This window comes from Cryptomeria japonica, chromosome 1 (assembly GCF_030272615.1).
Source record: "Cryptomeria japonica chromosome 1, Sugi_1.0, whole genome shotgun sequence".
Lineage (NCBI taxonomy): Eukaryota > Viridiplantae > Streptophyta > Pinopsida > Cupressales > Cupressaceae > Cryptomeria > Cryptomeria japonica.
In genome coordinates, this window is record NC_081405.1 from 207,960,718 (window position 1) to 208,032,806 (window position 72,089).

At 36.0% G+C, this 72,089-nt stretch overlaps 1 protein-coding gene and 1 long non-coding RNA gene across 2 annotated transcripts; one reads left to right on the top strand and one right to left on the bottom strand.

Annotated features, from left to right (window-relative positions):
- Positions 1–28,402: 28,402 nt before the first annotated feature.
- On the bottom strand, positions 28,403–43,340 carry LOC131044439 (uncharacterized). Its single transcript, XR_009105667.2, has 3 exons — positions 43,068–43,340; positions 42,789–42,943; positions 28,403–28,979 (listed from the first exon to the last, which is right to left on the bottom strand). It is a non-coding gene; the product is annotated as an uncharacterized LOC131044439 (long non-coding RNA).
- A 134-nt stretch (positions 43,341–43,474) lies between these two features.
- LOC131044438 (1-aminocyclopropane-1-carboxylate oxidase 5) lies at positions 43,475–45,611 on the top strand. The gene is made up of 3 exons (XM_057977762.2): positions 43,475–44,464; positions 44,554–44,884; positions 45,149–45,611. The coding sequence occupies exons 1-3, from the start codon at positions 43,980–43,982 to the stop codon at positions 45,407–45,409; spliced, it is 1,077 nt and encodes a 358-aa protein (XP_057833745.2). The 5' UTR covers positions 43,475–43,979; the 3' UTR covers positions 45,410–45,611.
- The last annotated feature ends 26,478 nt before the right edge of the window (positions 45,612–72,089 follow it).

Here is a 72,089-nt window from a genome sequence, read left to right on the forward strand (position 1 = left end):
CTTTGTAATGTTATAAACAAACCCCTATGAGAGGTTGTGTGAAAAGATGCACCCAAATATACCAACCACACATCTTTTGATGTATCCATTGCCAAAATTGTGACAAATGCTTTAATGTCATCCTAAGAGGATTTTCCTAGATTTGAATGAGAGGGATTTCTCTTTTTCTTCTTTTTCTCCTATGTGCATTCTTTATGGAAGTGACCGATTTTGTCATGGTTCCTACACTTCACCTTTGACTTTCTAGGAGACTTAGAACTAGATTGACCTTTTTCTTCTTTTTTGTCTTTCTTCTTGTTTTTCTTTTTTGATCTACCACAAACTGCAAGAGCCTCTTTAGTCGACTAAAAAAATTTATTTGCATCTCTTTAAAAATTAATGATGCAACCATCTCATCCATCTTGAACTTGGTGACTTTTTACTATCGATAATCATTCCAAGGTGCTCCTATGTGTCGAGAAAAGAACACAATAAGGTCATGCAACAATCCTCTCCATCTTCACACCAACAAAGGTCAATTGGGAAACAAGCATATTAAATGTGTAAATATATGATCAACTACGGATCCTACATTATTCAATCTTGGGGAAACAACTTGTTCCTCTGGAATAACTTATTCGCCAAGAATTTAGTTGATAAACATCTCCAAGCTTCTTCCATAGAAGTTTTATTGTCTTCTTTTCATGAACATTTAGTCATACAAAATATCTCAAAATAGAGTCTAATACTTGACCCTTGGTTTTTTGATCCGTCAAGTCTAGTTGGCTTGCTACATGTTAGTTTGAATCTAGATATGGCAACTCTTAGATCTTTGTCTACAACAATATCTTCCATCTTCATATTCCACAACTCAAAGTTAGTGCCATTGAACTTTTCAACTTCAATTCTTTCAAATGTGCTTTCCATCTCCTTCATACAACAAGATTTTGAAAACTTTGCAATTTAAGCTCCCACTCAAACTAAGATCAAATATAAAAAATCCCGCTACCCAACAATGGAACCAAAATTGGTCAGGCTTCATGATACCAACTAAAAGGAAGTAGTGGTGTAAAAAACTATTCCAAATACTAATCTAGTGGGGGCGATAGTTAAATTTTCATATAATTATTAACTATTATAGTAAAAGAAATACATACAAAAATATAAATATTACCACAATAAACACACTATATACATGTGGGGAAAACCCTTTCAAGAGAAAAAACCTACACTCTAGAAGAGCACAATATTTTGTATTATATGTATAAAGAACAATTAAAATTCAATGTCAACACTAGGCGTCTTCAACATGAGTCTTCAACGATCAATCCAATGCTCTAAATCAATTTTGACAACATAACATTACCTACAAAAAACTTCACATACAAAATTCCCTCCAAGACATCTAATAAATAGAGAAAACAAGAATGGAGGAAGCTTCTAGACCAAGCCAAAAGAGTGGGCATCCAAATCCATGTTGCACATTTTTCAACTACCTCCAAGCATGAAAATGACATTTTTACAAGACTTGATATCCCCTCTTATATACCTCCAAACTTAGGCACCCAATTTTTGCCATAAATAGGTGTGACAAATGCTCTCACACACTTTATATCTGTCACAACTAACAACACTTACAAATGTAAGAGTATTTATCATAATTGACTATTAAGAATTGATTCTCTTACAACCTGTCATTACCCAGCTTAGGTACCCACGTTCTCCATGAAATGATGCCACTTCACACTTGTCCAATCTATCATAGAATATAGTTCTTACATGTCATATATTGGCATAGGAATCTATCATTTGTCATAAGTTAACATAACCTCTTACATGTTGCTCAAGATATTGACACATGGCAAAGAATCTACAATGGCATGAAAATTAGGGTTTCACCATAAAATGTAATAAAACTACTAATTTTGCTTAATTACCATCACATTAGGGAGAGAGAGGAATTTGATAGATCTAAGCCTAATAGACCAAGATTTTGATTAGATTCCAAGCCTCCTAAATGGGGCTCTTCTTTCCCTAAGATTGAATTGAATTTGAATCATTTAAAGATTTAGGGTATAATGGTGACTTATTGAAGTAATTATGCATAAATAGTGAGCTATAGTCGTTGTACGAAGCCACAAACCCAAATCTAAGTAGTTGATGAAGGTTTGGATCTATTCCCAAAAATTCGGCTTGAATTATCAGGACCGTGGTGGTGGTCGCCTTGGTCCTCTGAACTTTTTGTCGTCAAAAGGTGAACCTATTCATCTTTGTGAACCTTGTCAATCCTCCAAAACATATCTCTTTACCTATTCCTGCACACAATGAAAAAGGGGAAAATTGTTAGGAATAGGGGTTTGCCTTAGGTCAAACCCCAGTTTTGGAATTGACAATGAAATGGAATTGAAATATAAATGAAATATTTTAGTAAAATACTTTCCTTTTGAGGAAAAGGCTGAAAATGAATGAAAACCTAATGATATACCTTTGATGAAGTTTTGTTTGTCTTTACCTTTGATGAAGTTTTGTTTGTCTTCATAAGGAATTAGGGTTTCATGTAGATAATCTTCATAAACATAGAACATGAATGTCATCTCCAATGCTTGAAACTTGACTTCACGTATGCTCCAATACTTGATAGAAGATTGCTTGCTTTCTCACTTGAATTTGCTAAAGTGTAGGATGATCTTGAATTTTCGGATTAGGTCGTTTGAAATGAGAGGGGTAGACCTCCTTTTATACTTGCTAGTCGAAAAATAAATTAAATTTTCAACATAGGCGAACACATGATCTAGGTCCCAACCCAAATTGGGTGGCCATTATGAGGCCCCAAAATGAGCCCTTTTTTAGAGGACCATGTCATTGGGTGCCATTGTCCTGGACATCAGGGCTCCAGGATTAAGGGGGGAGAAAGTGCAGACAGTGAGAAAATTAAGTTTGATACTTGGTGTGAGTAGAATCTGTGCTTTAATTAAGCCTTAGAGGACAAATGCCAAAGTGAGGCCTAAGTGAGGACAAAATTGTAGGCAAGTACAATTTAGGACACTATAGAATCTATACCATAAAATGGGTTGCTTACATCCTCATGTGGGGAGAAAATCATCCTTGTCACCTCCCAACATGACGAAAACTTACCATGCTAAGTCACACTAAAGGACGAAATAGGATGTACAAGAAAAATACAAACATGGGCATAAATAAATACATTAATTAAATAATGCAATGCTATAGAATACTAAAATTAAGATACCTTAATTCCCAACACACACCAATAACCAAAATCTCTCAAAAAGTAAATACAATGGGCCAAAGCACTATCCCACCAATCAATCCAACCAAGAGTAGTAGGATGATCCTGTAAGTTCTAAATATACACCCAAGCCTTTAGTCATAATAGATTTAACAAATGGGAGAAATTAAATTTAAATGAAAATGAGCATATAATGGGAAAAGAAAGGGACAAATGCAAGGTAAGAAACATAAGAAAATGATCAAAAAGTGTAGCCAATAGATCAAAGAATACAAGATAGCTAGAAACATGGGGATAGATTTTAAATTTGTGTGATAGGTTAAAAAAATCAATTTGAATAAACTTATAAGAAGGACCTTGATGACAATTTTGCTAAGTAAACCAATCGGGGGCTTGAGAGGAAACCTAACCATGAATAGGATCAAAAGTACTCAAAGAGTTCAAATAATACAACTAGGAATCACATTCAAACTAATATAAGAAAGAAATAGGCCATTAATAATTAAAATTATGCTCAACCATATCAAAATCACCACCAAGAACCTAATTAGTTCGAGTAATAAATGCACTCATTCTATCTCATAAAGTGATATAATCAGTAGCATGATTGGAGGCATAGACAAAGGAAAGGCCAATGAGTAGTGAAAGCCATACACAAAGCTAACTATCATCAAAACTAGATGCATATCACAAACTTAATCAATGAAGGAGCACTACCAATAAGTAATCCACCACTAACTTTAGAGTGATATGTATGTACAGAGAAAGCATTGGTCCAAAGAGATTGCAATGCCACATGAAGACAAAGACTAGTCAATTTCACCTCTAGCAAAAGAACCACATCGTTGTGAAAAAATTATTTTTTTTAATTTAAATTTTTTAAATAGGGAAGAGCATTCCTTGAACATTCTGCAACACAATACAACACTTCATTGAGAGTTAAGGAGACAAATATCCTCCATCATGGAAAGTTGAGAAAATTGGTTTACAAGAGGAAGGGAGAAATAAGAGGCTAAAGATAGAAGTTGGGAACAAGAGGGTTGTGAATAAGAGTGAGGAACATGAAGCACAAAGGGGAGAATAGGAAAAGAGGATGGTAGTACTATTAATGGTCTGGACAAGAAGTGGATAGCACTCTCACCCTCCTCCATAATTGATTTATAAGGAACGGTGAGAAAAGGTGAAAGGGAAAAAGAAAAATAAGGGGAAGACTTTAATAGTGCTAGTTTTATTACTCTGAACTGCTTTCAATATTGTAGATTGGATAGTTAATGTGCTTCTAATAGCTTTTTGAAGCTACCTACATGACGTTTGTCTATAGGATCAGCACCCTAGTTTTGTAGCTTATTTATATAAAAAAAAAATGATAAGGCACCACGCAAGGAAAACAAAATCAACAATGACAGAGGAAGTTGAAATGGAAACCACAAGGGTTGATAATTTTTTTGACATGGAGGTGCAAATGTAGTAGCCCAAGATTTATGTATAGAGAAAAATCAAATCAAATCAAATCTTGGTGTTAATAAAAATAATTGTTGGGCATATTAAGGTATTTGACTAATTAAGATAGTTTTTCATTGAGAAATAAAGAGGAGCAAATAATAGGCAAATAATTATTTTAATTTAAAATTTATAAGTAGGGAGGAGAATTCCTTTTACATTCTGCAACATGATACAACACTTCATTGAGAGTTAAGGAGACAAATATCCTCCATCATGGGAAGTTGAGAAAAGTGTTTACAAGAGGTAGGGAGAAATAAGAGATGAAAGATAGAAACTGGGAGCTAAGAGGGTTGTGAATAAGAGAAAAGAACATGAAGCACAGAGAAGAGAATAGGAAAAGAGAATGGTAGTATTAATAATGGTCTAAAAGAAGAGTGGATAGCACTCTCACGCTCCACAATTGATTCATAAGGAACAACAAGAAAAGATATTAGGGAAAAAGAAAAATAAGAAGACAAAATCAACAATGATAAGGCACCACAAGAAGAGACAAAATCTACAATGACAACGAAGTTGAAATGGAAACCATAAGGGTTGATAAAAAATTTTTGAAATGGAGGCACAAATGTAATAGCCCAAGATTTATGAATATGGCAAACTGAACTCTTAGCGATTATCAAAATAAGTGTTAGGCTTATTAAGGTATTTGACTAATTAAGGGAGTTCAAAACTTGGACCTAACATACCAATAGTTTCAGGCAAAGGTAATTTGAGATCTACTGCAACATAGGTACATGAAGATTTGCAAAATTATTAAAGGTGGATTCACACCAAAGCACCAACCTGAACTGGCTAGCAAGCTCATGGAAAAAAAAAAAAAGAGAAAAGAGAGAAAGATAGAGTTCAAGATTAAAATATAGAAATTCAAGCCACATCGGATACTTAAATTTAGTGAGGCTCTCAAGGGGCTTGAATATAACAAGCGTACCTATAAATATTCCAAGAACCATACTTCAAAGTTGCTCCTAAGCATGTTGAGAAAGAAACATGGAAAGATAAATAACCACAACGAAGCCAATGAAGAGCTTCAATCCCCCAACCATGACTTTTCCCAACACAATTTAGCCCACTTGGAAAAATCTCGCTTAGAAGGTACCTCCCAGAGGAAACGAATCACAAAACGAGATTGACAGTCACTGAAAACTTGAACCACATCATCTAGAAGAGTGAAAGAAATGGCAGTACCTCGAGAAGGGTCCCTAAGATTGGGTTGTTTGCCAGAGGACACCCCCAAGGGCACACCAAGCTGCTTTCCATCTAGAAAAATCAGAAAAAGAGGCTACAGAAGCTTGAACCAAGGAAGGAGAAGCAGTGTACACTGTATGCAAAGGCCTTTTTTCATCACAGATGGTGGGAGTTGAGCACAGGATGGTAAACAGAATCATTCATTTTGACAGCTTCAGAAGGGCCCTTTGAAAGAGTCGTGGTAACAAGAAGAAAAACAATATTAGGATTTCCATTGAGAATAGTGGTATAGGACCTATTCTAAGTTTAACTACATTATTAGGTATTGTTAGATTGCTGCAACCTACAAGCTATTTCAAGAGGTTATTGAATCTTCTTGTTATGTTATTTTCCTACAAGGCATACTTTTAATGTTAACGTGAGGAACAGCCCATAAACTAAATCTAGTCCACAAGCATTACCACAACAAAAATTGTAACGACATAAAATCTCTTTACAGGAACTTAAAAGATCATCAACAAAAGCTTTTAAAACTCCATATGTTGAACATTTACCAACTATATTCTGCTTCAAACATGACAACTTCATGATGGCACAAGAAAAAGGTTTCTTCACATAACAACCAACCCATTTACATATGCATAGGCCTTTTCCAAGATGAGATATGAAGCCTTTAGCACGATTGATATACCAGAAAATAGAAAAACATTTGTGGCTTCAAGGCTTAAACTAGAACAAAAACGGAAGCACAAACTTGATATGCCATTTATCCTAAAAATGTATTTGTAAGTTATTTTATATTGAGCAGACGCACGTAAGCTTCCATTGACAGATCGCTAAGCATTCTTCTTATCCATATTTCCTATTGTTCTAATGGACTAAATGAGATGATAAACGCCTACATCTCTTGATTAATATAAATAATCTTTATTTTGAACCATAACCCTTTAGGGTGGTGATTGATACCCTTAAACTGTCAGTTATGGTTGTCCCATCTAGTAGTGAGTACTCCCTTAATGTCCTTATATAAATTTTCTTTCAAATCTAAATTGAGTTACTTGATACTTGTGGGTACTGTTGTTGTATCCATATCCACATATCCAATATTGATCCAGAGATGCACCGATTTTGTTTGTCTCCTATCCAGATTTGGGTTTGTTACAAGAAACTCCTAATAGGCACGGTTATATCCAAGTCATATCCAATCACTTGTCTAAATAATTTAATGAAAAAAAGAGCAGTTCGTTCATTTTATTGAGTCACTAATTTCGTACATAGAGATTGGAAATGAGGAAAAGATACTTACTCCATCCAAAGCAATACCGTATTTGTTATTAGAGTGGCTTTCAAGCCATTGCAATTTCAGATTGTTTCAAAATGAAATGGAGAGTAAAAGAAAGGAAGAAAAATGTCAATAGGAGGTGAGTGAAGTGAAAGTATATAAAATGGAAAAGGTTTTGTGTTGGAGTAATAAGGTAATTATCTTAGTAATTAATTAATCAATTTTTAATTATGTATGTTTCTTATTATTTTAATACACTTAAGTTAAATTTAGCGAATATTATTTTATATTTAGAAGGAGCTTGATTTAGATCATGTTGTTTCATAGCATAAGATGAGAACACTTGTCATGATCTAACTTAATCTTCACCTAGAGTTTTCATTTTGAGTTTTTATTTATTTTATTTTTTATAAGAATTCATTGTAATCGTTCCAAACCTACCTAGAAGATCCATGTTTATTCAGTCAATCAATATAGACATATCAATCATGCTTTCATGAATCAATCTCTCTTAGATTAATCACTCTCTTAAGATTGCATAGCATTCAATGGTATCTTTTTCTTTTTAGATGGGATAGACATTTTGGTTAGAGGTGATTTCTAGGAGTTGTGCAACTAGTTATTAGTTCATATAGGATATCAAAGTTCAATATCTACTCTTACATATAATTAAAACATTAGATATATAATTTCCTATCTAAATTCTAAGACACTTGATTTAAGAAAAAAACGATACATCCTAAAATGAAATGTACATCAACATTGGATCCAAAACAACCAAAAAATAAAGATTAGTTGTCCAAACCCTCAAAACTAAGAAGTTTAAAAAGGAGAAAAAAAATAAAATTAGTAGGGAGATCCTTCGAGAAAATTTGTCATCTTGTTGTCATTAATTCTTTTCCATTTGCATATAGGTACAAGCCTAATCTTGAATTATTTATAGTTTTTCCAATTTTTTCTAGAAAATTTCAAGAAAAATATTTTTGCTTTTTTCTTTTAAAAAGATTCCAAAAAAATATGAAAACAAAGAAAATAAAAATAAAAAATTAAATTAAATTTATTAAATAAAAAATCAAAATTGTAAATATCTAAAATTGTCCTTACTCAATTAAATAGATATTTATTATTTATTTAATTGTTTTTTCCAATATTTACTCTATTAAATAAATAAATATTTTTACTTATTTAATCCAACTCTCTTGTTTCTCTATTAATTAAATAAATACTTCTATTTATTTAACTAATTCATTATCTTCTTCTCTCTAATCCTAGCCCTTCAACTTGTTCACATGGATCACTATCTAAATTCGTAAGCATGTGACAAGGGTCAAATTCCTCTTCATTGACTTTGTCCTTTCTCTGGTGTCCACATTCATTGAATCTAAAAGTCAACCCACTACTTAATCACATCCCTTCATTTCAAATTAATCTCTTATCAATATTCACTCCTACCAACCACTCAATCTCCTCCTTTCATCTTAACCTACCACGTAATCTTATTGATTCTCTTTCATCTATGAGATCTTGGCCATTCATCTTTTAACCTCTTAATCTTTAAACCCTTCATTATCAAAAGAGGCTTTTTCCTCTACAACAAACATAGCTTGAGTATAACTACACTCTGTCAAAATCATCCTAGAGTGATACATCATTACACTACATCATAGCTTACATCATCACAACCACAATCAATTCCTCTTTGGGCTCTTGTGAAAGTGCATAGAAATTTGAGAGCACATGCATGGTATATCTCTATTGAAGGTTTTGTTGAATTAATTTGAAGATCTAGGGTTAGTGATTGGATCTTTAGGGTTTACAAATAGGTTTAAATTCAACATTCACAAAAATGATAAAATCACTTTTTCAAAAAAGTGCTCATTGTCAAATCAAACATATGCATGCAAACCCACACATCCAATATGATGACAACCATTTAATAGGCAAGCTAGCAAAATATTCTCCTAGCATATTCTCTTTCCTAACAGTGGTGAACAAATGTAAGGACCTCCATTTAGTTGAAATATTAAATTACATAATTACACTTAACCTCACACATAATTAAGAACACTTTAACACAACTTGCTCAAATATATATTAAAATAGACATAAAAAAATATTTGACGTATTGTCAAAGTACATGAGCCAATAGATAGGCAAACACAAGAAAAATATTTTGTTATAAGGTTGATTACAATAATACATAATGTACATAGTTGATGATAATCTTAATAAGAGATTCCAAGATATATCTCCCACAAGCACACCATGGGCGATAACATTAGCAAAGTGCTTTTCCGCCCAACTAAGAAGCAATTATGCTTCCCCAAAGTTCTTCATGACACGAAGAACTGCCAACCCTATAAGGTCATCTAGCAACTTGAAACTAGCAGGATCATGGAATATAGTGCAACATATTGTATCTACATTCTAAGATACTAATGTACTAGTACTATGATATGGAAGAGAGTGTGAAATATAGTGATTTAATTAGTAAGCATGTGCTAAGAGATCAAATGCAATCACGTGATTACACATAAGGCATCAATCACATTTGAATTTTATTACACACACTTGCATTTCTCTTGATTGGCATACCCATTGATGGTGACTTTAGAGGAGATTGAGTATATCATGAGTCTTACATGTTTTGATGGATCAAAAGCTTGTCTCCCGATTCCTATTCCTCACAGTGAGACCCAATCTCTATCTTTTGTTCACCACATCCTTGGCCCCTATTGATTTAGTGCAAAAGGACATTCATCATCTTCTAGATCAACTAATTGAGATTCTTATCCTACATGTATATCCTATTTTTTTGTGGAATCTCATATTGTAGATTTGGAGGATTATCTTGAGGTCAATCATCAATGGGTTTCTTTTTTCTTAAGGATGAAAATGTTGTTTACAAGCAATGGATCACATTCTATCTTCAAGATTTCAATATTGACATAGGAGCTACTTCTTTATGGGGAGATTCTTACTCTCATTTTCTTAATTATATGGTGGGGAATGTGATAGAAGCAATCCTTGGCAATCCTTGGCAGGTCATATTGAGTCTTATCTTTCTTTCACTAATGCATTTATTTCATTTTCTCTTTTTGAAGGAGGTTTTTCCAATGAGGTTTTCTCCTTATCTCTAGTTATAAGAGATTCATTTTGTTTGTACATGGGTACCTCATCAAGCCTTGTAGTCAAAACCCATACATTCATGCATACATGCATCCATTATTGCATTCATCATTAGCTTTTTACATTCTCCCTAAGTTAATCTTAAAGGGAGTGATTATGTAATCACTTTAGTAATTAATCAATCAATCATTAATTATTTAGGTCCCCTATTACTTTATTACACTTAAGCTAAAATTAATTGTTTTTTAATATTTAGATTGAGCATTAATTGGGTTATATTGTCTAATAGAATATGATGAGGACACTTATCATGATCTAGCATAATCCTCATCTAGGGTTTTCATCTTGAGTTTTGTCTTTTTCCTTTTATAAGCATTCATTGTAATCATTGCAAATCTATCAAAATAATCAAAACTTATTCAATCAATTAGTACAAACATATCATTCATGCTTCCTTGGATCAATCTCTCTCTTAAGGTTGCATAACACTCAATCATAGTTTTTTGTTTTCAGATGTAATGGGCATTTTGGTTGTAGGTGATTTCTGAGAGCTGTAAAACTAGCTATCGGTCCCAATGCTTTTTAGTTCAAAATGACACCACTCTCAAATAATATTATAAACACAAGGTAAACAACAAATTGCTCTAGTATGGGAGACAAACAAACAAAGTTCAACATATAGGATACACATTTTCTACTTCTAATATTTATTCTTTTATTTTTATGTTCATTTATATGTGTGAAACTCGGAATTTGTATATATTTTCACTTCAATACATACATATGAGAATATAGTAACAAACAAACAAACAAACAAAGTTCAACTAGGGCACATATTTTCTACTTCTAATATTTATTCTTTTATTTTTATGTTCATTTGTATGTGTAAAGTTGAGAGTTTGTATATATTTCTACTACATTACACACATACATACATTCCAGCACTAATATTTATTCTTTTATTTTTATGTTCATTTGTCTGTGTGAAGTTGAGAGTTTGTATATATTTCTACTACATTACACACATACATACATTCCAGCGCTAATGTTTATTCTTTTATTTTTATATCCTTTATATATGTGAAGCTAAGAGTTTGTACATATTTGTACTTCAATGCATACATAGATACAAGTGTATATATAACCTCAAAAAGGTGACATTGTTGGCTAAAGGCTTTGGGTTCTTCCCATATAGATTCCAAGGTCAATTCTCACCCCGACTTAAATGATGGGAGTATCTATCCGGTGATTGCACTCATCCCGAGAGGATTAGCCTTAAAACACCTATTGTGCTTAGGGTGGATCCCTACGTCTACCCAGTTCTTGGGATTTGAGCACAAAGTTGGGATGTATAGGCCTGTCCATGAAATGTCAAATACCTTAGGTGAAGTCACAGGCTATGCTGCTTAATTATTACTTACCGAGTCAAACGATGAAAAGATTGCACCCACTAAATACCATATTCCTAATAAATCACCCTAATAAAACCTACAACACCCAAAGCCTGCTCATTGTCAAAATAATTGATATTTTTCATGCAACCAAAGTAGAAGAAATTAAGGTTTAGCAGAAGTAGCAGTATTGAGAAATACCAACATCTTGGCTTTGGTTGTAAGAGCCTTGTTGACACATCAAGGAAGTGTGTTCCATTTGCTTTTGTTTTCACTGCATATTCGAGAAAATTGCTCAGAACAAAAAAAGCCAAAACCAAGATAAGCACTAGCATTTGAAGTTCCAACAGTGAAACTGAAACATAATTCAGCTACGTGGAAGAAATAGGTGAGAATACTGTAAGCACACGCATATGTCTGAAATTTTTTAATTTGTCGAAAGGGAACTCACAAGCCAGAAATAACCCAATACAAATGAAAACAAAAGTGAGGGTCCACAGCATTGATTGTGCCATACATGTAAGATTTGATTTTTAATACAGCTATAGCAAGGTAAGATCACCTCTTATTAATACAGCTATAGAATGAGAAGATTATCAGAAGTTGCACTGAATTTCTTGTGAATATGCCCCTTGATACTTATTGACACTCAAAAGTGTGAGGAAATATTTCCACCTTGACGAACTTTTCCCCCATCATAATCTATTTGATTTTTATAATGTCACTAATGATTAGAAGACAGGAAAATGTTGTCCATTTCCCAACAAATCAATCTTGTCATCTGGTATTCAATTTCTAAGGAATCTCTAACAGAGATTATCAAGAGATTATACACACCATAAAATTTGCTCCAAGATATAACATGCAGGGATATAGAACACTGTACACATGGTTTACAAATTAAAAAGAAGTAAAAGCATCAAAATTTGAACAAATTTTGACCAGTTCAACAAAAAAATTACATGTTTCAAAGACTTTTTTTTGGAAAGGGCAGAGTTAAGAGGCAGGATAATGCTTGATTTACATTTTAATTCTCAAAACCATGAATCTTAATCATGGGTTCATAAACCTGAATTCTGGTTTTATGTTTTTTTGTGCTAAACATAATTATTTAAAAAGTTTGCTCATTGCACTTAGTTTTTTGAGAAAAGGAATTATATCGACTTTGTCCCAAAATGAAATGGCATGAACCTTGCAGTTTGATAAAACTTCCTTACATAATTGTAAAGACAGATTAAAACGTCAAAATCTGAATAGATGTGCTTTTTCATTACAAGTTTATGAATCCTCAATATCAACATCAAAGTTATCTAGACCATAAAAAGTTGCCATGTCTAACATTTGTGGTTTGAGTTGCCCATTGTCCTGTTTATAAACTCAAATTATTTTCGAGTTTCTCTGGTTCTAATATTGTAGTTGCCCCTCTCTCTACACATTTTATCTATTTGTCTTTCATAAGAAATCAGATAATTTGTGGGCATATCTTGTCCTTTGGTTTGTTACATTCTATTTTGTATTCTCTCCATATTTTATCCATTGACATTGACGCCCAAGAAAAAATAGCATCATCTTGTCATGTTTATCTCATGGAATTTCAATCATCTCATAAACCATATTGCGGAGGAGCTTGAGAAATATGCTTTGATCCTTTCTTCTTGCTAAAAAATGATCAAGATTTTGCATAGCATTCCTCTTATTCAACTTATATTTCCTTGTCTAAAATAGTTAGCTTCATCTATACCAGATCCTATATCATTTCTATAATTTCAGTTATAGTTACAAGAAAATATTTGCTCACATCTATTTTTCACACCTTCAATTTACCCCCAGGCATATAGACCTGCCCATCCCTTTCCAAGTTTGCTCAAAATGTCCATTTACTTTAAGGGAATGTCGAAAATATAATGTATGCGCTTTGAGATAAGAAAAAATTGAATTGAACTTACTGCAAGTTCATAAAACTATGATTTAGTCTACAGCATAAAAGATCAATCAAGCGTCTCTCAGCTGTATTTCTGACAGTAGAAAGAACATTAAAAAATTGACTATTATACTTTTACCATCAAAGTTATTCACAACATGAACTCCATTGCCATATAAATTGTAAAAATTGGCCACTGAGGAGGGAAACAGAAAATTTTAATTGTAAGACCTAGGACTTCATATTTTGCTTCAATCCTGTGTCTTTAATTGTTCTTTATCCTTTATGAGATGAAACCAATTGGTTCTCATTTTCTCTTTCCTCTTACATTCCAGTAACGTATATCTTACATTTTTTGTGCGGAGAACAATTCTAGATGAACAAAGACCACCTTGAAAACATGTCTTAGACATGTTCAAGCAATTGTGACATCAAAGGGCCAGATTTGTCATCAATAAGTAAGAGAAAACATTAAATCCTTTGAATTTCTTATAAAGGATTCTCAAAATCCAGCTACTCGATTCATTTTGCAGCAATTCATCCTGCTCAGTGAGGAGATATCATATTGGCAATTAGTAGGACATATTGTCTGAATACATCACCAAAGTAATTCCAAGCACATGCTAACTGTATTTAACCACAATTTGTGTTTCTCCAAATGAATTTGTGAGATCCCACAAGAAGACCAGTGCCTGGTTTACATTTGCCTTTTTGAATAGCCACAAGTAACCGACAAATCAGCAAGTTCATGTTTCTCATGCAGGGGCATCCACATGGATGGAACCCCAATTTGAAAATTCAAACTTCCTTCTTTGGGCGTTAGATTTTTTAATGTTTGTGCTGAGGTAGTGGAGTCCCATGTGACTCTAATTTTAGCAAATTGTAAGTGGTTCTGAAAATAATGGATGGGAGTGGATCGGTGCATTTAAGGTTTTTAGGAGTGCTTCTTTAGGACACTAGACAACTTTTTTTTTGGTGAAGGAGAAGCAGTTTTTGGAGGGATTTTTTTTTTATCTTTCCGTTTTTGGGTGTAGGGTTTTCTGGGATAAAAAAAAGAAGAAACTTCAGGTTTTGGAAAAAGAGGAAAAAGATAGAAGCAGTTTTGTATTTGAGGGTTGGAATAATCCATGTCATTGCAGGTGCAGGTTTGATTTGAAGTTTGGGGAGCTTGAAGGAGTCTTGGAAAGCCAATGCTGCTGCTGATAAAACATTTTGTTGCAGGTCTATGATCAGACCCATATCAGATTGGAGAGTGGTATTCCGAAGCCAATAGGCTCACCTGGTTGTTTGGTAAAGTTGTTCACAGTTTCAATGTTAATTTCTATGAGTTTGCTTGCATAGTTTTGGGATTTCGAATCCATCATAATTGTTGTTATAGATTAGATTGCTTGGGTGTTTTAGGGTGTGTTTCAGATGGTTATTGAGAGGGAAAATCAGATTGAACTGATGTATTAAGAGGCCAATAAGGTTGGCTCATTGTTATGTAGACCTAGTTCAGACTTAATTACCAATTTTCCTAATTTGTTGCATCAAATTTGGGTGTTCAAATAACATTAGTTTCCTAATATCATATTAGATTTGCATATGTTTTGAAAGTTTTGGATGTTTGTTCAGGGGTAGGATAGCTCCTTGCATCAAAGGTATCAGAGCAGGTAGATTTTGAGTGTGCAAGCAAATTCACCGGAGGGAGGCATCTTGCACCAAAATTGAACTTGTGGGCATTGAGGAAAAATGTATGTAAGAGAATCCCCACATGGTTGGGATAGAGGAAGAGTTAGAAATGTAAGTAGAAATCCTCTTGATGATGTTTGTAGTGAAGATTTCAAAGCCCTGAGAAGGCAAGTTGAAGCATTACAAGGAGGACTTTGAGGAGGTTTTGCTTGAAGGAGAGAACCTAAGAGTGAGAGAATAAAGCTAGAAAAAATGTTAATGATACAAGTGAAAAAGATGAAGCAATGGCAATAGCTGTGAATGATCCTTTGGTGAGGGTATTGTCAAGAATGGGAAAGAAACGAAAAAATTGATATTACTACATGCAATGGGAATCTGAATCCAGAAGAATTGATTGACTGGATAAAGGACATGGAAAAGTACTTTGAGGAAGTGGAAGACCATGGCCAAGTGAGATTTTCTAAAACAAGGTTAAAGGGGCATGCCTCTATTTGGTGGAAAGAGGTGCAACTAGAAAGAGGGAAAAGTGGTAAAGACAAAATTACAAAATGGGATTGGATGATTGAGAAGATGGAAAGGCAATTTATTCTAGTAGACTATGAATTAGACTTGCTAAAGAAGATACGTCTCAAACAAGGAGGAAGAACGGTGAAAGAATATACAAAAGAATTTCATAGGATTTTGATTTGGATTAGTCATTCAAAGGCCAACAAAAAGAGGGTAGTTCGTTACATTAATGGGTTCAAGCCAAGTATACAAGAAGAGATGGCTTTGGTGATGTTATCCGCAATTTTTAAACTTTTCAATCCCACCACTATTCCATTGACATGTTTCCGAAATTCCAAGAATTAATAGTCATGGCTCATGAATCTGAAGATGGATATGATCATCACAGGCACTCCCAATGCTCAAGATCGTAGTGATAGTGTCGACAGCTTTCTTAATGCATGGCAACACAAGACATTTTGAGTGGGGCCCCATTAAATATTGAACCAATTAGCAAACACAAAGGTCCAATTCGATAGGGTCAGATTATTTGGAGAATTGTTACTATTGGATACCTTTATGAATCTTCAATCAAAAAACAAATTCAACTTGGTTTGACGGTTCACAAAGTAATCACGGATTCGATCACGGGGATTTGCACCCGATGCAAGCTTGAATTTCCTGCAATCCCATGACACATTGGACTACTCTCAAGCTGTAGGTGTCCTATTATGAGAGTAGACCTCCAGATTATAAGCCGGCTTCCTATTTGATCACCTAAAACTTAATGAAATATGACTGGAAAAGGGATAGGAAGATATGCAAAAAACTAAAAATCAGACTACTGCTAGGTGATCCACCAATGACTGAAAATGACTTGCAAATGCTTACAAACTCACAAAATACTCAGATAATGAAGCCTTGTAATCTCACAACTCAACTATGCATGCTTGCAAAAACGATTCGTATGAAAGGTCTAAACTTTTATATGTTTGCAGGAGGAAAACAATGGTATTTTCATAGCTTCAAACATTAAATATAACAACACATTCACTGACCTGCACTATAACATGTTGCATATGATCATAACACTAAGGCAATAAGATGAAAATAAGGATTCTATAAAAATCACAAAAAATCACTCTTAGAACTCACACACAATGCTTGAACAACACAAATCTGAGAAGGAAATGGACTTCTTTATTGATCAATAGGAGGTATCTGCATTACAAATATGGAAAACTCATAAGAAAATGAGTTACAGGAGCATGAATATCTGCCGCTACATAATCACAAACTCCAGAACTAGAGAAAAATGAGTAACAAATAGTCACTTATACAAAAGCTTCCCAAGCTCCAAGAATGATGTGATGTCACAACTCTAAGCCTCTCCTCAAAATCAAGACCTAATTGAAAGTGAACTCCTCTCAAACTACAAAAAGAGATGTCAAAATGAATGCAAAGTCCTTAGGCGGATACAACTGAAAATCCCTAAAAATTAGGGGTAGAACTAGAAGAATCAAGGAGATGAGTATTTCAAAACACTCCTTGACTGATACTCTATCCATTAGGACTCTCTAACTGACAACAAACTGCCTATTAGGTGACAAATCTCCTAATTTTACTCCTCATGCTTGCAAAGAACTGCAAAGATAACTAGACCTTCCCCTTGGACTCGTACACTTGGCAGAAAATTTTGAAAAACCCCATTTACTAAGCATTTTAACTCAAACATATGGCAAAAGCATCTTATGAGAATATTTGTTAATATTCTTTATAATATTTGATGCATTAATCACATAGTGATTTTAAAAAGAAAAAGACCTACAAACTTCGAGCATAAAACAAAAGATGGAAAAAGAAAAGAAAGCAAAAAGCTTTTATTTCGAGGCAAATGCATTTAGGGTTGACAAACCCTAAAATACTCACTTCATCTTTTATTTGCAAATGAACTTTTCTTCTTCACTGTGGAGGCCGCCATGGAAGTAGGGTTTGAGATGAAACCCTCTTCATTTGTTGTTGTTTTTTCTCTCTAAGAACATTGCCAAGAGGGTTTCATGGAGAACTTGAAGACTTTATGTTGCTATGGTGATTTGAAGAATTTCTTCAAGGAAATGCGTGATAAGGTGAGATAACGTTTCAAATTTTCTCTTTCTGTTGACTGCATACTATGTTCTTTCTGTTTTGAAAGATTCCCCTGTGCATTAGATGACTCTGACAGGCTCTTTAAAATGATTGTGGTTGAGGTCTTTTCATTTGGTCCCTGTGTATATTTGCTGGGTCACTTTTCTTCATTCTTTTAACTGCTAATATTTTGAGTTTGGACTGTACTTGTGGCTCCCTTCTACAGATTTCTAGACTGAACACCTTCATTTGCTGTTATCCTCGAATGAGTCTCTCGAGCTTTGTAGAAATGCTCTCTAAGGTCTTTGTGCTTAAGGTTTGTTGTGTGAACCCCTGTGTTGACAAAACCCTCCATCAAAATTAATGAGCTTTGCTCAGGCTGTGAAACTCCACTATCAATGTGCTTATTCCCCATAAACTGCTCAGGATTCAAACCCTGCTCATTGTGATAACCGGTAATACTAGTTGATACTTTGGTATCTATTTATGGACAACATCTCTGATTAGGGATTGTGCCATCAAGATTAATATTATAATCACAATGTCTTTGTTTGCATATATTACTCATACACTAGGCTTCTATTGATTTGACACTTTTTTGATTGAAGATGACTGCTTTGCTGTGACTGAACTGTTGTGATGAATATCTATAAATGTTGTTTTTGAAACTTGCACTTAGTAGAAAATTTTATCACTGTGAACTCTCAAGGTTGCTTCTTTCTATGTTCTATTATGAGATTAATGGCACTACACTCTTATGTCATACTGCCTGTTCTTTATCTTGTTGTTTAAGAATGAATCCTTGGTTGTGAATTCTCTTTCTTTGCACCCTTTTGGACTGGTGAAGGGTTCTTGAAAATCGTGAACTGGGTTTTCATGATATTTTCTGGGTTTTTCCGTCTCTTCGTCTTCTAATTTCTATGAAAAAATTAGCCAATTTGGCATCTGGGTTTTAAGAAATGATCAAAACACGTGATTGTATTTATACTGTTTTGGTTGTTCAACCTTGATATCACCAACAATGCCTTTCAATTATCTTATAGTCTGCTCATTGCCTTACATGTTTTAAGGTGACTGTATTTGAGTATGAATGTTGGCACTACATTTGACTATCAACCAGGAACCAGCCTTATGACTGCACTATGTAACATTGTTACAAGGCAGAGGTATGACTTCCTTTTATTGCCCTTTATGCTCAATGTCAATCTTCAAGCTGCTCACTATAAAATCTGTTTTCTTCATGGCTGCAAAAATCTATCTTATCTTGACAAAAGAAGCATTATGACTGAGACCTTCTTGCTGCTCCAAGCTATTTCCACTGCCATCAAGTCAATCTCTTGATTTTGTGAAGACTGCTCCAACTATGCATTGCATGGTGACTGTTATAAAGTTGGGACTGCAACCCTTTGTCAAGATCATACTTTATTATGGTACTATCTTTTGTTTAAAAAATGTAGCTATAGCAGCCTTTGTATTGCTTTCTTGTGCTTACCAACTCTTTTGATTCACGGTGTATGTGTCAACGATAGCTGCTCTGAGATCTTCATATTTTCTTGAGGACTGCATTGAACACTATTGTTTCTTCTATGATATTCATTGTATTGAATCTGTCTTAAAAGACTAGTAATCTCCTTTGCAAATAGGGCTATGACTGCTCATTATGAGTTTGGCATGAGTTGACAAGTCACTATATCCCTGCTCTCGGGCTGTCACAGTCTTCTTAATTATATATGCATATTTGTCTTATTAAAGGTTAGCTTACTTCTTACTGCTTTGGTCTTCTAAAGTTGATAGGTAACTGTGCTAGTGACGAGTCTTTGACAGTGCTAATACCCATATTCCTTTGGCTGCACTATAACAAACCCCTGCCTTCATTTTACTGAATATTGCTTTCAAGAAGATAGAAACAATGATTTTCCTATTAAAGCCTTAACACTCATGACTTTCTCTAACTGTCTTTTGCAAACAATAAGGACTGATTTCCTTGATACTCTTTCATCATCATACTATTTGACAGTGAACTAAGTTACTTTATTGGGGCTATGGTTTTGCTTGACATTATCATGCACATAATCGTTTATCTTTTGTTGTTCTTGACTTTGATCACCTCCTTATGACTATTGACTGTTACCAAACTCTCTTTGTGATTGTTATCTTCCATGCACTATCTTGAAGGTTTTATGACTGATTTTAGGTCTACTATCATATGCTTAGCAGCATGCTGGGCTCAACCCTTGTGGGAGCCACATTTTACCCCACATGCTGCATTTTATGAACATCCATGCTACTTTTCCTGTATCTGCACATGAAGCAAACAAGTTAGACAAAACCAATGCATAATGTGATTTCTTGCTGACGATTTAACCTGATATTTACTGATTTGCTTGGCATACTAGCTGTTGTGATGCACATGAGGGTTAGATTGTATATTTGTAGGTGCGTGTGCATATATGGGATGATGACTCTTCATTGCTCTAATGCATTATTTTACTCAAATGCAGGTACTCAGGGACAGCGAGGAGGACAACCAAATGCAGAATGGGCGAAAGACTACAAATGACAGAAGGCGTCACAAAGACTCATCATTCAGACAATGACGAGTCATTTTTCCTTATCTGCATTTAATTTTATGTTTTGCATCTGCAAATGTATAGTTTATTTCTCATTTGCACCATCTCAGTTAGCCTCACAGCTTGTGTGAGACATTGTACATTCATCAATAAAAGATTACTTTTTCAGAAATTGTGTACTTTTTCTATCTCATATGCATCTACATAATGAAATATGATTGTGTAATCTTCCTCTTTTTTTTTTTAAAATACTCACGAATGCAATCCATCAGAATAAAAATTCACCTCCTTGCTCATGTGTAAAACATCATAGCTCTACCTGATTGAGCTAGTAGCGAAAATAGGTAACAATAGTGTGGGCAGCTTTCTTAATGCATGGCAACACAAGACATTTTGAGTGGGGCCCCATTAAATATTGAACCAATTAGCAAACACAAAGGTCCAATTTGATAGGATCCAATTATTTGAAGAATTGTTACTACTGGATGCCTTTATGAATCTTGAATCAGGAAAAAACTTTCAACTTGGTTTGACGGTTCACAAAGTAATCACGGATCCGATCAACAAAGTTAAAAGGAGTTAATAAATTTTTTTAAGTCCCCATTTAATGTCGAGTTGTTGGCCCTTCATTAAACCCCCGAACCAAAACATGTATTTCTGCAGTTCGCATTCTTTCCGACTCACCGATATTACATGCTATCAGGTTAAGTGCATAGTTTCTAACTTCTATTTTCCCCTGATTCCCCGATAGTGTGCGTTGTCGAGCGATATGTCGGCTTTCAAACTTTGGTGAACAAGCCGACATGATTCTTGCATTGGGTTTTCGCAAGGATCCTGGAGTCATCCCTTGAAAGCCACTTTTGTGCCACTAAATTGGAGGGTGAACCGATGGTTTTGATCAAGGAGAGTGCAGCAAAAGAAAGTATGGATACTTTGACGATGGTTGAAAGTTCAAGAAAAGGTGGCAGGCATAACATTTTATGTGGGTGCTGCTATGATAATAATGTTATACAAAGAAATAGAGTTGCATCTCTCAACATCACCATTCCATTTGAAATAACACTTAGCAACTGGAAGTAAAAATGCATAGTTATTTTCTGGGTTCGATGATAGGTATGATAACATGCATCAACGATTGTCTGAACCATGGGTATCTGCAAGAAGTACGGGAATAATGAATGACACTTTGTCCGATCGCATGACTGATAATGGATGGAGAGACCAACGGATAGTTGATAAATTTGAGGGTAAATATTTAGATCTAGACTTCCCAAGATACTCAAAAACCTAGCGGTTCTATGGTGATAATTTACAAGAAGTTTTTGCCTCAAGGCTACTAACAGGTGGCGAGTCTGAGCTCTTGGATATTAGACATGCAGAAATATGCAGGTCCTTGTTTAGGAACGATACGGCTGATGGGTGTTGGCAACCATTAGGTTGCACTGTTAATAGCTATTTCACCAGGTTTCATGAAAAAGAGATGGATGATAATCAATGGAGAATTGATAGAAAGTACAATAACTTCTCCAGTATAGAAGAATTTTGCAAAACAAGAACTTTCACCAATGATAGCTTGCACAAAGTCACTGATGACAATTCTGAGTATATACATGAACACCCATCTAAAACATGGGTGGCTAGGACCTTCAAGAGCTCTGCAGATAAAACATGGACATGATTTTAGTTTGCATAGAGTTGCCACCGCAGGTCCACCAGCTGATCATCTAACTGACTGTATGTCTGGACATCAGTCTGAAAGATCCTTATTATCTAACAGAGTGCACAGTCCAAGTAAGCACAACGTGCACTATGATAGAAATTCTGTTGGGAAACTTGAAGAAGAAAAAGATTGCCAGGATGATAATGGATGGAGAAAAATTCAAAAGCCATGCAATGGACAACTTAAAAACCATAGTGTTTTGCTTAGTCATAATGAGTCTAATCAGCAGCCTGAATTGAATGAGAATTCAGAGGAATTCAAGCAACGTGTTCATATTGCACATATTTGATTTTCAAAATGCTTAGTGAGAATTCAAATCAGAAGAAACAGTTACAGGGGCAGAGTGAATCTGTTTCTTTAGTTTGTATTGTGGGTAGCGGGTCCCACAATCTTTTCAGTTTGTTTTGGGTAAGAGGATTCGAAATACCATTCAAGAATCAGTTACGAGAAACTGAAAGGTTTCTGAAAAAGGCTATAATTGTCATGATCCTTTTTTTTGGCGACAAGGGGGGTTTTTCTGAGATATTTTTCAAGGGTAAGGAAAAGAGGAATGCATTTTCTGTTTTTGGGTAGAATCATGGTACAAGAATAAAGATGATCTTTGAGTCATTTTATTGGCATTCTGAGAAAGGAAGAAAGACATTTCAAATCTTTGTGTTTGTGTGTATTTCTTTTGACTCTGATTTGACCTTTGAGTCATTCCAGTTATTCTTATGATGCTTTCTTCTTCATTCCAGTTATGCATGTGTTTGTTGTAGAAACTTTGATTTCTCATTCATTCATACATCCGAAAGCAAATTGTTCAATATTTTCCTTCTTTGTTGTGGGTACTTGGAAAAGGAACTTTGTGTCTTTTTTCTCTAGTGTCCTCTTGTTTATAAATTTGTTGTTCGCATCTGTGTCATGGCTATGAGTAGATGTTAGTTGCCTTTGTTGCTTTCTGGTTAGAAACATATCTAGAAAACACACATTTTATCCAATGAAGGGAGTTGTACCTTCATATCAAAATTTAGAGAGCACTTGCAATTTCCATTACAGGTGACTCAACTGTTGGTTCCCTTTGTCTTTCAATTCGGGCATCGTGAGTCAGTTTTAAGTATTCTTTTAAGGAAGACAAATGTATTTACCAACAGGTGAGAATTTACACAATGGAAGATATATACAAATTTGCCTTGAAGATTGAAGAAAGATTGAACAAGAGATTTGAGAACAAGTAAAGAGGAAGAGGCCAAGATGAAAAGAAAGAGGGAAGATCATATGGAGATTGGGATGAAGATTCAAATCAGAAAAATTTGAAAAATGAAGAGCATGGCAACAATAATAATCGAAGGACAGATGATTCATACCCCCATGAACAAGATTCTAGAGGAAGAGGAAGATCGGGTAGAGGGTTTGAATGTGGAGAGAATGGGCACAAAGCTTATGAATGTCCAAAATTTGGAAACATAAGGAGAAGAAATGAAGGCAAAGCAAGAGTTGCAAGTGTTAATGAGGAAGTTGAATCTTTACAATCAGAGAATGTGCTAGTCACCAAGAGAGTCTTGTTGAATGACCCAGTTCAAAAAAAGAACATGTTTAGAACAAGATGCAAGTGTCAAGCCAAGGTATGTAATGTTATCGTTGATGGTGGGAGCATGGATGATCTCGTTTCTAAAGAGACGATGAGGAAATTGCAGCTAGAGAGGAGAAAGCACCTGGATCCTTATAGGGTAGTTTGCATAAAAGATGACAAGAAGGTTTTGATCAATGAACAAAGTTTGGTAAAGTTTAATATTGAAAGTATTATAATGAAATAATGTGTGATATTATGCCAATGAATGTTTGTCATGTTCTGTTAGGATGGCCTTGACAATTTGATAGGAGAGCAATGCACAATGGGTATGCTAATACATACTCATTGATGAATGATGGAATCAAACACAAGTTGAAGCCATTGCAAGGAGTAATGGAAAAGGTATGTGACAATGCAAGGGTTTGTTTAGTAGATGACATAGGTGGTACAAAGCACGACCTTGTTTGTTTTACAAAAGCTAACCAAAAAGAAGTTGAGAAGGATGATTTGCTAGTGCATGTTGAAGCAGTGGAACGAGAATGGGAGAGTTGATTTTAGGTGGAACCAAGGTTGCGGCCAAAGGTGAGGTTAAATCAAATTTTAATATGTTCTTTGAATGGAAGTGAAGAGAGAGAAAAAATTATTGTAGCAATAGATAAATTTGATAAAGCTGAACTTGAAGGATGAAGTGGAGATTGTAGCAATGTTATGTCTTTCAAAAGGCACTAAAACAATGAATTTTCATGAAGGAGACAAGGTGGAAGAAGAAGGAAAAAGTAGAACACTAAAAAGGTAAAGGAAGATATTTGTTTTGTTCTTGGAGAAGGTATGAATTCAATTGTTTATTTTGATTTTGATAGAATATGTTGTGGGAAGTCAAATTTGATACTTAGAACGTTATTAAGGAAGGATGAAAGAGGATAATATTGTGAGATTACAGAAAGTATTGAACATGAGATTCCAATGGACAAAGAAGAGAGATGGATCCAAGACTGGCATAGGGTCAAAAAATGTTTTTGAGTTTGACTCAAGAAACATTTTCTTTGTACCATGGGTGTCAGACTCAAGGGCATCCAAGTGGAGGGAACTCCAATTTGAAAATTCAAACTTCCTTCTTTGGATGTTAGATTTTTGAATGTTTGTGTTGGGGTAGTGGAGTCTCGTATGACTCTAATTTTAGCAAATTGTAAGTGGTTTTGACAATAACGAATGGGAGTGGATCATTGCATTTAAGGTTTTTAGGAGTGCTTCTTTAGGATGCTAGGCACAGCATTTTTTTTGGGTGAGGGAGTAGCAAGTTTTGAAGGGAGTTTTTTTTTTCTATTTTTGGGTGTAGGGTTTTCTGGGATAAGAAAAGAAGAAACTCCAAATTTTGGTAAAAAGGGAAAAAGATGGAAGCAATTTTGTCATTGAGGGTTGGAATAATCCATGTTGTTGCAGGTGAAAGGTTTGATTTGAAGTTTGGGGGGCTTGAAGGAGGCTTATGAAGCCAATGTTTCTACTGACAAAACATTTTGTTGCAGGTCTATGATCAAACTTGTATCAAATTGGAGAGTGATATTGTGAAGCCAATAGGATCACCCAGTAGTTTGGTAAAGTTGTTCACAATTTCAATGTTAATTTCTATGAGTTTGCTTGCATAGTTTTGGGGTTTTGAATCCATCATATTTGCCGTTATAGACCAGATTGCTTGGGTGTTTTATGGTGTGTTTCAGATGGTTATTGACAGGCAAATCAGATTGAAATGATATATTAAGAGGCCAATAGGGTTGGCTCATGTTATGTAAACCCAGTTCAAATTTAATTACCACTTTTCCTAGTTTGTTGCATCAAATTTGGATGTTCAAATAACATTAGTTTCCTGATATCAAATCAGATTTGCATATTTTTTTAAGTTAGTTTCAGGTGTTTGTTGAGGGGTAGGACAGCCCCTTGCATCAGTTTCACTACATAATAAACAATATGCATATTTTCTCAAACCTAAAGGAGAAAATATGATCACTTTCAGTTTCCATAAAACCCTTTTCAAAAATCCATCCTTACTTAAAAATTGTTTCGTTCAAAGTCAACTTGAAATTGTTGGTCTTGATTATATTGAGGACTTATATAATAGAAACCTGTGGTGAATAATGATTGTCATTCTCGCAAGATCATTGTAACCTTCATATATTTTTCTCAAAATTCACATAGCTTAAAAACAAAAGCTCAGCCGATGAAATTGTCATCTTCAATGTCAAATCCAACCTATGTCATAGAGAACTTCTTCCCTTCCATTTTCCTAAATAAAAATACTTTGGAAGCAAAGACTTCCCAAAAATGACATAAATTTCCAAGGTACGGTGTTTTCTGGACATGTTGTCCATTTGCTTTCAGTACAATCACAGAGCTACCAACTTTTGCAAGAATATAAAACGAGTGAATACCTCAATCATGTCCCTCAACAATTAAGATGGCCAATTCAAAGAGCACAAAAGTTTTTAAGCTAACGAATATAATACCAATAACATCCCATTTATTACATAATGATAGATTGTCAAGCAACAGACATGACTCGTTTCTTAGTCATGTACAAAACATTTTTAATTTCACCAATTTAGATGTTTAAAAGCAAACAACATAGGGTGACATGCGAGTGAAAAATAAGAGCAAAGACAATGGTTTTCTTCTTTGCTAATTTGCACTTATGGAAAATATTTCTCATGATAATTGATTTTTAATGTTTTTAGATAATTATATTACTGCTTAAATTTGTATGCTTCAGCCTTGCATATAAGCTCTTCACCTTGTAACTCTTCTTGTTCAAGATTCTTTAAACATAAGAGTGCTGCCAACAACCATATAGCTTACATCTTGAAAAGATTTCTAACTTACCAGTTTAGCTGGTTAAAAGTGTAAAATGAAAGCAAAGATATTGTTGGTTTTTGCTAGTTGGCAATTCTCGTGGAAATTATTTCTCATGACAATTTGATTATAAATGTTTTTTGGCTAGCTATATTACCTTTCTTTTTATGCTTCAACCTTGCCTATGAACTCTTCACCTGTAGGTAGGACACTAGTAACTCTTCTTTTCAAAGATTCTTCAAACATAAGAAAGATTCCAGAAATCATATAGCTGCCTAAAGAGAGAATGAAATCTTAATATCATGATAAATTAAAGAACTATACCTACAGAAATTACTATTACTAGACAGAAATGCATGGTACAATTGACTTCATTGCACTTCTGTTCCTATGTACACAAATATACACAATGTCATATTGAAAAGAGAGGTTTCAAAGACAATGAATTGTTCAAAGTCAAACCATAAAATCTTCTCTGCTATCACTAGTTCCATGGCCCCTTTTAAGAGTATTTGACCTTATATGGTAGGAGAAAACTGGGCAACCTGTGATCTCCAAATATTTCTTCACTGGCTCCTGCCAATCCAAATCAGTTCTATGCTAAGATCGTAAGATTCTACATCAAAACCTACTTGGCCGTTGAGGATTCTATACAACCTTTGCTGCCACAGATACTCTTAGCTAGTGGTTCTTTTGCAGCCTCAATGGTTTCTGTAGCCTGGATTATATTCTATAATAGTTTTTCAGGATTTTGGGGTTTACCCATTTTGCTGAACATTTGCTTGTTTTGTCTTGTAGTTGTTTAATCTCCTTTTCATGTGGGCATTTTTAGAAATCTGATTGTTGGTGACACCTTTCTGGTTGTACATGGCAGTCCTAGTTATTATTTGAAAACATTATATGCTTTCTTCTTAGATAGAAAAACATCGTTAAAAACCTAAGTAAATACTGAAAATAGTGTATGCAATGCATAATGCCTGAAAACATCACCAACATAAACGAATTCAAGAAACCCAAAAATTTAAAGAAGGTAGTTGTCAGTTGTAAAGCATTCCCACACAATCTACAAGCTTATAGATAGAACTCATACTGCAATCAGTATTCATCTCAATCATTCAAACATCTTTTTAAAAGGGTAACTTAAAATGGCCAGGTTGTGAATTACAGAGTTTTAAGTTTCAATCCCAAAAAGCTCACACAGTTAATAAACTACTCGTCGTCTGAAAAGCCAAAATAATTTGAGATACAAAACCATCCCTAATAGTAACTTATTTCTACTTTTTGTAAGAGGCTTTATATATCCTTGGATCAAAACTTTTGTTATGAACCTCGCATAAAAATATAGATATGCTACAATCTATTCAGAAATGATTGAGCCCTTAGGGTAGGGAAACACCATACAATAGCTGCTTTGAGGGGCAAACTTTCTACAGAAGATAAACGCAAATTACATAATTCAAGATTGATGATTCATACTTGGTAAGCCCTTATTATATAGTCTTGTTAGAGATAATTACTACTATCTCATACATGTAAGATAAATACTTTATTCTAATCAATTAGTGGGATGACTTACAAAGCATATGCAGACACATCTTTATTTATTACCTCCACTACATGATACAACATAATGCCATATCTCTAGGGACAATACATTCTCTTCCCTTTAGCATGTTTTGTCCTTGAAACATTAGAAGAAATATGTAATAATCAGCTACATAGCATGTAACAAAATATGAGCTTTATAACAACTCATTTACACTACATAACAAAAGATATTACCACTAAAGCTTGAAGACCAAATTGAATTTCATCTATGTATCTTCTTCTTATTCAACTTCCATTTTCTTTGCTTGGAGATAACTCTGATAAACATGTGATCAAAATGGTTCATTACCTATTGAGATGGGAAAAATAACATTCGTGGAACAACATTGATGCCCAATAGAAGATCAAAGAAATTATTATCCATTGAAACAAAATCCTTTGCCATATCATCTTCATGGGTGAGATTATCGTAAAAAAGAAGAATATCAAGAAAAGTAGGTTTAACGTAATTTTCTTCATGTAGAGGAGATTCTTCAAAGAGAAGCTCAAATAAATTACTTTTACCCAAGTGAAAGAAATCTTCATACCATTCTATGTAGCGATCATCCAAAATCTTGCCATGCATCTATTTTCATTTTCATATTCCCTTTCCACATATGAATGAACAATGGATGTAGAATAATCAACCTTATATTTATGACAAGTAATCCTTAAGCGTATTCAATCCTTTTCCATATGCCTTCATGAATTCAATAACTTTAGCTAGATCATCCTCAGGAATCTCCATGAATATTAGGCTTTGAGAAATCTTTTTTTCTTTCACAATTCTGAAACAATATATAGAAAAGTAAATTTGAATATTTTTAACCATTTGTAAAAAAAAAGAATTTAATTTTCTTACCTAGATTGCAAGTTATGATTTTTTTTTCAAAAATAATGCCTCAAAATTCTTTAAGGAATTTGAATCATAAGGTCGATTTAAGATCACCATATCTCCCTTGATACTAATCCAAATCTTGAGTGGAACCACTTTTCAAAAAGCTTTCAGAGTCCCCTTTCTAATGAATTTAGAATTTTTTGTTGCTGATTTTGTCCATTTAGGACCAAATTTCTTATAGAGGTTTGTGTGCCTTACACAACTTCCACTTTTTTCTAGGAAGAATTTTGATGCTAGATGTTATGGACCTCACATAAAATAATAGAAATGCTCTAATATATTTAAAAAAATCATCACTAAAAAGGTGCAAACCTTCTACAGAGCATAAATTCCAATCACAATATTCAAAATTGATGTTTCACACTTATTGAACCCTTACAATGTATAGCGTATTGCTAAAAATAACTGCTATTCCATGCATGTGAAATAAACACTTTAATGCTTTTTTTTTTTTGACTAAACCTATGAACTGTACCCCCAAACCAAAACCAGTACCAGAATTGGTAACTTTGAAGAAAAGAAACGGTACATGGAGAAAGAGACTAAAATTCTTGATTCCTGGGTTATCAAAGGCAGGGCAGCTTGTAGAGGCAGAAGAACATGGTCAAGATGGCAGGAGACATTCAAATTCACACCAATGACACTCTGCTTCCTTAGTATCTATGTGCATGAAAATTTGGACTCTAATCCCAAAGAGGTCATTGCTACAAGCAAGAGAAAAACACGGTAAAGCTGCAGCTCCTCCAAATCAACACCATGGCTAAGCCCAACAATAGAGATATTGGTAATGCAGATGAAAAGTTGAAAAGTTAAGGGATGATTTCTAGCATTGGGTACCCTGGTGCAATGTCTGTGTAGAACTATGAAGACGGGACTAATGGACTTCCAACTCAAATTTGGATTTACATGGGACAAGTGTTGAAGAGTGTGAATGAGGATTTCTAAAGGTTCCCTGGTAGTTGCTAACCAGATATAAAGTCAGTGCAAGTGCATTGTACTTCTGATTGAGTCAGTGCCCAGAGAAACCCTCTTACCCTGTATGCAGAGGTAAGGCTATTGGACTTTTAACTTTGAAGCAAAACCCAACTAGGCAGGAAAGCTTTGTATAAGACTGTTGGGCTCTTCTGATTTGCTGTGTTTTGAGCGATTCCTCTTATGCTCAGGTATAAGGTCAAGGTCAATGAAATTATCTTGGCTTTCTGCAACCACTGCCTAGTGGCTACCCACACTTGGAGATGGAGATTTTCCTTGGGCCTCGACACTTACCTTTGCAAATTCAAAACTCTTGGACAATGGCATAGCCATTGAAATGAGCTCAAGTTGTTAATCAATCATAACTGAGGTTTAAATTCCCTAAGATATATTAATGTGTAATATTATTGAGTCTCATTTTGCATCAAACTCTGCATGGAATGCTTAGTTATACTATCTAAGACGAAGGTATGCTCCCAATCTGGCTTCAAAAGGGTTAATTTATCAACAAAAGATACATGGCCAGTTGCCCAAAGTTAATATCCAGAGATATAAAGTCAATGCGAGTACATTGTACTTCTGATTGAGTCAATGACCAGAGAAACCCTCTTACCTTGTATGCATAGGTAAGGCTATTTAACTTTTAACTTTGAAGCAAAACCCAATCAGGTGGGAAAGCTTTGTATAAGACTGTTGGGCTCTTCTGATTTGCAGTGTTTTATACGATTCCTCTCATGCTCAGGTATAAGGTCAAGGTCAATGAAATTTTCTTGGCTTTCTGCAACCACTGCCTAGTGGCTATCCACACTTGGAGATTTTTCTTGAGCCTCGACACTTACCTTTGCAAATTCAAAACTCTTGGACAATGGCATAGCCATTGAAATGAGCTCAAGTTGTTAATCAATCATAGAAAAGACCAAGGTTTAAATTCCATAAGATATGATTAATGTGTAATATTGAGTATCAAGTTAATATCCATGTTTCCGCTCCTTGGATCTGTTGTGACGTATTCACACATCGCCCCATTGCAAACGGGGACCCCTACTTTTTGCTTTCTAGGGTTAGTTTTCTTTCTTGGTTGTCTGGTCTTGGCTATTAGCCTTTGCATTGGAGAGTTGTCAGAGAGATCATTAGGATAGCAGGCTCTGCTTGAGTTGAGGTGGGTCAGTAGGTGGTCCAGGTCAAGGTTTCTTTGAAAGCCTTCTCTAGGTCAGGCTTTACTCTTGTTGATAGGTTATGTCTTGTTTAAGTTTGAGGAAGTCAATGAAGGTTTGTGAGTGAGTATCATCAAGGGTTTTCCCTTTGAGGTTTTGAGATTGGTCCAGTTGATGAATGATGAAGTTCTAGGCATTGATTGATGTGAAGCTGACCTATTTATCCTTGAAGAATGCCTAACAACCAAGTCTACACTTGAAAATTTGGAGAAAGGTCAAGAATTTGAGCATTTTTGCAAATTTCTCTCCTGACCCTTCCAAAGGGTCCAGAGCGAAATCTTCCTTAAACTCCCTTCTATACTCCTATTCTAGACAAAACTTTCACTTTAAGGCATGGATTTGGAGGAAATAAGGTTGAGTTCACCTTTAGAGACGCCTTGGATAAGGTTGGACATGAAAATTTGATGAAAAGGTCAAGATTTGAGACTAAAATACAATTTTCGCTCCTGACCCTCCCAAAGGGTCCAGAGCGAAATCTTTAGAAAGACCTAGTTTGTCATCAAAAGTATTAAATTGGCATCACCTTGAAGGCAAATGGACTTGATTAAGATGAAGGAAGAACCCAAAGGTCAAGTCTAAGACCAAACTTGAGGAGAAAATGAGAAAATTTAGCCTAAAACATGAATTCCGCTCCTGACCCTTCCAAAGGGTCCAGAGCCAAATTCTTGGATAGGTCTTGTCCTTCCAGGGGTACCTAGGCGAAATGGTTAAAATACATTTTTCATCCAACTTTTGGGCCAGGAACTCCTTTAAGGTGGTTTGTTAAGATGTCTTGAGGTAAGAGCAATGTGATTGAGGGTAAAGTTTGAATGTTTGAGTGATATTTAAGGCTAAAACACCAATTTTGCTCTTGACCCTTCCAAAGGGTCCAGAGCAAATTTCCTTGGATCTCTCTTCTAGGTCCTAATTTGCCTTATAAACCTTGTCCTTATGGCGTAGTGAAGAGAGAATTGATGTGTGAAACAGAGTGAAGTGAGGAAAAGTGAGGAATTTGTGTAAAAAACAAAATTTCTCTCCTGACCCTTCCAAAGGGTCCAGAGCGAAATATTTTCAAGCTCCTGACTCTTCCAAAGACTTATTTCTTCACTAAGAACATTGAATGGTGGTCATGCATGGCAAAGAAAAGGATCAAAGATCAAGTCTAAAGCAAAGATGAGTGAAAAAGGATGATAATTGAGCCTAATTGAGCAATTTCGCTCTTGACCCTTCCAAAGGGTCCAGAGCGAAATTCCTAGCAAGACTCTTTATTTTGCCTAAGGACCTTGTTTTAAGCTAAATAGATGGCGAATTGACTTAATTATGGTAAGAGGAGATTTGATAAGTCAAGTTCAAGGCAAAGAAAGGAGAAAAGAAGTGTGAAATGAGCTTAAAGACAAATTTCGCTCCTGACCCTTCCAAAGGGTCTAGAGCGAAATTTCTTAAAAACACTATTTTCCTCCTTGTTCAAGCCAAGATCTTTGTTCCTAGGACATGGTAGAGGGATGATCGATGCATATTTGCCTTACAAGGAGGATTGGAGCAAAGGAAATGATGGAATTAAGACTAAATTGCAAATTTCGCTCCTGACCCTTCCAAAGGGTCCAGAGCGAAATTCCTAAAAACTCCTTTTGCTCCCAATTTTGTATCATGCCTAATGCTGATTGAGGTGGGTTGAACTTAGAGGCATCCTTAGGCATGCATTTGAGTAAGTTGTGGTCACAAAATGTGAAGAATTTGTCCTAAAATGCAAATTTCACTCCTGACCCTTTCAAAGGGTCCAGAGCGAAATTTCCCATAACCTCTTTTTGCTCCTTGTTGAGACCAAGATCTTGATTTCTAAGGCATACTTTGGAAATAATTGATATGTACTTGCCTTTAAAAGGTGATTTAAGGCAATGAAGTGATGGAATTGAAGCTAAATCACAAATTTCACTCCTGACCCTTCCAAAGGGTCCAGAGCGAAATTCCTTATAGGTCCTGTCCTTGGCCAAGGTCCAAAGCGAAATTTCTTAAAGCACTATTTTGCCCCTTGTTTGAAGCCTAGATTTTGTCCCTATGGCGTAAGATTGATGTATTCTTGCCTTGAAAGGAGATTTGAGGCAAAGAAATTGTGAAAATTGAGCTAAAATGCTAATTTCGCTCCTGACCCTTCCAAAGGGTCCAGAGCGAAATTCCTAGGAGGTCTAGTGTTTTGACTAGGTCCTTGAGCAAAATCCATTCCTAAACAATTTTGGAGGCAAATGATTTGATCTTGGTAAGGTAAGGTTGAAAATGAGGTCTAATTGAGCAACTTTGTCCAATTTCGCTCCTGAGTCCTGACCCTTCCAAAGGGTCCAGAGTGAATTTTATCAGGATGCTACTAAGTTGAAGGACTTCAAGTATTCAAGGAATTGCAAGCGATGGGGCTAACCATCCTCAAAGACCTCATTCTACCACATGAAGAAACCACAAGATGTTAAGAAGAAAGATCTTATAAACACTTCAAGGCGAGGTGAGCTACCAGAGAAAGAAAACTTGACAATGAGGAGGCTTTATCAAACACATGGGAGTTAAGGAGGTACATCATTCATTGCATCAAAGACAGAGGAGGATCAACCAAGGCACAAATGCTAGACAAGGTGGCATCCCAACCACTATTCCTCCAATCAAATAACTCCACCTCGGCATGTCCAGATTCAATGTACCTGACTCACCAGTGATGGCACAAACTTCAAGGCACCTACCCTTGACATCTATTGGTCCACACTCATGGAATGTAATTTTCTCATTGGCTAAAGGAGTTTGTTGTAACAAACCCTAATTAGGGTTTCCATCTTGTAATCCTAGCCATTCATTCTAAATCAATCAGAGCCATTGAAATGTAAAGAGGTCTCTATATAAAGCTTTGGCTTTTCATTTGTAAGAGTTAAGAGTTAGTTAATAGTGAGTTGATAGTTAATAGTCAGTAAAATAGAATAGCAATAGAGTAGATTAGGAAGAGAAGGCAAGAAATTGTTGCCTTGGTTGTAAAAAGACTCCATTTTCATTGAAGATATGGTGAAATGTGTTGTTTCTTTGTGTTGACGTGTATTTTGTACACAATCAAACACAGAATAAAATACCAAAGGGTACCTTATCCTCTCTTGAATAAAGCCTCTGATTGCTGAAGATGTCGCAAAAAAGGATCAATCAGGATGACTCCAAGGTTCTTCGATGTAGGGTCTCTACGTGTGGATAAGCACCAGTGATCGTTGTGAATGTTGTTTCATCAAGGGGCCTTACGTTTCCAAATTGTAGGAACAAAATTTTTTAAAACTAACAAGTTCTCAAAAAAGATCAAAAGGTAGGGTTTGCAAGAGATGAATTCTAATCTAATCCTAAGAATGACTCAATGTAGGCTAGACTTGGTAAGATTCTACCAATTTCAGTATTGCCACAGGATAACAACTCTACTGAAATTGATGCGATCTTCTAAGGTGACTAATGATTTTCCAATTCATCAAGAATCATAGACACTACCATGAAGGTACATATCAATAGTTCAATGATGATTGAAGGTTTAAGCAATCCAAATATCTCCAGTTGACCACACAAGGCGTTCTTACAATCAGTAAGAAGCTAGTGGTTTGGAACGTGAATCTCACCAAAGATCAAGCCCAATGCTTAGTCCTTCAAACTTAAATACTTCTTAGACTGAGAATGATTCAAGAAAATAAACAACCATGAAGATAGCCACAAGAATTGCAATAAAACACCATAACTTCAATATTTTATTGATCTCAAAGCCAAAATAAACAACAATTGTTTGAAATTCTTTCTTCAAAGCTCAATCTTGCTACAAAATAACTTTCTTCTCTCTAAAATCTGATTTCTAATCTCTCATCTAATATCTAATATCTTCTTTTTTCTAATTTCTAATGACAAAATGAAAATGAGTGAGGGTATATATAGCATCCTCAATTACAATGAACGGCCCAGATCAAAAGAAGATCAACGACTGAGATTCTGACACCTAAACCCTAATTAGGGTTTATTACAAAAAGTTCCCCTTTTAGTTGAACAACATTAAATGCATAGCCAAATATTTAATTGACACAAAAATCTAGGAAACATAGACCAATGATAATTAAGGTGTCACATCATCTATAACAACCTCTCTTCTAGAACCTTATTCCCTTTCCAATGCTCTTTCTTAGCATATGCAATGAATTTGGACACAATTCCTTCAATCTCAGCAATAGGAATCTCGGGAAGATTCCTCATTCGTTCCTCCAAGTGGATAACCTGATCAAAGGCCCTGAGAAGAGCCGCATCCCATCCAGGTTCGAGTTCCTTGATTTTCTCAATCAGGAGCATAGTAGCGAACATTTGATCCCTTTGCTCATCTGTGATAACATTCTCATCTTTGCAAAAGATGACCTTGACTCTTTCTTCCAACTCTTGAAGATCCACATCTGTCTCAACTTCGATCCTCCTGCCAAGGATAGTACATAACACCTCAAACACCCTGTCTTGAATTGGATGGATGACTTCTTCAACTTGATTGCATTTGGTGCTGATGTCTTCGAAAAGAACTTCCTTCATCTGGAGTAGAGTTGACCACTGGAGTAAATTATGAGCTCCTCCATCCATTATCTTTTCTTGTGCTAAGATCTTCCTTGGTGTTTGCCTGATTACTTGTAGAACAAGAATGATAACATCTCTAGTGTGGGCAAAGGCGGCTACTGTTATCATTAGGTTGTGGATGATCTCAAGGACCTGGATAGCTCGATGGATTGTCTGCATCATTCTTGTTGCAAATTCAATGGCAACTGTGTGGGATTTGTCAATCCAAGATCTCATAAGCTGAACCAAGCTCTTGACTCTCTCTGCCTCGCCAATTGATTCAAAGGGAAGTGCCTGCACAGGAGACGCTGCTGGATCCTGACGTCCCAAGGGCTGATTGAGATGGCTAAAGTAGCCTCTCCAATCACTGACCTCTCGCTCAAGCTTTCTATTCTTTTCCATTTCTTCCTTAAGTTTATCTTTAAGTGCCTCAAATGAATCGGTTTCTTCATCCATTGCCTGCTCGGTGGTGAGTGGACCAAGCTCAAATGTTTCTACATCATATTCTTCTGCAAGGATCTCACCTTCATACTTGTCCACTGCTGGTGTAGCTATCTACAACTTCCTGGACCCTGTCTCATCTCTGATCATCTTGGACATCTTGGTGGCCTTCTTCTTCTCTGTTACTTCCTGAAAATTTCCTACAAGGCTCTCTAAGTCAATTACATTATCTTCATCCTCAATCACAATCACCCTTGTTAGTCTCTCCTTCAACCAATCTGGAATGGCAGATCTTGCCTCTCTAACTTGTATCTCTTTAGGTAATGGTTCTTCTTTTCGGAGAGGAGATGTCACTTCATCATCATTCTTGTCTTCATGTAGCTCATTGACTTGGGGAGATTGACTTGATGAACGTTGAGATGCCTGCCCTTCCTCGTGTTTATCATTCTGTACTATTGATTCCATAGATTCCTCAATTTCAGGTACCTTCTTTTCTTGTCCTACAACTTGACTCGTCCTTTTTTCATGTCGAGAAGATGTACCGGATGAGCGATCTCAATTGGCCTCTTGCTTCTTCTTGGAGGGTTCCCTTTTCTCAGGTCTTTCTTTCCTCTTCGCGCCTCTAGGATGAGGATTGCCTTTGCTTGCGCTTCTAAGATGAGGATGGCCTTCGCTTGCGCTTCTAGGATGAGGATGGCCTTCGCTTGCGCTTGCTCCTCCTTCTCCCGACCTTTCCTCCAAAGTAAAAGTCATTGGTATGTTCTCTTCTCTCAACTTTTGATGTTGTACATCTACCCATCTGTGAGTACATGACAAAACTGGAGCCATCAAAGCTTTTAAGTCCAAAACCTCAGGCTCGTTCCAATCTATCTTCACTGCCTTGTCTTCTCTATCATAGGATGACTGGAGATGTCTGCCACTGTCCTGAGCTTGATCGGCCGCTCTGTAAACTTTGCATCTCCTGATAAAATCTAAAGGCAATCTAGAATGCATCTTTCTTTTTACTTCTAGATCACTTGAGAGATTCATCCAAAAGTCCTCTACCTAACATTCATGCCTGTACTTTCTACCAACTATCTCTTCTATATACCCATAAGGATCAAAATTCTCCCTCAAGGCAAAGAATGAAAATGAATATAAGGCCAACTCCCTTTCTGCATCATCTAAGGCCAGAGCATTAGGACATACCTCAACTGAATTCCCTAGTATGATAGGCACAGGAATTCCATTTCCATGCCTATGTCTGAATGCCTTCGCATAAGCCGCCAACTGCCTAGTCACCTCAAGTAGCACTATCTTGTCTGTCGGATATCTCGGCAACATATAGGGAGGTGAAGGACACCCATGGACTCTAATATATGTAAACTTTTGGAATTGGATGAACCAAGCACCATACCTCTTTACAAGCTCTTGTGCATCTTGAGATAGCCGATTGTGAATCCCGCCTTGCAATATCCTAGTGATGTTCATCGTGAAGGCATCATTGACTAACTTGTAGTCACTTCCTGGTGGATGATGCAAATGAACATAAGACTCACATACTCTGACTTCCCCAGGTCCTCTCCCAATCACTCCTCTGTGAGGTAGTCCTGCATATTCGAAACTCCTGATCAAGGCATATATGATGTATGAACTCATGTGGAAGGACTTGGTAGCCTTCAGTCTCCTTAACTGCACGTCCAAGCAATGGCTAATAATTCTAGCCCAATGAATCGTTCCTTTTCCTTGAACTATCACTTGAATGAAGTAGAACATCCACTTCTCAAAATAGAAGGCCTGAGGAGCCCCTGTAACTCGATTGAGCAAAGTTATCAAATCTCTGTACTCCTCCTGGAAGTCGATCCTATGTGGTGTGTTGGGAATCTTGCTCAGGCGAGGACAACTTTTGAGTAACCAATTCTTATTGATGATGCTCAAGCAAGTGTCTGGATCATCTTCATACATGGACTTGGCTCCTTCTAAGCTTTTGTAAATCATATCTTTATGCTCTGGAAGATGGAGAGCTTCACTTATAGCCTCTTCTGAAAGGTAAGCCAAAGTGTTCCCTTCCTTGGACATAATTGATTTTGATTGTGGGTCATAATGGCGAGCACACTCGATCATCAGCTCATGGCACTGGACTGCTGGAGGAAAACCGGCCGCCTTGATGATGCCTCTTTCAATTATTCTCTTTGCGACAGGCGATGGTTTTCCAATGTAAGGGACCTCTCGAAACTTCTTCATACTGAAGTTTCCCAAGTTGGTATCTCCAATGTTGCTCCACTTTGACACGATCTTGGTCTCCAATTCTTCATTCCTCTGATCTTCCTTCATGAGAGCTGGACGACTAGTGGATGCTCCTGCCTTTGGGGTCGCCATTATGACACCTACACAACATTTCATAATGAGTAATATATCTTGCAACGTAGAAATATAGAGTAGAAAGGAAGAATCAAGATTTTAATTAGGAAACTTCATGATAAATCTTGAGTTATCATTTCCTAATTAACTACGCAATTTTCAAAACTTGAAGTTCAAAATTCAAAACTTCAACATTGGGACTAGGATGATCTCGCCATACCTCCACTTGAGAATTAATTCTAAAAAACGATGCAAAAATAAAGTGAATTTTGGCTAGGCGAAATGTAGATTGAAGTCCTTCCTTTAGCAAAATGCACCTCCTTTAGTCTTCACAAGCATCAACTCCACCACCTTTAGTCTTCAACACTTGAGGAAAATTCGCTCCAAATAGGCCAGCTTTCGCACTTCTTCTTTGCTTTTCCAAATCGCACTTGAAATAATGAGTGAGTGATTTGAATAATGAAAACATGCCCCAAATATATAGAGCGCTCACCATTTCATTTTCCATAGGCCGACTTGGTAAAATAGAACCAAAAATAAACAAAAATTAATAAAAGGAGAGGGCCGACTTGTCAAAATATTAAAATGATACCTTAAGCGCTCTGCCTTTTAATTTTAATTTAATAATAATTAATTTCAAATGCCTCAATTAAAAGAAAAATCCGATTTTCTAAGGCTCAAATTAATTATTAAATACTCATGCACCTTTATTAAATGCCAATTTAATTAAAATTTTTAAAATACTTCGAAGTTTTTAGCGAACTTGGCATCTAATACGATTTGGAGGCTATTAACACCCAAGCATGGTCAAAAATAACGATTGTTAATAACCTCGCTCTGGTCCCTTGGAGATGGACAGGAGCGCTCTTGCATTTTAAACCTTGTATTCTTTGCTTTCACGTTCAAAACCTCATCTTTGGCGTCCAAAATGGCATTGTTATTTGGAACTTCGAGTTTAATTCATTCGATCTTTAGAAGGAGTGTGCCTTAGGACATTTTCGCCCTGGTCCCTTGGTGAGGGACAGGAGCGATTTTCTACTTTTGTCCTTGATCTTTATCTTTTAAATTGCCAATTCATGTTGTGTGGGTAAGCAATGATCCCCATTGTTCATTCTATGCGTGCTTAACTCGTTTCCTCAAGGCAAAATAGGCTCTTCCAAGATTTTCGCCCTAGTCCTCCAGTGAAGGACAGGAGCGATTTTTGCAATTGAGCCTAGGATTGTCGATTTTTGGAAGCAATTCCTTGTTCACCATTATTAAAAGGGCATTTCTCATCTTGCACCATCTTGCCTTGACGTGATTTTGGAGGGAAATTGTCGGTTTTATAAAAATCGCCCTTGTCCCTTGGTGAAGGACAGGAGCGTTCTTTAATTCATTGCACAAACTCTCGATCACATCAATCTCCAATTACCTTCAAAGCATAAAACATCATTCCCCACTCCTTCTTGAGTCTTGGAAACAAAAAAAACATTTCAAAATGTTAGGCAAATAGGCATATGTGGGGATTTCGCCCTGGTCCCTTGGTGAGGGATAGGAGCGCTTTAGCCAATTGTCATTGAAATTTGTGGTCCTTGCAACTCCATTCCACCCTGAAGCACTTTAAGTATCATTCTAAACTTGTACCTTGGCCTGGATTCGTTCCGATTTGGAGAAAAGAGATAGTCTTTTAGGTTTTTCGCCCTGGTCCCCTGGAGAGGGACAGGAGCGATTTTGCAATTATGAGCTTACCTGTGCTTTGCTAGCCTTCGAAATTACCTTCAATGGACCAACCATGCCTTCTTTCATTCATTTCAAACACGAAACTTGCCTTACCTTTGCAAGAAATTTGCCCTTTCAGAAAATCGCTCTGGTCCTTCAGGGAGGGACAAGGGCGAACTTATCTTTTTAGACAAAAGCTCCATCATTTCATTGCATTTAATTAAGCCTGGATGCTCTAACATGTGTAATTCATCCCTCACCATGCCCTTGACGTTTCAATTTGACCAATCAAGGCTAAAAAAATGACTCAAATAAGCCTTTTCGCCTTGGTCCTTGAGGGAGGGACATGAGCGAATTTATCTTAATCCTTCAAATTTCATCATTTTCAAACCTTCAAACTCCTTAAAATTAATTAGCTCCCCTGGAGACCCTGCACAAAACAAATTTTAAAAGTCAGAGACAAATATGCACTAAATAACATTTTCGCCTTGGTCCCTGGGAGAGGGACAAGAGCGATTTTACCCTTCTAAGCTAAAATATCCATAATTTAGGTCTTCAATCATTTCACGAGGCATAATTAGGTCATCAGGAATCAGTTGTCTTTGAAAAAGTGGTATGGTCCTTCAGGGAGGGACAGGAGCACTTTCTCTGTTTCGGGGATCATCTTGCCACCAAAATTTGATCAAAATTTACCTAGGCAAAAATGTACAATTTTATCTTCAAAATGCTAATACTTAGACAAAAGTTGAATTTTCCCAAAAGAACCCTGACTAGACCTAACCTGAGACCTATCCGACTTCGTGACCATCCTATCTTATTTCAAAGGTCTCAATCTGCGGGAGGATGCGTAATAACTTTCAAAATTAGACTGGATTCGGCTTGAAAAATATCCAAAAGAAACCCCTAAGGCTTAGCCCTAGCCCAGACAACTCACTTACTCAAAATCCTAGAAGCAGAGAGAAGAACAGGCAAAACAAAAGCAAGAAGAGGGGGTCCCCATTTTAATGGGGCGATGTGTGAAATGGTCACAACACTTTGCAATATGCATGGTCTCTTGTCGAATCTTCATTTTAGATGATGGTTAATTAGATTGAATAAAGGAAGTTATTGAATGCACTTGAGTGGAATCCGCCTAGTCCAAACCACTAGCCTCTTGCTGATTATAAGTGCGCCCTGCATGGTCAACTGGCATAGAATGAGCTTAATCTCAAGTCGTTACGTGTCTATTGTTCATGCATTAACTTGAATGATGATCAGTGTTTGACAGTAATGATTTGAACATCTTCAGAACTACCCTAGAAGATCGCACTGAGCTGGTATCAGATTGTTCAGTTTGATGGTGAGACCTAGCCCAGTAGGACTCCAACTAGTCATTCATCCATCTTCTTGCATTGTAAGTCTTAGAGTAGACTTTCTGAGCTTTTCACCTTTTGCTATTTCTTTATTATCCCGGTAAGTAGATAGGACTCAAGTTCTAGCAGATTAAACACTCAGGCCATCAAACGTAAGTCCCCTTGTGATTCCAGTATAATCACATCACACCAACAGAGCTTATCCACACATAGAGAACCTACATACCAGAAGTTGCCTCGATTGATCCTTAGGCGAAATCTTCAGCATTCGGGGAAACTTTGTTCAAGTGAGGATAAGATACCTTGGTATTTTATTCTGTGTTTGCATGTGCACGAAAAACACATCAACAAGATCACTCGAATATTAGTCAAGTTTACATTTTCATTTAAAATAAAATTGGGTAATCACCTGTATATATATTCAAGTCAATATTCAAAAAGCTAAAAAATTGTTATAGGTTTTCCAAACAAAGTAGCAAGCTTAGCAGGACTAATTGTGGTGGCAGATTCCAGGGCTGAACGTGCTTGAGCTAGAATCCACTAATGGGATTGGTGACCTCCCTCAGATGTTAGGTGCATTTCCCAGTTGAGCACCACCTATATGCAATTAGTGAATGAGTTAACAGGCAGCTAATATTTTTAAAAATTAGAATGTTAAATTATTTGAACATAAACTTCACTTATAATTGGTTATGGTGTGCGGTTTTCAGGCCTGGAGATTACAATGGTATTGAAGCCTATGTAGTCAGAAGGGAATATATGTTAGGTATGTTCTACTGATCGATGATTACCTGAAGTCTCTTGTTGAATTATGCCGTTCAAAATGTGTTAGAAAGGTAAAATTAGACATCTTTTATTCAGAAACAAAATCAGTAAGCATGCAGAGGTAAAGCGAAAAACACACTTCATTTACTGAAATAAATCAAACAGGCAGCCAGATAAATTTATTTATCAGAGATTTAAAATAAATTTAATGACAGACAAATACGTAAGAAAATATCCATTTCCCTTTGTAAATTTTTATGATTTTCTTTTACATCTCCAGGGTAGCAAGAACCCGGGGTTTGCAATGGCACTGTACAACGGTACATCACAGCCATTACAGACACGCAAGCTTACCATGTCAACGTAGTATGGTGGTTTACGCAACATCAGGTAGCAAAAAATTTCCTCACTTTTCACTAGTAATGACCCCATCCACAGAGGTGGGTCCAGCTCCTTGATTCACAATCAGCTACATTGCTAGTACAAGGTGCATCCTCCTTGCTCACGGCCTGTTCAACATTCATGAATCAAATACAAAACATTTCACTTTCCATAAAATCGAATACAATGAATGTAGCTATAAGATTCTGCTATTTCTCCTTTTAATAAGATACAATTATTTCAATTGCTTACCTACGTCGCCCTCATGACGGGTACATTTGTTTTATTTCTAGTGTCTCGTAATTCTATAGACTAAACCTATTGTCTTCCAAAAATACTCATGAGATTCGGTTTTCAGCGCAGACGAAGCTTTTATGTATGTCAGAGTCACCCCAATAAAATATAGCACAATAATGAATGATCGGGAGACAAAGATTGACGTCTGGGTTGCCCAAGTTGTTCCTCAATTTTGATATATTATCATGAATCTGATTTCCGGTGAGGTTTCCGTCTGACCAAATGCCTAAAAATCGTAAAATTGTTGTTGTACAAGTTGAAGACGTTAATAATTGATTGAAAGGGCTAAATGTTTATGGTAACTCTCCTGCTTATAAAGTCTACTGTTCGAAATAACCGATTCCTTTAAATAAAACTCGCATATATACCTAGGTATGCGTGTATGGCTGGCTCTGTGCTTTTCATTTAATTTCCTTCAAAAAAAACAAATTCAAATTTGATTTTCCCTCTTTCAGTGACTCTTCTGTTTGCTTTCATTATCATCCTTGTTTCCATCGCCAATTTTAAGGCTTTTTCTGTTCCTTTATTGAAAATGCTCGTTTGCGGTCTTATTCATTGAAATTACCTGTTCCCTTGCGTACGTGGTTGTGAAGCTGTGTGTCTGCTTTCCATTTCACAGGAAACCTCCTCCACTATTTTTTTAATATTTGTGTCTATTGATTGTCCCCTTTCCTTCATATTTTTCAATGTTTCTGTCTATTGTCTGTCCCCTTTCCTTCATATTTTTCAATGTTTCTGTCTATTGTCTGTCCCCTTCCTTATCTTCCTCTGCAGCTATTTAAGAAAATCCTGAGAGAAATTTGAATTAACTGCAACATACATAGTATTATTACTGCGAGTGTAGGTGGAAAAAGGCTCAGTCGTGCTATGTCTTGTTCGCAGGAAAATGAAGTTCTTCTCCCTGTGGTTGACATCTCACAAATTTCACATGCCTTTGAAAGACAACAAGGGACAGGCAATCCTGCGTTGGCCACATTCAGAAAGGCATGTGAAGAATGGGGATTTTTATATGTAGTAAACCATGGAATTCCAGAAGATCTTCTCCAAAATGTTGAGTCCCAGGCCGCACAGCTGCGCGCATTGCCTCTAGAAATTAAAGAAAAGCTTGCCACATCTAACCCTGCAGACGCTAAAGAAAAGGCGGCCACTTCTAACACTGGAGAAACTGAAGAAAATGGCGCCACTTCAAACCCTTCAAAGATTATAGGAAAGACTTCCCTTTCTAAGCCAAAGAATGGATACACTAGTACAGCTTGGATGGATAACTTCTGTTTCACAGAACTGCCTCATTCAAATTCGGTGCAGGAGGTATGCGATAAGATATGGCCGGAGGAAGGAAACCCAAAGTTCTGGTAAGTTTTTAACCCCCGCCACTGTTTATTTCGTTTCTTAACCCATTAAACTTCGTTCACTGTGTGCTATTTAAACCGCTTTTTGGCAGCGAGGCAATTCGAACATATGTCGTCTCTGTGGCTGATCTGGCAAGCAGGATCAGTAAAATCATAGTAGCGAGCCTAGGGTTGGACGTGGAAACTGTCTACCATGCTGACTTCGAAAATTTCGTGAGTCACATGCGTATAAACCTCTATGTCACAGATAGAAAGATGTCAATGGAGGAGGAGATCCCGCGTTCTCATACAGATATCGGCTGCTTTACTATTCTTTATCAGGACAAGGAAGGCGGTCTCCAAGTTCGATCAAAGGAAGGGAAGTGGGTGGACGTGAGGCCTCTTCCTAATTCATTTGTCATCAATGTGGCCGACTGCATGAAGGTCTGAAAGGGACTCCATTATATCTTGTTGCAAATTGTGTTCTCTTTCAGATATCTGTAGTTTCTGTCATCAATTAAAATTGTTTCTTCTTCAATGCACTCAATTATCGAGGGTTTCTGGAATCAATTATGATTGTTTCATTTGCAGTGTAGCCAATTATCTAGGGTTTCTGAAATCAACAACATTTGTGAACAGATTACCCAATGTTTCTGAATTGCATTTGTAATATTTGTGTCTGGCTGGATGAATTTGTGCACTGTGCAGGCATGGAGCAATGGCAGGTTTCGCAGCGCGGAGCACAGGGTTGTTTACAAAGGGTGGAAGGATCGCATATCCATTCCTTATTTTGTGCAGTTTCCTCCCGATAAACAAATTACTGCTCCAGAGGAGCTTGTGGACGATGATCATCCACGGCGTTACAGGCCTTTTACCTTTTCCCAATTCAGGCAAGCATTTTATAATAATATGGTCGTTGGAAAAGGAGAAAACCCTGCAGATTTCATTGATACCTACGCAGCTATATGATACCTCTGCATCTCTATCAATTAATATGTTACCTTCCATCTATTTGTCTGACTGTGTTTTGGCCTCTGTTCTTCTTCGGCTCTGCTATCTGAACACTCTAACAGGATGTAATAAAAGAATAGACTGAAGGAGAACATAATAAAGGAGGAAAATTCCTTTCTCTTTAATTAATTTTATAGAATGCATAGTTTGTGGATCTAAACTTGTCATGCATTTCTCCTCTCAAGTTTGCTTTAAGTCCTTGAAGGCTTGAAATTAGTGATAATTTAAAATACTTTTAGAGGGATGTCAATTTGTTGGGGATGCATTATCTTACGTCAACCTTCAAAAAAGATTGACTTTACAATAGTGTGAAAGATTAAGGACAACAAATTTCAACACTAAATGTTTATGGAAGTTTTGATTCCTTTTTGCAAATCAATTTAGGTGTCCTAATGAATATTTCTTGAATGCAAGTATTCTAAGATGAGAGAGGAAGTGAAGTGAATGCAATTGAATGCCTTCAAATACTAAGACATGGCAATTTAAGACACTAAAATGTATGTTTAGTTCACTTATAATTGATAGTGAAATGGGTGGGAACCAGACAAAATTTGGAATTTCAAGGGTTTGATTTGTGATGTGAGAATGATTCTACACGCATGGAATTGCCCCAAGATAAGGAAGCAATAAAATGTGTGTAATGAATGTTTGAGCATGGTGGATTTAATAAATATGGAATGTATGGGAAAAAGTGCACGAATCGATAAGGTATGGTCAAAATGTGTGAATATGCATAAATTGGGAAAGATTTAATGGTTGGGGAATGAGCCCAATTCAAAAATATATCACTTTATTCTATTTCCATATGATATTAGATAAAGTGTGGTAAATCTTATTTAGCTCATTTTTGTAATGGTGAAATTTGCATACTTGTGTCAATTTCATTTAGTTTTGGGTCCATTTTGATGGAAGAACTTATGCAATTACATATTGACATGTGACACATATTTCTATAAAGTTTGGCGCATGCCCCCTTTCTTATTCTTCCCTATTTCCTTTCATTTATACATATTCCTACATGTCCATCATGTATTAACCGTTTCTCTGATACATTCACTTTCCATTTTAATTTGATCATTTTCCCTACTTGGTTTACTTTCATGTCACTTGGGATTCAACTAGTTTAATCTTGATGTAAGTAGAACTAAAGTTCAAATTTTAAAATTCTAATTCTAAGTTTCCTACCCATTTCCATTAACTCTTATGAGCTACCTTAACACATGTTTGAGTGACTTATTTTTGTGTTTTGTTATTTAAAGACTTTCAAAGTAAAAATCGCTCATATGTAATAATTTATAAGAAAAAATCATTAAAGCACACTTCAATTGTGTTAACGGACATAGTCATAGTCTATGTCAAAATCATGTAGGCCATCCACAAATTTGTGCATGTTGCCTTTTGATATTCACTCAAGATTGTAAAGAAAATCTATACAAGGGTTGATGACCTAAAACAAATTGGTCCTAATGATCTAATAATCTTCCTAAGGTGTTTGCAAACACTACCTTAACAAATTTAGACACAAGACAGGAAATGGAAAAAAATTATATTGTAACTTACTGTTAAATCATTCTTCCAAAACATAGTTTGAATACATGCTAGGGTCAAATTTGTGTGGTTTGGCTTTAAACTTGAGGAACTTGAGAGTGAATTGTATAAATTTCTAAGATTATTTTGAGTTTGTTGCATTCATTAGATTATGAACATTAGTTTTTTGTACCATGAAAAATGGATTTTGCATGATGTTAGAATAAATTCTCTATCATTGTTCCTAAAGCTAAGTATCCCTATCACCGTCATTTTTTCTAAATATTTATTTCATGCCTATCAACCAACTCTCAAATTAATCTAGAATAATTGTGCTTCACTATTTGTATTTTTTGAATTACCTAGATTTATTATGTAGGGGGAATGTTATTCCCTTATAATTTGGTGGACTTGATATTGTAAATTATACCTCCTAGGGTTTTACCTTAGTTTTTGGCCTTCATTTTCATTAGGATTTCCATATTTTATTCTTTTATTCTAGATCCCATGAGGTTTATATACATTTTTATTTGCATATGATTATCATACTTTATTTAGGGTTTGTTCATACGTAGTGATATACCTCTCATCTCATCTCATCATCCTCCCATTATGGCTCTTCTTAGGTCATTTATCTCAAATCATAGGAATGTCTATGTTTCTATTTTTGTCATGTTTATATCTTTTGTAATAAATCTTTATTCCATCCTCAATATTATTATGACATATTATGTTATGGATGAAGACATTTTTTATAGAAGCATTATTTTTGTTAGTAACCTTACAACATTAGGTTTCCTATGGTTTGTTAGAATATCATGTCTAAGATAATATAATAATGGTTGTGCAAGTATTTGTGTGTATTACAAGTTGTTAAAATAACTTATCTATGAAAGAAAGTTTTTGCAGGAACTCTCCTATAATATAAGAGATGAAAATCCTTTAAGTTTTTAACATCTTATTGAATAATTGAAAAGAAGCAAAATAATATTTGTAGTTGTACCATGAAAATCTAATATGGTATGTAGCTATTTCCTCATTCATTGAGTTAGTAAGTGTTCATCCTTTCCTTTTAGATGCACTTGATTCACTTGTCCCTAAGTCTAATATTGATTCTTATTCTCCTATGGCTTGTGATAATGAAGATCATATGGTACATCTAGTATGATGGCCATTAATGAGGTTGCATTTTCTTCACCAATACATGATAATATTATCTTTTAAAGGCACATCTCTTACATGTCACATGGTAACCCTATCTCTAAATATTGTGCATTTTCAATTAATTACCCTTTTCATACATGGTCCAATGAGTTTTATGATGATTTGTTTTCAACGTCTCATGATGAGCCTATCCATGCATCTTATACATGATAGCGAGTTTTATGATAATTACTTTCCTACATCTCATGTTCAGCGAATGGGTACTTATGATAGTTTCTCACATAGTAACCCCTTACATGGATAACACATGTGCATCAAGTATGTAGCTCATTTTGATACTTATTACCTTATAGTACATTACATTAATACATTATGATCCTTATTTAATACATGATAATTATCATGCTATTATAAATGTGTCATTGCATGGTAAATGATTCTTGCTCATTAACTACAATTATGTACACGATGATATTTATTGATTAGATATTTTAGACTTCATCTAAGTGGTAATTTTTTGTAATGGTTTGACTCGTCATGTTTTCTTTACAATGTTTTTTCTAACCCTGGGGATCATGATTATGGTAGGCACCTAACAACACCTTCCCACGATTTATCTTGTGATGCTTATTTATCTACTATTCAAATGGCATATGCATATTTTCATGGAAATACGCCTACATATCATGTTGCCCTTCATTTACACAAGTATAGGATAGTTGGGCATACATATCAAAAACTACATAGAAGTCAAAATATCTATTTGCAACAACCTATATTACCGAGCCTTGTGTACCAATTTTCTCGTAAGTCTAGTTGAATAAAATTTATAAGGACTGATATTATTGATCAACTTAGGAACACACAAGATAAGATGTCACCTTTTGGATTTAATATCGATGATGTCCTTTTCATGGACACACAACATACATAAAAAAAAATAGAAAACCTAAAAACATAATAGAAGTTGTAGACATCTAAAGATAATTAAATTAATATTTAATTAATTTATCCTTTTCACATAATTAATTATTTTAATCGTCATTCTTCTCAAAATTAATTAAATTATATTTTAATTAATTTTTTCACTTTACCTATATAATTAATTTATTAAATTAATTATAACTTGTTCTTCTAAAATTAATTTCAATTCTCAACCTTAGTCACTATTCCCCTCTAATTCTGATTAGTTAATTAATTAACTAATATCTTAATTCCTACAAATCATCCGCCTAATCCCTATCACTTAGCCTAATTTTTCTAATCCTAATCATGATCATTATTTCTCTCAATTTAAAATTCCTCCACTCATTCTCTCTCTTCATGTACCATCCTCCTAACTCACCTGTAACTTTCTCACTTAACTCTCTATTATCCCACCTAATCCTTTCACTAATCACTTGCACATAAATCACCGTGATTAGGAGGTAGTCAACTTCTTGCCATGAATGGCTTTCCCATCTCACTGCTCAACCTTAAATGCCACCCACATTTGTCTATCCAAGGAATTTTTAATTTCTTGAATCTCCCCATGCCCTCTCTTCTCGAGGAATTTTTAATTCCTTTTATCTATTATTCTTCCAATGCCCCCTATTTCCTGAGAATTTTCAATTCCCTTTGTCCCTCCCAAAAAAAATTTAATTCCTTTCTCCTCTTCCCAATGTACTTGGGATCTCTTCCCCATGTACTTGAGAAGTGTCGAGACAAGAAAAGTTTTTATGGAAAGATCTCTTGGATATCTCACTTGTCCTCTCAAATCCAGCTCACCTTCCTTCAATCCTAGCCGACCATCTCCTTTCAATCTTGACCATCCATTCTAGGCCCCTCAAATCTATAAATTGGAGTCTCCCTCCTTCACAATCATATTCATCTTATTCACATTGTCATGCAGTCAAGTTGAGTCCAAAAATCATTCGTCATACCTATATTATGCCCAAATTTAACCACGCTTAATCCATTATCCATTTTCATCTTGTTGTGTATCATGGAGAGCAATCGACATTCATCACTCAAAAGGAGCAAATCAAGTGGAGAAGGGCACATTCTACTTCTAACTGAATCTGAGGGAGATAGAAAAATGTATAAAGGTTGTTTGTTTTCTAATGTTTTGTTATATTTTATGATTTAACATTTGGGTAAGTGCATCAAGATGGTGAACAAAAAAGGGGGTATAAGTGGCAACTTTGTTTTTTGAAATCAACTAAACTTGAACTTGGAGGAGCAATTTGAGACTCGTCCACTCAAAATTTGAAGATACCCAAAGAACAAAAATCGGAGTACTCTAAATATAGTTTCCAAACTACTATTTTTAAAAAAAATTGGATAAGATTAAGCAAATCAAATCTTTCACGCACACGAAAGTGTTCCTATTTTTGTCAGCAAAACATAACATAGTGTCTAACGTGCAAATCAAAAAATGTATAGTTTCATTTAGTATTATGAAAAACCCTTTGGTAGAAAGATAGTTAAGAGTGAGCACTAGAAATTGTGTATTTTTTTGTAATTTTTTGTTGAGTATTTTTTTTATGATTTTTTGAAGTAGACGCATCCTGAAAATTAGGTACTTGTTCATGTGCATCACATAACTTTCACTAAAGTATAAAGAATGAAGTGTAGAACAATTTTATATGTTTTTTTATTTCAAATTTGGACAAGTATTTCAAAAGTTATTAAAAAAATGGTACACATATTTCTTTGAGAACTCTAGAGACACTGGTAAAAGAAAATATGTTAATGTTGTTCAAATCAAAAAAACATTATATGGTTAGAAAGCTAGTAGTTAGAGAGAGAGAGAGAGAGAGAGAGAGAGAGAGAGAGTTTTATGTAGATGAATAGAGGTAGGGAGGGAGGGAAGTAGAGGGAGAGGGGAGATAAGGAAGTAGAGACAAATCATGGGAGGGTGGGACAAAGAGAAAAAGGGAGAGAGAGGGAGATGTATGTAGAGAAGTAGAGGTAGAGAGGGAGAGGGGATGTATGTAGGGAGACAAAGAGAAGATATGTGTGTGTGTGTGTGTGTGTATATATATATATATATATATATACACACACACATACATACATACACACACATATACATATACATATATACATACACACATACATGTACACACACACACACACACACACACACACACACACACACACACACACACATATATATTGTTGGCAACAACAATGAAGGAAGACTGAGAGAGGGTGTGAATCAGTCTTTACCGAATCAACAAAATCTATCACAAATACAGATCTGATAAATTGTAGCAATAACAAAGATAAGAAAATTGAAAGAACAACACACAACACCAATATATTAACGTGGAAAACCCAATTAAGGGAAAAACCATGGTGTGAACCTACCCACAGTAAGATGATACTCTGCAGTAGTATGTGTAAATATTACAATGGGGAATGCACATGCATCCAGGAACACTGCCTAGAGCTCACTGCTCAAAGGATAATGACCCAAAAGGCTACAACCCTCAGGTAAGTCTCAATGACTTACAACAAGATTCAGACTACAATCCAGAAGTAATGAGCTACAATAATAGCATCTCCAAGTGTGTGATGACAATTTTGGTTAAGCACAAATGTTTACCCTACAACACCATTTTCTGGTCAATCAAAATACTGAAGGATGAATCCTTGTTTGCACATAAACCTCTCTCTGATAATGCATACACAACCTCTACTACTAAATTACATGACAATATCACCTATTTATACAATTCATCAACCTTGACAACAAGGTTGGCTAAACCCTCAACTCAAAATTACAAAATTACATCACACGATATAAAGATCGACCACCGGACCAATATAATGATTTACATGACATAATATGGACCTAATTTAAATTCCCAAACTCTCAAGTCCACCAAAAAATACGCCAAGATCAACCGCAACATGCTACACCACTAGAAAAAGCGCATAACATGAAGAACATCACCGATTCATGAAGACCACCAAAAAATCACACAACGATCAATGTGGATCATCAAAACAAATAGGACACAGTTAGGAAACACTAGCAAGCATGTTAGAATTATCAGAAATAGCTGCACCAACACCACTTATCAAATCTTCATCTGTCAACGTCTGAAACTCAAAAACATAATCAATCAAAAACTGTCACGAAGAAAGATAACTTGAGGAGCACCAAATTGGTGCAGGAGCACCTCATGACTAAGATAATAAGAGAAATAAAGGATAAAGGACACACATGAGAATGTGACCTTTCAATCTATGTAATAGGGTAGTCTTGTTTGTTTGATGTTTGATCTGTTTGTAATAAACCCCACCTTGTTACCCAATGACATGGATTTGGCAAATTGATAAGCCACCATGGGCATATGGGCCTAGGGGTATTTGGTTGAGTATTTTTCTATGTGTTTATGTGTTGGAGATGTCTTAGAAAGGTTTAGGACATGTTGAAGCACCTCTAGGTAGGCGGATTTAACATATGTCAAAAGTTACTCAAACTTGACAACTTTGTTGACAACTTTTAATGACAACTTTTGGTTGCAAATAGCAACTTCCTTCCAACAGTTACCTCAGTTAAAAAGGTGGTTGATAACCATTGAGGAAGGTATAAAATGTTATCCCCAATCATCATTGGGAAGGGAGAGAATGACTTTGTAAACTTTTGGCATCATTGAAGTAATATATTTCTCAGAATTTCTTGCAATTTTGTTATTCTATGTGGTACCCTATTGTAGGATCATTTTGGAGTTAGGAAACTAGTGGTATGTGTTAGAGTGGCCAATCACCTTTCATATTCATCAATTCTGAGGTCCTAATTCACCAAGACAAGGAAGAAATCGGCAAATTTATGGAAGTGTTCTAGATTTGACAGTTTTGTCTAGGGTTTTGCAAAGAAATGGCCTTATCTTGTTGATCCTTCATTGGTGGTTCATGGCTTTGGAGGGGATGCAAGTATGGCCAATGCATTTTAATATTTTAAAGGCCTTTTGTAGGTTAGGACCAGTTGGAGGTGAGGGTTTGATGCATTAAGGTGGGCAACTCCATGTGGCCACCGACAAGTGTAAGCAAACACATAAGGGGTTAAAGGTCTAATCATGGCCTAAGAGCTAGGAGTTGGTGTATTTGCAATGGCTTAAAAGTATTCCTTGAGCTTTTTTGGGGAGTTAAGGTCTGTGTCTACACACTCTTGTGTAAAATAGGCCCAATTGGGCTATATCAGTCTCCTGACCAAAGTAGAGTTTGGATTCTTTCATTCCATACCGTTAAGAACACTTAGGATATTTTTTTTAACTCCCAAAAAGGTATCCAAAACTGAGATTTTTTGTCTGGTCTATTGGAGAAATAAAGAGTTAAGTGTGGAAAACCGGTTTGGCAGGGCTACTAGGTTTTGTAGGCCTTGTTGCAGTAGTTACCCAAACCGTTAGAGGGAACTTGAATTCAATGACTGAAGGAGGTCTCCCTGACCTAGGGGACTTCAAATAAAACCTTAAATAGCCATTGTTTCATTGGAGAAGGGACCAAACCATTGTTGACTGTAGAGACCTTGTACCGGTAAATGAAAGAGACCTTGTACCAGTCAATGAAAGAGACCTTGTACCGGTAGTCTTTTGTTTGGAAGAAAGGGATGTGGGACTTTTAAAACTAATAATCCTTAACCCCTGGGAGTATTGTGTGATTTCTAGGGTCCTTGGTGTGTTCTTGGATTAGGGGAACCTACCCTATACCTATACCGGGACTTTACATCACAAATCAGGATCCATCTGAAATGAAGATACACAAGATCATCCCAAACAATATCCCAAAATATCAACTCAATATCTTATCACACCAGAATATAGAGAAGGATACACCAAACTCTACAAAGCATCAATACAACAAAACAAAACTGCAAACCGGATCATAAGATCTTCCCAATCTGCAATCACCAGAGAAAACCATAGGAATATGTTGACATCAATGACAACAACATATCCTAGTAGCAACAATGTCCAACAATCTCCAACAATCTCCCCCTTTGGCATTGATGGCAACATATGAATGTGAAAAATAGTCAATGCAAAGAAAGAAGATATCTCCAGCAAAACTCCTCCTAAGATCAAGATAGATAAAGCATTTTTTCACATGATCTCTCTCCCCCTTTGACAACAATGTCAAAGATCTCAAAACATAAAACCAAACTCACTCTCCTCAAAACCGAAATACATGAATTTGAGGAATCTCTCCCCCTAAAACACATGCTACTCCACCAGAGGAGCAACACCAACTCATCTGAATAGAAAGATAAGGCTCTGAGATCCACTGGATTGATTCAATTCAATGAATCTAGTTCTCATCAGGAGGGGTGGATACCCCTAACTTGTCTCTCAAATAGACAAATGTATATGTAGGCAAAGGCTTAGTGAAAATATCAACAATTTGTTCCTTTGTAGATACATACTCTTGCTTCACTTTCTCTTCACTGACTTGTTCTCTCAAGTAATGATATTTGATTGACACATGTTTAGTCTTTGAATGTTGCACCAGATTCTTTGACATGTTTATAGCACTGGAATTATCATAGTATATCATAGTAGGCTCATCATAGATAATTATAATATCCTTCAACATTTGCTTCATCCAAACTACCTAAGTGCAATTACTAGCAACAACAATGTACTCAACTTCAACAATAGATAAGGACACTGAATCTTGTTTCTTACTAGCCCATGAAACCAATTTCTTACCCAAAAAGAATGCTCTACCGACAGCGCTCTTATAGTCATCAACATCACTAGCCCAATCAACATCAATGTAATCACATAGCATGAAATCATCATTCCTCAGATACCACAAACCATAATTCATAGTACCCTTCAAGTATCTAAATATCCTCTTAACAATAGTGACATGACTCTTTTTCGGATCAACTTGATATCTAGCAGCCATGCACACAACATGCATAATATCTGGCCTAGTCTGAGTAAGATATATCAGTCCACCAACCATAGATCTATACAAGCTCTGATTAGCTTTTGAAGATTCATCATTCTTAGACAATTTACAACTAGTCACCATAGGAGTTTCAACCGGTTTGGAGTCATCCAACCCAAACTTCTTCAACAATTCTTTCACATATTTAGTTTGAGATATAAGGATACCTTTTCTAGTTTATGAAATCTGCAAACCTAAGAAAAATTTCATCTCTCCTATCATAGACATCTCAAATTCTTTTTGCATATCACCGACAAACTTCATCCTCAAGTCATCATCACCTCCAAAGATAATATCATCAACAAAGACTTCAACAAGCAATATGTTATCATTCTCAATCTTAAAGTATAGATTACTGTTAGCAACACCTTTGTTAAATCCCAATTTCAACAAATATTTATCTAATCTAGCATACTAGGCTCTAGGGGCTTGCTTCAATCCATAAAGAGCTTTCTTTAGTATACATACCATGTCTCCATCATTTGATAATGAAAATCCATCATGTTGCTCAATGTAGAATTCTTCCTCAAGATCACCATTCAAAAAAGAAGATTTCACATCCATCTAATATACCTTGAAATCGTTATAGGCAACATATGCAAGCAACAGTCTAATAGCTTCAAGTTTGGCCACTAGAGCAAAAGTCTCCTCATAATCAATTCCTTCTTTCTGAGAATATCATTTGCAAATGAATATAGCTTTATTTCTGACAACTTCACCAACTTCATTCAATTTATTTATGAATACCCATTTAGTACCAATTGCATTCTTATCTTTAGGTCTAGGCACAATCTCCCATGTGTTATTCTTTTCAATTTGATTTAATTCTTCTTCCATAGCTCTCATCCAATTTTCATCTTTACAAGCTTCAACAACATCTTTAAGTTCAATTTTAGAAATCAAACATATCTCTTTAGCCGCTAGCCTTCTTCTAGTAATTGCACATTTATTTTTATCACCAATAATCCGTTTTCATAATGATTCAATCTTACATACCTCAAAGTCTTCTACTTGTTATAATTTTTAGGCTCCTACAATTCTTCACCGACAACAACAACATCTGGGTTAACAGTCTTTAGTGGATCATTCTTCTTCGGTTCTTTAGTCTGAATAGGCTTTAGAACAATATGGTGACCATCATCATATCTACATGTTATGATCTCTTTTCCAAGGTTCTCATCCACCTTCACATTTTCACTTTCCACTATCTTCCTTAGTCTCTTATTGTAGCATCGGTAGGATTTTCTCTTTGTTGAATATCCCAGGAAAATTCCTTCATCACTTCTAGCATCAAATTTTTCTATTTCCTCATCTCTCTTGATATGACATTTGCTACCAAGTACTCTAAAATAACTCACAGTAGGAACATGACCAAACCATAGCTCATAAGGAGTCTTACTGGTATCACCTTTAATATGAACTCTGTTGAATGTGTAAACAATAGTGCTAATAGCTTCTCTCTAGTAGGTCTTCAGAACATTCCCTTCAATCAGCATAGTCCTTGCAACATCCAAAATAGTTCTATTCTTCCTTTCAACAACTCCATTCTGCTAAGGGGTTCTAGGAGCATATTATTGCCTTCTAATTCCATGCTTCTCATAGAATGAATCAAACTCACTAGAACAAAATTCTCCACCTCTCTCAGATCTCAAACATTTCACCTTCAATCCTGACTCAGTCTCAACCTTTTCTTTTAATATCTTGAATTTGTCCAATGCTTCTGATTTCTCCTTCAAAAAGACAACCCACATTATTCTGGAATAATCATCAATTAGCAACATAAAATATCTGTCACCCAACACACTTCTAACATTTGTAGGTCCACATAGGTCAGTATGCACAAGATCTAGAAATCCATTAGATGTATATTATTTTCTCTTGAAAGAAATCCTTGTTTGCTTACCCAACTGACACTGTTTACATATCGGATTAACAGGCTTAACAATATTAGACAGATCTCTAACAACTTGAGTAGAACCGATCTTAATCATTGAATCAAAAATTTTATGACACATTCTCCTATGCCACAACCAAATTTCATCAATCTGAGAAATCAAAAAATATTTCTCATAAGCATTCAAATGAAAAATGTTACCTTCAATCTTAGTTCCAGATGCAATCTCTATACCAGAGGCATTTAGGATCTTGCATTTGCCATTCTTGAATTGTAGATCATAACCTTTGTCAACCATCTTTCCAACACTCAAAATATTATGCTTCAAACCTTCAACATACAAGACATCATCAGTGTTATGCTTCCCATTAAAAGAAATAGAACCTCTACCATGGATCACACAAGGTTTGTCATCCCCAAATCTTACTATTCCACCATCATATCTTTGCATACTCATAAATTTTCTTTTATCACCGATCATATGATATGAACAACCACTGTCAATCACCCATTCATATTTCTCTTCAACTCTAGTGGCTAAAGATTTATCCTCAACAATACAGCTAGTGGAATCAATAGGTATAGGTCCATCTTCCTTAATGGCAAGAAATACAATTTCATCTCCTTCCGATTCTTCATTTGTAACACCTTCATCAACAACATAATACCAGTTCTTCCTATAATTTTGGTTAGACTTGTAAGGCTTATCATACTTCTCATGCTTCTCATATCTATCATTACTATCATGCTTATCAAACTTATCATGCTTGTCATATTTAGCCATTCTCTTCGGGAATCTAGAAGCAAAATGTCCTATCTTATTACAAGAAAAACATTTTAGAGGCAATTTTCCATCATACTTACTAGCACCTTTAGGCAATCTTCGGGCAATCAATGTTTCAAGCTCGTCTAGCTCTCTTTCTTTCTCTTCCATCTCTATTCTCTCTCTTTCATATCTGGATATTCTGCACTCATCAGGGTCATACTTCTACTTTCCGGATAAATATGTTGATGCTCTAAATGTTGTCTTAGACTTTTCATGTGATTCTCCAAATTCTCTTAGCTCAAACACAACAATATTTCCAGCCATCATGTCTCTTGTCACTTTAGTCACACTCTGGAACTCATGAATAGCAGCTACCTTATGTTTATAAGGAGGTGAAGATCTCAACACCTTGCGAACAATTTCATCTTCTTCAAGGGTTCCATTGGCACATCTAATACCTAGGATAAGGTCATTTTCCTTAGCCATGAAAGAGTGTATGTTCTCATCTTCTCCCATCTTCAACATCTCATACTTTCCTTTCAAACTCTGTAACTTAGAAACTTTCACTTGTTTGTCTCCTTCATACAAGATTTCAAGCTTCTCCCATATCTCATGTGCGGTCTGAAGTCCCAATACATTAGTCATCTCTGAGTCAGCCAGGGCACTAAGCAATGCTTCCTTCGCTCTAATATTATGTTCAACTTCCTTGATCTCATATGCAGTAATTGGTCCATTCAGAGGAGAAAAATAGGCATTCTTTGTAATCTTCTAGTAATCTTCTCCAAGGAATTTCAAGTGCACTTCCATCCGGTTCTTCCATATAGCATAGTTAATTCCATCAAATCTCAGACTGGCCTTCTTAAATATAACACTTCTAGTTCTAGCTGCCATCCTGGATCTCCTCAAGTCGTTAAGCTTCTTCTGGAGGATCTAGCAATGATACCAATCGTCGATAACAACAATGAAGGAAGACTGAGAGGGGGGGGGTGAATTGGTCTTTATCGGATCAATAAACTTTATCACAAATAAAAATTTGATAAACTACAGTGATAACAAAGATAAGAAAATTGAAAGCACAACACACAACACCAAGATTTTGACATGGAAAACTCGGTTAAGGGAAAAACCACGATGGGAACCTACCCATAGTAAGATGATACTCTGTAGTAGTATGTGTAAATATTACAACAGGGAATGCACATGCATCCAAGCACATTGCCTAGAGCTCATTTCTCAAAAGATAATGACCTAGAAGGCTACAAACCTCAGGGAACTCTCACTGACTTACAACAAGATTCATACTACAATCCAGAAGTAATGAACTGCAATAATAGCATCTCCAAATGCCTAATGACAGTTTCGGTTAAGCACAAATGTCTACCCTGCAACACCAATCTCTACTCAATTAAAATATTGAAGGATGAATCCTTGTTCGCACATGAAAATATCTCTGATAATGTAGACACAACCTCTACCACTAAATTACATGACAATATCACCTATTTATACAATTCATCAACCTTGACAACAAGGTCGGCTAAACCCTCAACTCATAATTACAAAATTACATCACACAATACAAAGATCGACAACCAAACCAATATAATGATTTACATGACATAACATGGACCTAATTCAAATTCCCAAATGCTCAACTCGATCGGAAATTACGCCAAGATCAACCGCAACACTCTACACCACTAGGAAAAACAACATAACATGAAGAACATCACCGGTTCATGAAGACCACCAAAAAATTGCACAACAATCAATGCAGATCATCAAAATGAATAGGACACAATTAGGAAACACTAGCAAGCATGTTAGAATTATCATAAACAACTACACCAACACCACTTATCAAATCTTCATCTGTCAACGTCTGAAACTCAAGAACACAGCCAATCGGCAACTGTCACGAAGAAAGATAACTTGTGGAGCACAAAATCATGATCCACCTGAAATGAAGATACACAAAACCATCCCAAACAATATCCCAAAATATGAGCTCAATACTTGATCACATCAAAATATACCGGAGGACATACCAAACTCTACAAAGCATTAATACAACAAAACAAAACTGCAAATCGGATCATAAGATCTTCATAATCTGCAAACACTAGAGAAAATCACAGGAATATGTTGACATCAATGACAACAAATATCCTAGCAACAACAATGTCCAACAATCTCCAACATATATACATACATATATCTATGTATATATGTATATATGTATATATATGTATGTATATTTATGTATATATAGAGATGGAGGAGAGAAGGGGAGAGGGGGAGTGATAGGAAGAGAGAGAGGTCTAGAGAGAGAGAGAGAGAGAGAGAGAATGATAATATGAGCTTAATGATTACTGAAATTTGATTGTCTGATCAATTATAAGATCTAGAGAAAGGAGAGAGAGGAGAGAGTGAGATAGAGAGAGGTAGAGGGTAGAGAGGGAGGAGGAGAGACATAGGAAAATAGATGGATCTAGACATTAGGGGAGACAAAGAGAGTGAGATAGAGAGATAGCAAAAGAATGATGATATAAGCCCACTAATTACTAAAATTTGACAGTTTAAAAAATTTAAAGATCTCCTAAAATCTAGAATCTGCTTTATGACTCCTAGAGATCCGAAACCACTCTCAAACACATTGACAATATATACATAAAATATAACTTAAAGTATAAGAAATTTCTTATACTTAAATGTTATATCTTATGTATACATCCTAATGAAAAAACTAAGGGAATGGTAAAGGAATTGTCATCTAAGTCCATTTTTCTTATCTAACTTATTGAAAGCAAAACACGATCATGTTTTGCTTTCTAAATATAACAGGATCACATTTTATTTTTAAAAACATGATTACGTTTTGTTTTTTTAAACATGATTGCATTTTTTTTTTTAAGAACACGATCATGTTTTTAATTTAAAGAACACGTACACATTTTGGCTTGGATTTTCCAAGCCTTAACATCAATGCAGTTTATAAATTTATTAAAAACACGATCACGTTTCATCTGTTTTAGGCATTTTTTTGCTAGAGGCCACTTTTTTGTTCACCATCTTGGTGCACTTACCAATTTGCAATTAGTCTTTTTCCATTTTTCTTTCTTCATTTTGGCACACTCGGTGGGACCCCAAGTCCCTAAATCTAATAAACTTTTTACTTTTTGTGAAAAAGTTTGTATAGGTAGCACATCGAAATATTTGTCTCATATCATCACATGGGCCTACAAAATGAAGTATCTGACACTAAAATGATGTTTCCCTGATGGAGATTTTGCTAACCCTCTCTATTTCGCAGGATCTGCAAATCGACGTTTAGATCTGTAGAATGTCATCTCCACCTTGGAAACAACATCTCCACAATGGTGAATCATCATCTTCGTTCTAATCATTTTTTTCTACAGGTTTTCATTAGCATATTTTTAATGTTTCGATAAATTTATAAAGAAAAGTCACAAAAAAATAATTATTGTTTTCTATTATTTAGTATCCATATTTGGTGGAGTCACGGTTAAAAGGGTCCTCAAAGAGAACAGTCTGGACCATGAAACAAGAGTTACACAACAAAAACAAGTCAAAGTGATGGAGGCAATGTAGAAACAAACTATATGATATCATGAAAATCAATTACAAGCTTCCGACAACATCTGGGCTCATAGATTGAGCTCACAGACCTGAGTACAAAACATGCATGTTATGCAACTTTCAGCTCTAGTAAGAATGAAAGCCAACTCTGAAACTCCTATCCTTTGGATATATCTTCTATTTTCTCATTGATTGATTTCTAATGCTTAATTACATTGATTTATATGATCAAGAGGGATCTGCGTTGGCCCAAGAAGAATCAAATGCCGATGAACAAGATGAAACCTGTAAAACCACCAAGTGAGCCTCCACCAAAGATATGCATTCGTAAAATCCATAGGATGAAGTGTGGACCTAAGGGAAGGTTTTCCACATGCCAAGGAACGTTGGAAATAACAAATTTAAGCTCTGCAAGCTACGAAAATGATCTGCAAGATTTGCCAATAGCCAAAATAGGACCAAGCAGTTTCGATGTTCTAAGCCAAAAAACTGTCGCAGATTTTAGAAGCGATAAATTGTTGGGAAAAGATCCAAATGCCTGCAAACTTAGGATAAGGTAAATGAACATGTCCAAAATCTACATCTAGCTCCACAAGGTCCGGTGAGAAAATGCAAAGAAACTCGGATCGAAATGTTAAAACTGCAAAATAGGAACGAACTGAAAGAAAATGTTTTTGGTTGATGCAAGATTGCCAAGAACCAAGGATGCTCCTGCATCAATATTTGATAAATATCACTTTTTTGGATTTTGTGAGATAATAATTTTTTGTAGCAGCCTGAAATGACATTTGTGTTGGCGTCTTCATTTTGGCATATGCACAAACAAAGCATCATCTTCGCTGCCCTTTGGCATCTGCACCCCAAAATAGTTATTTATACTTATGCTAATCATTTTATGTGTGCACCCTAATTCAATCGTCTGAGAATTACTATTTGCAAACTACTAACTAATTTGTTGCAGGTATGCTTGTCTAAAAAACAATTTTCTCACTAAGTGCTTGGATAGGATCTTTCTTTTTGCATTAGTAACTAATTAATATCTTGTTTTTCATGCTTGTGTGGGGAAGTAGGTATATTCTCTCCCCTTGTGAAATATTGGGTGATAAAAAAGCCAAACCTACCCCTATTTTATTGTATATTGGAACCCGAAACACTTTGAGGTAGTCTTCCCTCTTCGGTGGGTGATAATAAAAATTAGTGTTTCTTTAGAGGGCCTACCTCCTAGAGCATTCGTTCAAGTGAGAGGGAATTACCCAAGTGTTACTTTAATCCAGTTTTCTATATAAATGAAGGTGAGATGAAATTCATATCCTGCAGGTATTAGCTTTTGTCGTTCTTATCAATCCAAAACAAGTTCACACTCAAAGTACGGTTGCTTTGGTGCACACATGGTGTTGTCATTCCCTGGATTCTAACTAGATAAATTTGTTGTAGTGGCCAAAATCCTTATACCTTCTAATGCAGGGGATGTACATCATACCTCGAAGTTAACCCTTTTTGTACCCTTCATTGTGAGACATGAAATTCCTCGGTCAAAAGGTCTTTAGACCTTCAAGATAAGAGATTTGGTGTGTTCATGTCATTGTGGGGGAGCCAGTGTCACCATATCTCTATGTGTCCACTTTGTCTAAGGTATTTCTATTTATAGGAAAGGGCCTTAGCAAGTTGTATCCTCTTTCCATCCTAGGAAGTGCTTTCTTAAGAGTATCTTCAAATGGGAATACTAGTAGTGTTTAATTCGATCTGATTTAGGCCCTCTATTATCTCACACTTATCTCAAGCGTCCCCTTGGCCAATGTGTTTTATTTTTTGACATCTCTTACCAAGAAGACAATTCCCAAATTCCAACTTTGATCAAAATTTTTGCCATAGTCAATCAAAATTTTCCAAATCTCTATCAAAACTGTCCTTCATCATCTACACATTTAAATCACTATCTCCGCTCATAAAATGTCATCTCCTTTTTTTTGCAAAACACCATTTGCATCTTTAAACTGGTGTCTCTACCTGAGTCAAATTTTTCTATCAAAAACCTTCCAAACATCAATTCACCATACCCAAAAGTCTCTTAAGAATCTCAAGACGTTAATTTATCACCACATCAAGAAAAATAATCTGAGTCTTAAGACAATCCTAAAATGAATAATCTTCTTGTATAAGAACTACAAGATCTTGTTAAATAATTGAGTCTTCTTGTACTGTTTCTACGACTACATTCACGGTTTTGACAACTAGTTTGACCAAGAACCTTTGAGAACACAATCCTTTAAGAAAAGGTTAACCTTGTCCCAAAAAATTAATAGAAGTGGTCACATCTTAGTGTCGATCCTTCTCTAGCTAGAGATACTATACTAAGTGTATTTCCCATATTGGGTAACTTTGATCCTTTCTTCTTCTTTCATCACCAATCCATTCTTTCATAATCTTTCTCTTTTCATCCTTGAGGACTTATTACATCAAACACAATAAAACCTTGATCCAAATTTCATCCATCAGTCATTAATCCTAAACCAAGGTGAGCACTTTGCAAATTCTAATTTAGATCTTTATCCTTCATTAATCCCTAATTATTGTGATGCTTGAGAAACTATTTATCTCAAGTAGCTTTCTTAATTAGTCACAATCATTTTGGTTGATACAAACCCTAATCCTTATCTAATCTTGCTTAGGAACTTAGCCCATCCTAAGTAAGAGAAGATTTATTCCTAATCAAATCCTAATCCTAAGATCTAGATTTATCTTAGCTTGGTTGTTACCTTTCTCTTGGCTTGCATCATTAATCCCTACACCTTGCCTAATACTAATATAAGGACTAAGGTTTCATCCAAATTCAAATCAACCTTGTCCTAATCCAAGGACCAAACTTTTCATCCAATACAATCCAATCATAACAAATCAGTCCTAAATCTTTATTTATCCAGCTAAGGTTACTAAGTCCTAGTCCTCATTTTCATCTCAAATTCCCTTGTCATCTCTTGACCATTTCCATCTATCAAATATCAATTTATTTTTCCATCATTACCATCTTGATGTTACCCTTGTATAGTCTATACACACAACCAAAAGCAAAAAAAGGATACTCAACGTGATGAAATCTCCAAACCTAATCTCTATGTTGGTCATGATAATCAAACAAAGGAATAGTATGTTGACCAACCCAAACATTCTCCATTATTATGAACCTTTGTGGATGATCCATATAATAGAGAAATGATGGATAAACTTATCAAAATGGATCCTAAGAGCTTCCTAACTGAGCTCATCAAACAAGGGGCTCGATTACCTCCAGACTTTGACAAGTCCATCCTTGACACACCTATCAAAGATGATTTCGTTGATCAGCCTCACCCCCATGCAATTATTCACCCACAACCTACTACTTCCACACCCACTATCACCTCCAACCCTACCTCTTGACCATCTAGAACATCCGCACCCCTCCATAGTTCCACTAACTATATCAATACTAGCTTACCACCTATTAGTGCAATTGACGCCTCACATCCTTCAATCACCTCCCAAGTTCCCATCTCTTCCTATCAATATATTTGTGGTGGTATGCTAGTCGTATCTACTCATATCCCAGTCTCTAGCTTACATCAAGGGTTCCCTAATGTTCAAAATCAACCATTTGACCTTATCAAAGAAATTTAGAACATGAAGGACCTAATCAAGAACCTAAAAGAAGGGACCCGCAAGAAATCATATACCTTTGAGGAAATTTGTTCCTGTCCTTATGATCCATCAATCTCAACAGCTCCTTTCTTACCTGGATTTTAGATCCCAAAGTTTGACAAGTAAAAGGGAAAAGGTGGCCCTAGGGAGCATGTGAGGGAATTTTATATTGCTTGTCGGGAAGTCTCCTACGGTGATGTCTACTTTTGAAGGATTTTCCCTAAAATTCTAAGTGGACTTATCCTTGCTTGGTTCTCAGCCTTACCTCATGGTTCCATCAAGTTATTCTCTGACCTTGTCAAAAAAATTGTGTCTCACTATGAGTAAAACATTGAGAATGACACTTCCATGATAGACCTCTGCAATACAAAAAAAAGGACTGGAGATACCTTTGTTAACTTTTTATAAAGGTGGCCACAACTTATTCAAAAATTACCTCTGGACATACCTAAGTCCTACCAAGTAGAATTGTTTCAATGCAACCTTGTCCCGGAAATGTCTCTATCCTTTGAATGGTCAATATCTTGAAACCTTTGGGGAAGTTACCAAGAAAGGCCTAGCCCTAGATCATGTTCTCCTTGAGAAAGGTTTGCTCAAACCTTACCAAAACGATTCCTAGGGGTCATCATCCAATGACAAGTCTAGGTATTGGTCCATGAACGAAAATGTCGTCAATGATGGAGTCACTGATGTCAAGAATGTCCAAACTTTGACCATAGAAACCAAACCAAACACCACCAATAATCCATCCAATAACCAATTTGGTTTGCAAAAGCCATCCAAGCCCTACAACAACATCTTCATTCCTGGCTGATCATCCCATCCCAAAAATCAACCTCAACACAAATACACTCCACTTTTTGAATGTATTGAGGTTATATTCCAGAAGCTTGTCAAGGTTGGTTTTGTGGTCTTTCCCATGACCCATCCATATGAACCCAACCAACCTAAACCCTGATGGTATACTAAAAATGAATATTGTGAGTTCCATCATGTCCAAGGTCATGATACAAGAAAGTGCATGAAACTCAAAAAATTATATTCAAGACCTTATTGACAAGGGTGACATTGAGGTTGTAGTCACAAAGCCCAACAATTATAATGATAAGCTCAAAATGTACCAAGACCCCTTCCCTAAGCATAGTAAGGACAAAGTTTCATCATCTCATTCAGTCCCCTATGACTATACAAACAATATCACTAGATTTATCTCCTTGGTAGGACACATTGAACTTGTTGAAAACCATGTCAACACCATCACCGTCCAAGGAGCGGACCCCGCATCGACACCTCGTAGACCAATGGTAACCATTTGGGGAGCCCCTCCTTCTTAGTCATCCAGTAAACCAGCCCAAGAAAAGATAGTCATCTAGGGTGCATCGCCCTCCAATCCATCTCCCTCAAATGATTGCAACATAACCACCCATAGAGGGAGGGTAACTATCCAAGGAGCTTTCCCTCCTCCTCCTCTAGCTTCCAAATAATTCACTAATCACTATAGCATCCTTGATCACCTTGGTAAGATGCCTGCACAGATTTCCATTCTAGAAATTCTCAAGACCTTGTTTGTCCAAAAAGAGGTACTTGAATAGGCCCTGCTAGAATCCCATGTCCCTAACAATATTAATGTTGCATAATTCCAGGCCTTGATAGGTAATATTGTTGTGCAACATCACCTATTTTTTACCTCCAAAGATGCTCCATCTGTCGATCCTTCACATAATAAACCCCTCCACATGAAGCCATTGTACATAAACATAATGTAAAGTGGGTCCTTATAGATGGTGGATCTAGTTTGAACCTATGCACATACAAATGAATCAAGCAATTGGGATTCTATGAAGATCTAGTTGATCCTTTTGGTAAGATCACAATGAAATCATATGATGATATTCAATGAGTCTCAAAAGGAACAATCACACTGCCTCTTCAAGTGGGCCCTGTAACAATTGAAACTACTTGTTAGGTTTTGGAACTTTATCTCCTTTACAACATTCTCCTCAACTAACCATGGATCCATTTCATTCATGTTGTTCCATTCTCCCCTACAACATTCTCCTCAACCAACCATGGATCCATTCCATTCAAGCTATTCCATACACATACCATCAATGCCTAAAATTCCCATACAATGATAGAGAGATCACTATCCCGAGTGATCCACGACCTTTTCAATATTGTAAACTTCTTGAAGGGAAACATCCCTACCATTGCACACTCAATGCACCTGCTTCATCATCAACACCTGTCACCTCCAATGTCGCATCCACTTCCACCCAACTTGAGATCAAGGTCAATATTGTTGACAACGACTATAGATAATATACCCTTCAAAATGCATTTTATGTGGGACATCTCCCTCCTAAGTCCTATGGTAGGCCCAAAGAAATTGAAATTCAGAAGAAACCTACCATGCAATGTAAGAAAACCAAATTTCAACAATGGGACCCACTTGATGAGGAAATCCATGAAATTGATGTCACCTCCTGGATCTATAGTGAAGAAAATGAGGCACTCGCAGAAATTCCCAAATAAAAGTATCCTAAGGCATCAACTATAGTAGAAAAGATGGGATATACAAGACTTGGTCTAGGACCTAAGAAACAAGGAAGGAAAGCACCCATCTCACTAGCTTTATATAAACATAACATAGGCTTGGGTTACTCACCAATACCTAAAGTTACCATCATTGGTTCTCTGATAGACCCTCATTCTTATGTCGATGACTTTGATGAAGAGGAATTTCACGAAGTACTTTTCAAATACATAGATGACATATTTATCAACCCCTATGTAAACACTATTACCCCCTCCACTCCATCACACCTTCCACTTGCATACTCTGAACTCATTGATTGGGACCAACAAGGGCCACCATCTCTTGATATCAATTCTAATGATAATGCCCTCTTGGCGCTACTAAACATGTATGACCTTGAAGATCACATGACTATCCATGGAATTCAACTTCACAGGGAGGCATAATTTGGTAGTCAGGTCAACTCCCTTAGTCACAAAAGTGAAAAGAAAAATCAAAAGTCCCCTAGCAAAAGCCTCAATGAGGTGCCATCAGACATAGAAAAAGTAAAAAGAAAGGATGTATCTTGTATTGGAAACCTAGATCAGGTGCTAGAGGATGAGGGAATTGAATTGCCTACCATGGTTCCCTCGCTAAATGCAAGGTTTTCACTGTTGATCGAAGAGAATGATACAGTCAATATGGGTATTGAAGAAAATCCAAAGAATGTGTTTGTTGCTAAGTCTCTCATAGACCAAGAAAAGTATAACATCATGAACTTTCTCAAGGAGACACAAGTCAATTTTGCTTGGTCATATGCTGATATGCCAAGATTAGATCCATAATTAGTGGTGCACCACCTTCTTGTTCATCCAAATGCAAAACCAGTCAAACGAAAACTCAAAAAAATGCACCCTCAGATTTCTTTATTGGTCAAAGTGGAAAAAGATTCTACAAGTTGGTTTCATTAGACCCATTAACTATTGAGCATGGGTCTCAAACATTATACCCATTAGCAAGCCTACCGAGGGCATACACATCTGCACAGACTTTAAAGATCTCAACAAAAAATTTCACAAGGATGATTTTTCTTTGCCAAATATTGACATCATTTTGGATCTGACTATTGAACATGAGATGCTTTCCTTAATGGATGGTTTCTTAAGCTATAACGAAATTAAAGTTGTTGTCAAAGATCAACACAAGACAAGTTTTACTACTCCATGGGGGACATTCTATTATTAGGTCACACCATTTGGACTAAAAGACACTAGTGCCACTTATCAAAGAGCTATGACAACAATCTTCCATGACCTCTTACATGACTATGATGTATAAAAATGGAACCAAGTAGCTAAGAACTAAGCCCACTCTCATGCACACATTACAATACGAAAGAGCCTAGGGAGATATTTCACTTTGACCACTTCTTATGAGAGAGAGAGAGAGGGTCAAGCAATATCTTTAGGGTTTTTATTCCTTTGCTATAAATGAAGAGGAGATGTAAAAAATATGATGCAATGATCAACTATGTTATGAGATGGACAAGGAAGCAAGTATAAACTAAAAATGCAGAAACTAACTGAACTAAAACTGATAAATTGAGCACAAAGCAGGAAGGGAAATTCTGATGTGTACCTAGCACTGAAATTTGATGTTGAATGTGCAGGACCAAGGTGCCACACCCTGGTCCTTGATGTTATAGAGGGATGAACTTCTGGATTTGAGGTTCTGAGACATAGAAATGCAAAATTGCCAAAAAATGTTGCAATATAGGGAGGACCATGGCACCACACCCTGGTCCCTAGAAATTGGTATTTACTTCAAAAGTTGAGTTTGTACCTATGTCTTTCATTGGTCCCAAGATTCATGTGTGTTGGATTCTTGTACCTGTACCCGCAACTTGAAAAAATGGTCTCTGGGTGGCTATATAGGGTTTTGCCTTAGTCAAAACTCTTGTTTTGGTGATTTCCACCTCCACAAATAGTCGATAATGTATTGAAAATGTGTGTGCAAGAATCTTGTGTGTATGCAAGATCCTAAATGAACAAGAAAGTAAATCTAGAGCTCTACCCTACCCTTTGGAGATAAAAACCTAAACGATTGTAAATGTAAATGTAAATGCTTCAAATCACAAATGCAATAATGGATCTAAAGCATGATTGTAAGTCTGACAATTAATGTTATGAAGCTCATACAAAGACATGCAAATAAAATGAAACCATACCAAACCCTAAGGGAAAGGTACACGCCAATCAACAGTCGGTGATCTCTTATTATTCTTCAATGTCTTCAAAGCTCCTAATTAATGGTGAAGATGATTCATGTAGACTTGATGAATGCTTGATTTGTTGATTATAGACTCCACATAACCTATACTTTCACTTCATAAGAGGCTCCTTCAATTGCCTGTCAATGGATCCCTTAAATGAGTAAAGAAAAGGCTATATGTATGAAACCCTAACTTTGTTTTTGACTTTAGGCCAACTTAGAATCAATATTTTTTCACAAATCTCTGGATTTAAACATTAAAATACTATTAGGGTTTCAAGCAGATCCGAAGCAAATATGAACTATCAATTATATGCAAATTTAAATACAAAAGATAAAGAAATAAAACAAGACACAGATAACACAAAGATTTAACGTGGTTCACCTAGAATGGGTTACGTCCACCATACACAGTCGTCTAATCTTTCTTATTATCCAACAAAAATAGTACATCAACCTTACAATGCCTTAAGCATCCTAGCCGCTTATAACATGCGTTTTTAGGGCAAAAACAAAGTTAGCCTTTTTAGGGTTTTATTACAATGTCGGTTTTCATCAAAAAAATACCCAAATTTTTTTTTCTCGGGGGCTCCTACCCCTAAACCCTCGCTTTTCTTGGGGGCTGCCACCCCTGAACCCCTGCCCGGGGCCCAGCTTGGCCCCAGACCCCGGTGAGGATACGTGCTGAGTGTACAATACTTTTCTGATTAGTCACCACATTTCAATAATCTCCCACTTGGAGACTGATCAGGCTCCACACTGAACAATCTCCCACTTGGAGACTGATACTACATGACACCACTGTACATGCAACATCTGCTGGATAAAACACTAGGACTCGACTGGTATAAATTCCACAATTATCAATCAAGAAGACCAATAGAAACTGATGAAGAAATTAGCTTCTCCTGTGGAACTGCCTTCGTGAACATATTGGTAGGATTCTCACTTGTGTGAATCTTCTCAAGCCGTAACTGACCCTCCTCCAAAACAGTCCAGATGAAGTGGTACCTGAGCTGAATGTGCTTTGTCCTTGAATGAAAAACAGATTTCTTTGCAAGATGAATGGCACTGTGGCTCTCAGTATACAATGGGCGATCCTCCTGTGTCTGACCCAATTCCTCCAGAAACCATTTTAACCAAATCATCTCCTTGCTGGCTTCTGTAGCAGCAACATACTCAGCTTCAGTGGTTGAAAGTGCAACAACCTTTTGCAGCATAGAAACCCAACTGACCGTAGTTCCCCCTATAGTAAAAACATACCCTGTAGTACTCCTCCATGAATCAATATCACTCACCAGATCAGAGTCAACAAATCCATTCAAAGCAGCATTAGATCCTTTGAAACATAATGCCTTCGTAGTAGTTCCTTTCAAATACCGAAGAATCCATTTCACAACATTCCAATGTTCCATACCCGAATTACTCATAAACTTGCTCACAACTCCCACTGCATGTGCAATATCTAGCCTTGTGCATACCATTGCATACATCAGATTGCCAACAGCTGATGAATATGGGATGTTAGACATTTTATTAACCTCTTCCTGTGCCTTTGGGCACATCTCCTTAGTCAATTTGAAATGACTAGCCAAAGGTGTACTAACTGCTTTTGCATCTTGCATGTTAAATCTTTTCAACACCTTCTTTATATATTCATTTTGGGACAAATTCAAGGTTTTATTTTTCCTGTCTCGTGTAATCCTCATACTGAGAATTTGCTTAGCTGCACCCAAATCCTTCATAGCAAATGACCAGGCTAATTTCTGTTTAAGATCATTTATATGTTGCATGTTAGACCCAACAACAAGCATGCCATCAACATAAGGCAACAAGATAATATAACTGCCATTATCAAATCTCTTAATTTATACACAATGATCAGATTGACATCTATGATAATCGTGTTCAGCCATGAAACTATCAAATTTTAAATACCATTGTCGGGGTGCTTGCTTTAGGCCATACAGACTTTTCTTCAACCTGCACACCAAGTTCTCCTTACCTTTGACCTCATATCCCTGTGGTTGCAACATGTAAATTTTCTCCTCCAAATCTCCATGGAGAAAAGCTATTTTGACATCTAATTGTTCAAGATGTAAATCATCTGCAGCCACAAGGCTAAGTATAGCTCTAATTGAAGTCATTTTTACAACTGGAGAAAATATTTCATCATAATCTATACCCTTTTTCTGTGCAAAATCTTTTACCACAAGTCTAGCCTTATATCTTTTCTGACCTCCTTCCTCCTCCTTCAGCTGATAAACCCATTTGT

Coding starts and splice junctions, on each gene's coding strand:
- LOC131044438 (XM_057977762.2), top strand. CDS start 43,980: ATGTCTTGTTCGCAGGAAAATGAAGTTCTTCTCCCTGTGGTTGACATC. Junction 44,465..44,553: donor GAAGGAAACCCAAAGTTCTG/GTAAGTTTTTAA, acceptor GCTTTTTGGCAG/CGAGGCAATTCGAACATATG. Junction 44,885..45,148: donor ATGTGGCCGACTGCATGAAG/GTCTGAAAGGGA, acceptor TGCACTGTGCAG/GCATGGAGCAATGGCAGGTT.